This window comes from Manacus vitellinus, unplaced genomic scaffold (assembly GCF_001715985.3).
Source record: "Manacus vitellinus isolate BGI_N305 unplaced genomic scaffold, ASM171598v3 scaffold_9_pilon, whole genome shotgun sequence".
NCBI lineage: Eukaryota > Metazoa > Chordata > Aves > Passeriformes > Pipridae > Manacus > Manacus vitellinus.
In genome coordinates, this window is record NW_021940917.1 from 18,819,243 (window position 1) to 18,891,331 (window position 72,089).

Genomic DNA, 72,089 nt, shown 5'->3' on the forward strand with positions numbered 1-72,089 from the left:
TTTTACCTCTTGAAACATCTCCCATTTTCAGGTTTTGTGGAAGTTGTTAAGTTCCAATCCCTGATGGATACATGTGAATACTTAATAAAATATACATCATATAGCCAGACTGGTATTCTCATGGTGCCAGGTGAGTCAAAGACACCTCTAAATCATTGACACCGGTGTCACATAACTTACCAAACTGTCTCTCTGATTGTCTTTCCCCACAGCTCTGTCCTCACCCTGACAGTTCTGCTTCCAGTCCTCGTGGTGCACAGCACGCCTCTGGCATTGATGGTTTGCATGTCTCCCAGCTTCTCCCTACACATTGATGCCATTTGTGAGCTTCTCATTCCAGAACTTCCCAAAGACCTGCTTTCTGTACTGTGCCAAAAAGGCACTAATTTCTGTAGTAAGTGTTCTCAGAAAGAAAAGCCAGCTTCAGTTATGATTTCTCCTGTTCCGTTTTCCTTTGTCTTGCCAACTGTCTGACTTTTATCACTCTACCTTTGTCTTCCCTTGGTTTGTCAAGTTGACTTCTGTAGTTTTGGTGTACTCCTGAACAAGCAGCAGATCTTTTCCTTGCCACTGTAACATGTTTGGCACTTACTGCAGTGTTAGTTTTGATATCAGTAGTGATTAATAGTTGCAAAAATTCATGAACTGCTACTGGTCTATGTCAACTGTTGTAGTGGCCCCTATTTTAATCTCATGAATCACTGCCTAGGCAATAAGCGTGGTTAACCTGCAAGTCAAATTGAAGGTGAGCAACGAGCTGTGACTTCTTTTCTCTAAATTCTTTTTGAGTGTTACCCCATCTTCCCCTGCTACCCCCACGCCCGTCATCTGTTCACGTGCTCACTGCCTTTTTGGTCTTGACTCCAAGCTCAATCTGTCAGGGGGTCTGTGCTGGTGTTTACTGCTGCACACTATTACCACAGTGGTCTATAGCTTGTGTTCTCACAGAGTTGCTGACTGTGACATTAGTGCTTCACTGTACGGGGTATGATAATGGCAAAGGTGGCACAAGGTGGAGAGCCATGGAAGCACTATGCTGATCTTTGTTCCCTGGAAGTGCAACCAATAGGAAGGGGTGGATGGGATACAGGTGGGACGGGGCTCCTCATCTCCCCCCCATCTCAGCTGAGCTCTGCCTGTTTCACATCCATTCAAAGGGCTTCATTCCTCAGAACAGGCTGTCCGGCCCCCTTTTGCAAACACATCAGTTTCAGCACATGAAAAAAAAGAAAAGGTCTGGTTGCATGGATCTGGGGAAGAGGCAGCACTGCATAGCTCCAGCAGAAAGCTAACTTTTCCTTCCACTGTTCTTCTGCATTTCCCCCTCCTCCCCCTGGACCCTGCAGAGAGATTAGCGATCAAACTGTAAATCCCCCAAGTGCAGAAATTAGTAAACCTCCCATCCCGTCCCCAAGAGGCTGACAACAGCCTCATTCAATCTGACACCTGTTTCACTTTAAAACAGAGCCCTATAAATAGAGTGAATGTAACCCTAGGTGGCATTGCAAAATATTATGGAAAATACAGCTTACAACCCTGAGAAGAAGGGGGAGTAGAGAGAGTGGGGGTGGGCAAAAAGACACTATCTACCATAAAAACCTGGCAGCTTCGTGCAAGTGCTGTTGCTTTTAATTTAAATGCTCATTTCTTATTCTATTTTCAGATCCTCTCTGGGATTTTAGGAATGTTGAGACGTGCTGGTTATAAAACCCTAAGTACAAAATGGTCACGGATGGCTGGAATGAGGCATGTTCTAATGGAAACAAATCACTTGTCAGTAAGCAGCCTTCAAACTTTTGAACAAAAGCTCAAAAGGGTCAGGGAAAAGACATGTTTGTTGATCTAAAATGGCTGGATGCAGGTCATCAGAAAGGCATAGGCTTCAATATTGTTGAGGCAACTCTTCAGTTCTATGTAAAATTAGAGTTTTAAATGAGGTTAAATGCTTTGATGGCAACCACAAGTGGAATGAGCAACTTACATTAAACAAAAAGCTCACACATTATAAAGGGTGCATAACACCGAAATGTAAAGCACGTACACCACAAAACAGCTGCAGAATGGAGCTCAGTTGTGGGAACTGCATTTAGGTGTATAGACATGAATGTGTGTGAGGAAGACCATGCTATATCTGCTGAAATTTAGGAGGGTGACCAGTACTCCTGTAGGTGTCTGTGATCCGTTAGTGTTTTTGTTAGTTGAAATAGTGTAGCTTAGCTTTATAGTGATTTGTTGTTAAGTCTGTTCACTCAGCTTTCTGTAGGTTTTAACTCTAGATGAAATTCTGCAATGCAATCGTTAAATTTTTTAATATTTGCTTGCAAGACATGTGATGAGGTTCATGACCCCTGGACCAGCTATAATGAGGGATGAACCCTTCTTTTTCCTGTGTAATATTTTGTGTTGCTGTGTAAAATGAATAATGTTGGTCTATAATAAGTTGTATAAGGTGAATGAATTATAGTCTTTGTGGAACATCTCGTTGAATCTCCTATTTCTACTGTAGCTTGGTTTCATAAGCAAACAAGCCTTATGCAATCTTTCTTTATGACCAGTCTGTCTGTCTGCTAGTCACCCTCACAAGCCGCTTCTGAACTTGTTTGGTCTTCAACTGGATTTGAAGGGTGTTTGCAGATAACTTATGTTTTGACTGGATTTGTTGAAACTTCTCTAAAAAAAGGAGAGGCAGAGGCAGTGCCTCTGCAGAGGGTAAGGCAGGTAAAGCAGTTGTCAGATAAGCAGTCAACGTGGGGGTCCTTGGTAGGGTACACACTGCTTTGTGCATACAGGGACACAGTGGGGACTGATGAGAGAGGTTTGGACAGAGGTGACTGGGGAAAGAAATCTGAAGGGACAAAGATTTGACCTCCATTAGTAACTAGGTTTCGTTTCATTGTTCATGGAATAATTTCATTTTCATATGGAAAACAGCAGCAGGAGAAGAGGCAGTGACTCTGTGTGGCGAAACGATATCCGTGAGCTTCAAAGCGCAGGGCAGCCTTTTGGTGTTTCTGAGGTTTACTCTGCTAAATAAACATTGTTCTGCTTTCAAAGGAAAGAAACTGAGACACTTTCTTCACAGAGTTTTGACTTGCTCAAAGGCACCAAATGACTCAGCAGCAACCAGGTGCAGCATACAGACATGCTAAGGTAGCTTAGAATCACATAATCGTTGAGGCTGAAAAAGACTTTTAGTATCGTTGAGTCCAACCATAACCCTAACAGTCCTAAGCCCACCAGTACACCATGCCCCTAACCACCACATATACATGTCTTTTCAATACCTCCAGGGGTGGGGTTGACTTAACCACCTCCTGGGCAGCCAGTTCCAATGCTTCATAATGCTACTGCTGAAGATATTTTCCCCAATATCCAATCCCTCCCCATACTGAGGTGCAACTTGAGACCATTTTGTCTCATCCTGTTGCTTAAAACCTGAACGAAGAAGAGACTGACCCCTGCCTGGCTACAACCTCCTTTCAGATAGTTTTAGACAGTGAGAAGATCTCCCTCGAGTCTCATTTTCTCCACGGCAAACAACCTCAGCTCTCTCAAGTCATTTCTCATAACATTTCTGCTCCAGATCCATCACCAGCTCAGTTATCCTTCCCTGAACACACTCCAGAACCTCAATGTTATTCTTGTAGTGAGTGGTCCAAAACTGAACACAAGATTTGTGATGAAGCCTCGCCAGTGCTGAGTAGAGGGAGAAAGTCACTGCCCCTCATCCTGGCCAGTGTGTCCAGCAGCTTACAGAGATCTTCACCCACCACACATCCCAAATATTCTCCTTCCTCAAGACCTTGGAGCTTATCAGTGCTCCCTGTTCCTGACTTTTCGGTTGCTCTTAGGGTCGTTTAAATCTGCATCTGCTAGTATTGCAAGAGGACAGTGCTGCCTGCTCAAGCCCAGCAATCTCTTGCCATCCACAAAGGCCATGACAAGGAGAACATCTTCCAAATGCTGCTGGTTGTTTTTTGGTTTTCTGCCAGAAATGAGGGCATGCTGCTGAAGAAGGGTTGCAAAGTAGCCTGCAGAGAGCTCCAGGCAGTACAGACAAAAGCACTCCTGGTACCTGGGATAGCTTTGTTTGGAGTTAACTTGGGGTTGTCTGCAGTATCCTGCCCTGCTCACCTGCCTTAGGTATGGCAGCTGATAGTTGTTGCTCTTTTGTACTGCTCTTCTTGTCCGTCACGTGAAGTACACTGAGACCATGGGGAGGAGTAATCATGGGAGACACTCCATGTCTCCTCTTCAGATGCTACGCTGCCTGGATAAAACCTTATCAGCAGTTTGGGTTTCTCAGCACTGGTGCAGATGGGTTTGCAAACACCTTATATTTGCATTAGGAATGGCACTGCCTTTGTGTGCAGAGCACTGATTTAGTCCTTCTGCACCACTGAAGTTCTGTGTTGAAGCCAGATTGTGGACTACTCTGGGTGCTGGGGTGGAGGAGGCGGGAGGCAAGGAGAAAGAATTGCTCCTATACCATGATTAGTTTGTATATAGGGGTAGAGTGGCACTGGGAAAATGCTAAAGGTGGGGGGGGGCAGGGGGGCAGACAGATGTACTACTGCAAATGGCTGCTGCATCTCCCAGTAAGACAAGCTGATTTCTCTTTGCCCAAATGAGCATCAGATGAGGGAAGCACTTTTAGGAAACATAAGCCTTGATACTACATTCATTTCTGGGACAGAATTAAACCTGCTGCTCATGTGACTTGAATTTAATGTACGTGTGTGCACACAGAGTTTTTGCTTTTTGTCACATGGCTGCCAAAAATAATAGTAAAACATATAAGTTAAACATGCTGTTACAACACAATATCACTTCATTACTGTTCAGGGCAGCTCAGGTTTCCTTCTGAACATATCACCAGCAGGCAGTAATGGAAGAGTACAGAGGGCACATGAAAAGAACAGTGCAACCTCTTGGCATTTTATCCTAAATGTCAGGCATGGTCAGCATTCCCTGGTGAATTCTCCAGTGTGTGCAGTTAGCATCTTCAGGAATTATCTCTCACAGTGTTCATTTTAACTTAAATAGGGTAATATCAAATTGTCTGCTCCCTGAGTTTTTCTTTCCAAATTCCAGCAGTTGGCCATATAAATAATTTCTCTCCAATCAGCAGAGTCTCTCCTCTGTAACTCTTATTCTAATCTTATTTTCATAACTCGTTACTTCTCTGACTTTCAATTAACACTTCATTTATGTTCTTTACTTAGACACTGTAGGTGTAGCCTTTTGAAATTCTTCCCTAATGTGATTTTAGTGCTGTCACTCCAATTAGGGGCATGGTAATGACTAACCTCTGCTCTTGTACCTCTGTTGCTATGTTGCATAATGACTTCTCAGAAGTTCTGAATTAATGCAGGTCAGTTGATAATTTCGGGCTACAGGCAATATGATGCCTGGAAAAAAAAAAATCCATTTGTAATCTGAAAGATCTTATGGGAGTGTTGCATAACTTGAGGAACATAATAGCTCATTAGCTAGAAGTCTGTAGTGTGAGGACGGGTAAACATGATTAGTATCACTGGGGAAAAAAAAAAAAGGCTTTATTTCTTAAGTGCTCTTCTCACAATACAGCATAGCTCTAGGTACTGGTGGAGGTTGCAAGGAAATGCTTCTGCTCTGGAGTCCTGTTTCCGGAGTCCTGTCACTTACCAGTGCTCATCCTACATGTTGGCACAGCACAACCTCTGCTCTGAGTTTCCTTGCTGGATGTGACAGGTGTGGTGCTGCTTTAGGAATTCTTGCTGTGCTGTTTGCTCCGCTCTGTCCTGCTGTAGCCTGTGTGCCATCCGGCAACTGTCAACAGGCAAGGAAGAAAAAGTAAATCCCATGATTTCCTTAGCAAGTAGTTTTTAGGGAGGTTGATGGAAGAAAACACAGCAGCTAACATGTATAAATTTTGAGTGGTTTTTCTGTGTAGAAGATAAGATTTTTTTTTCCCACCCTGCTAACAAGATATTATTATTTTTTTTAGCTCATTATGTAATGAGAATTCAAGATGAGATCATGATAGCAAGACCACAGCAGTTATCAGGGAGTGTCCTGCAGCACAGAGTAGCTGGCATGGTAGAGAGGGTTGTTATGAAATTGTTTTTAAAAATAATTCTGGAATCCTGCCCCTCTTTCTGCTTATTTTAAGGTTCCTATGCAATGTGTTGAATGTCTATGTCCTGAATTATGCTGCTAGTGGATCCTCCCAGCTGGTCTGTCCAGTAACTGTTGACTAGTAGGATCGTGTTTCCGTGTTAAAACTTTAAAAATAATTTAATGATAGCTATGTTTAGTGACATCATTTTAGCACCCATATGACTAGACTCTCCCTTGCACTCTGCCTGAGACCATACAACAGCTGCGTTGTACCCATATATGTCCCCTCACTTCAAGCACTGTCAGATTTTTAAAAAGAGGGATTACTGCATCTCCCCCAGCTGTACAGGCTCTAAATTCACTACACAGATGCCTGAGCCCTCTTCAGTCTTTAAAAATCTTTGAAGAAAAAGTGTTAGGATTTTCCTAAAGGAAAGGTTGTACTGGTTCTTTTTAATAACTTCATGCCTTTTTTGGGTGAAAAACGTGAATTTAGAGACAGAAAATTTCTTCTTAAAATACCGTATTGCCTTTATTGTCAGGGCAATAGTAACAGATTTATTCTATTAATGAAGAATAGTGTTATTGAAATAATAGTTGAAAATACTGATCTTCCCATTAGAAAGCTTTTGCACAGAGAACCTCTGTTGTTCAGGGACAGTTACTTCTGGGAAACCTCTTATCACCTGTCTTCCCTACCTACCTGCCCTTCTATTTTCATACTGCTGTGATTTGGTATCACTTGGCACGTTAACAATTTTGTTTACAGTAAGATAAAATGCACCATGGTTACTTGCCATAGTTTGCTCTGTGCTGCATTGCTGACAATTCAGAGTAAGTTGGCTGGTGTCACTGACAGATGCTGAGCTGTGAACAGAACTTGGTTGCCTTTTTCTGTCGGTCAGTTTGGGTACAAAGCTGTCACTGTTGTGGCCCTCAAGTCTACTCAGCAAAGATGTCTGAGCAAAGTCCACTCAAGGCCACGCATGGATTTAGCTGCCCCTGCTGTCTCTCCTTTTGAAGTCCAGGTTGCAGAGTGATGGATTCAGTAGGTAAACCTGGCTGTGCTGTCAGTTTCACTCTGGAGAGGGTGATTCTTTTAAAAATCTGATTTACATTGCAGGCATTCTTGAAAAACCTGTCCTGAGGTCTCTGGTGGCGGGAGATAAAATCGAGAGAAGAGGCGATAATGCAACCTGTGTAATTGATCCTCAGAACTGTGGTCTGTGTCCTCAGAGGGATGAGCAGCTGCCAGGCCTCTGGGAAGGCTGTGTGGTCTGCCACAGCTGGCTGCTGGCTACTATTCCCATCTTGTTATAAAATTCATTCTGGTTAATAATAAATTCAGTTTAAAACTATCTACATAAAACAGCCTGACATGGCTTGTCAGCTACAGTATCTTGTCAGGAAGCCAAAAGATGATTTTACTCCTAGTTTTCTCAGTCTTCTTTTGTAATACTAGGCAAATTGCTTCCATGTCCACTCAAAACAAATCCTTTGTTGGTCCTACTTGTTAGACAGACAACTGGCTTTGGGAAGAGGCTGTATTTCAGGGTGTGCTTGTACGATGTCCAGATGGTCCATGGCTGAGACAAGAAACTCTATGGATGAGCCCCTGTGCTACATGTCACTGTTACAGTGCAAAATGAACCAGCGTGTCCTTGGATGATGAGTCCCCTGCTCCCTCTGTAACCTGCAGTGGATTTGGGAAGTGGCTCAGTAAAACCAGTTTTCACAGAAGAAATCGGACGTCCATGGAAGAGAGAGAGTGAAATGAGAGGGACAAGAAGATTGATGCTGTCGCCCAAGTTGAGATGATGAAACATGGTAAAAGAGATGTGGGATGTAGGGTAGAGGCTGGTTTGAGACTAAAAGCACAATGGTTGCAACTGGCGTACCATGAGATGGCAAATCTGTGAAGTGGCTCAGGTAAGGGTCCAGAATGCTTTGCCTGCCCTCTGTAGCCATGGAAAGCTCAAGTACAATTATCTGGGCTGAGTCTGCAGGTCTTAGGGATCCTCATGCATGGGGCCCTTGCACTCAGCTCAGTTCGTGACTGACCACAAACTCAGAAGGGATTTCCCCTCCTGCTGGAATTGAACACTTCCTGCCTTGGTCCCAAGCCCCACGGGAGAAAATTGGGAAGCAGATAATTAATCAGTTTCTCCTCTTCTTTACTGATTTGTAAGGGTAAAGAAATTCAACTGCAGCTGGAGTTGGGATATTGCAGAAATGGTGCTATTGAAAAAAAAACAAACAGACCAATATGTTTTTCAGTTCTTTTAAAAAATTAAGGAGTCAAGACAAGAGTGCAGAAGATATTTTAATAATATCAACATTTTATTTCCCATCTACCTTCTTATGTTCTTTCTCCTCCATTGAAAGTAAAATGTTGGGAACTGAGAGAGTCCAGTGAAAATCATTAGTGAGATAGTACCATTTGCTTTATTAGGAAAGTGGTTGTAGCTGACTGATAGAAAGTGCTGTGAAAGGGATGGTCAGTGACATGGATGGAAGGGAAGTACAGATGAACAAGATTAACATTATTAAATTGCCAGACAAAACGAAATCTAAGATATGTCATATACCAGAAGGTACAGTAGGGAGATGAGGATTTAGTCACATTTATTAACTTTTCCCTAATCAAATCACTGAATTGCATACCATGAATTTTTAAGGCAATGTTTCCAAAGGTAGGGGGAAAACCAGGTACTTCTAATGCACTGCATAATAGTGATATAGGGCGTCAGAGTTAGCATAAAGCACTGAATAAGAGAAGACTGACATGAGTCCAAACAAACTGAAGCAGGCATTTGAGTTCCATAAATCAAATGGGCACTGCAGGTGCTTACCTGCATTTGTGAATTCTGGTCCGTGACCGACACCAAATGGGTCATTTGACACAATTAGGAAAATCATGTGCTTTAGTTACTCCACTCACTCACCTGATTTGCCTGTGCAACTGCAGCTACCTTGCCAGCTGGCTGACCTGCAAGTCTAGGTAAGTAACACCCAGAGCAGAAACTCTGAACGTGGCAACAAGTGTGAAAATGAGCAAAGGACAGAGCTTCTGCAGCTGCACTATCCAAGCAAGCATTGCTTCAGAGCTTTAGTGGTTCACCTAGTCACTTCCTCCCTCATATTTGACGACAGGTTACTTCATGAAATAGGATACTAGAGATTGCTTACATATCCAAAAGCAACATCAATCTCTTGCAACTGGTTTTGCTGTTTCAAAAAGCATGTTCACATACACGGTCTTGAAAGAAGGTGGGAGTGAAGCCAACGTAGAATTAACCACACTGAATAACTTACACATTTTCAATGAAGTCTTTCATGTATTCTCTGCTTTTCAAAAGTGAACAAGGGCCAAAACCAGCCACATCACTTGGATTTGCTATAATGAACTCCTGCTTCTCTGCAGTCTGAATCTAAGCCACTATCCTACACTTACCACATCATAGGAAACCACTAACCCTAACCATGAGACCAGTACATTCATGTCTCAACAATATGTTCGTTACACTCACATTAATAAATGAATATAATGTTACAATGCCTGTGCCATTAAACAACACCTGTTCCATACAATGGAAACAAGGCACTCCGTGATTAAATATATTATCTTCTTCACAAAGAACTGCACAACTGTTTGGCTAGAGCTGTGAAGCAAATGGTGTATTTACATATGAAAAGAAATTTGTGTACATTTGATGAATGACAGAATAATTGCTATATATGGCAAGGAAAAGGGAAGTAGAATATTCTGTATATTCATTACTGCTATTGGAAGTAAGTTGGAAAGACCTTGATATAGCTGGGAATCTTGACCACTGCAGCTAGGCAAAACCTACACAGGCTGCTGGCAGCATCACAAGAGTAAGTTTTAATCCTATAAATCTTATCAGGAAAAGGTCCAGTACAACGTGTTCAAAATGGGTTTTGTCCACTTGAATTTCAAAGGTCTCAAATGTGGATCTTCCACCATTGAACTTAGAAGCCTGATCTGGATTTTAATAAATTCCTGACAATGATAATTTTTTTCCTTTTCATTCAGTGAGCATTCCTCTTTTCTCTTGGTTTCATTCATGTTAGTCTCACTATACCTTTTAAACCACTCACAATTGCGGGTCTTGGCCCTAGCTAAGCAACCTCCGCCCAAACCTCCATGAAAGCAGTGGAGGAAAGGTTTAAAGGGGGTAGAGCAACCCAGGCAACAAGCTGCATGGCAACAAGGATAGAAAAGGGGATGTGATCAAAGAGTTATAGACAAGATACTTAGGTAAAGGCAAGGAAAAATGGTAGTTTTCTACTTCAGCCACCTCTGCTACACACACGTGCGTGCACATGCACAGACTGTGCAAATTTCCCTTGGAGCTGCTGCTGTCAGCAGTTATCTGCAGTTAAAAACTAGACAAAAAAGTAGAGATGCTGCCCTTCCTGCAGTCCAAATCTTACTGACCTTGTAGGAGGAGGAAGATGGCAGCTTTGGTGCAGTACAGTCACTGAAAGGGTGAGAAACAGCAGGCGAAGAGAAGGATCCTGGATGGGTGGGGAAGAAGAGTAGATTCTTGATTTGGGGATATCCATGTTTAGAGGTGTGGATCTGATTTGCAGAAATGCTAAACCCTCAAGGCAGAAGCATATTCAGCAAATATAGAGTGCTCTCAAGTACTAAGAATTGTAGCTGGCATCTCAAACTGCTCACACAAATTAGCTTACAGTATAGACAAATTTGACTTTTTTCTCACTGAAGCACTTCTTTTTCTGCATCTGAAAAATGGTGGTAACGACATAACATTTTTAGTAAATGCACTCAGTTTTATCTAAAGAAAATAAAAATGAAGGGGAAACAGAGCAAACATACTGTAAAAGGCCAGATAAAAGCTCAAGAAAAAGTCTCTCTGTTTGTAGAGTTTGAATGACATACAGCAAATAACACCTGAGATCTCATGCTGAATGAGTAAGATAAATGTAAGTATGTCCATTCAGTGGAATAAGGAAAGGTTCTAGTAGAAGAATTTCTGACCATGTTTTATATTATGTACTCACCCATAGGTATGAGATGTAACTGAATGGGACCACAGGAACTGAGCTTGGGGAGGATGAGGGGGGGCTTAATTAAGAGGCAGAGAAAAACCTTAATCCTGTTGCTTAATTTACCCATGTTCAAGGGTCTGATTTTGTGAGTCTAATCACTCTTTTCACAGTTTTCTTCTCCAGTGCAGTTCATGGGTATGGAAAACAAAGAAAGCACTTTCTGAAAGACAGCTGGCACAGCTGGTTCCTCAGAACACATGACCACAAACCAAACCTCGTACTGTAAGCCTACATTAATCTTTGCTTTGGCTTGCTTAGACTAGTGGTCCCTCAAAATGTGACGGTGTGTACTAACCTTTTCTTCTGTAAACAATTTTCTCACAGCTGATTTTTGTGTCTGGACAGTGTACTGCAAGCTGCATAAGTATCAAGCTCCTTGTGGTTCATAAGCATACCTAAGAAATAGAGATTGCCTGGTAAAGCTTTTTAGGCTGGCAATCAGGGATCTCTGTAATGAGATCTTGCACAATGTTTGCTCACTCTTAGATCAGAACATTCCTTGCCAAACCCTCAACCTTTAAGTAGGAATAGGACATATTGCCCCTTCCAAGAAGACATGGATAGGATGGTGCAACTCTTCTGACATAGGCAAAGGCAAGAAGGCCTAAACGAAGTAGGTCCTCTCATCTAAGAAGATGTGTAACCACGATTTTCTTCTTCTTACTGACTCCTGCCAGCAGGTTTGTGCATTTGTGTTTTGGAACATACTGCATAGCAACCATGTGTGGGCAAGCAAGAAGAGCTACAACTCCTAGTGCTTTCATACCTGGTGAATAGAACTGCAGCTCATAATGATGTTATTTGATCTGTTTTCAATCATTCCTCACTTTATTTAGAAACAAAATACAGTTTCTCACAGTAACAATGATAACTCTGATATTTAAAAACACAGCATTTTATTAAAACTAGAAACTGTAGATACACCAAACAAATGTCCTAAATAAGAGAAGGGAAGGGTAAAGGAGTGTGGCTGGAATAGCTGGAATAAAAGGAGTAGCGACTTCAGTAAGCATTTATGTTATTTTTTTCCTGGTGTTTCATTTCTATCCCCATTTATCTTTTCAAAGTTATTGACATTTGATAAAGCCAGTAGTGGCACAAAAGAGAAGGGCAGATACTCTTCCTTCTTAGATTATCCCCAAATTCTGATTGTCACATAGTTTGTTGCAGTAAATGACCTTAAGAATAAAAGAGGATAAAAGAAAGGAGGTTTTGAAATGAAAAATTTTACAAATTAAAAGTAGAAAAGAAAGTAATTTTTCAAATTGCCAAATGATAAGTTGGCCCAACTGTATTTTTTAAAAGTGCCTCAGGTCTGTTTTTGAGCAATCAAGGTTTAGTTTATGGTCATGTGTTAAGTAATGTTGTATTGTATTGAGATTAGTATCAGACTCAGTATATGTGTATTAAACTCCTATTCTCATTTGTGATTGTTTGTCATTGTCAAGAATATCTCAAAAGAAGGAAATATTCAGTAATTGATTTAACTTTAAATCCACTGCCAGAAAAAGTTACCAGGATAATACAATTTCTCCTGCAAATGTTATTCTTCTTTTCTGTCCTCAGTTAAACAAACTTTGTGGCCCTAGTGAAGATATGTGGCCTTATTCAGTGGAGAAAGGTTTGGGTATTTTGTTTAAAAGAGAGGACATTGTGTTTATTTCCCTAGATCAATGCAGAGATGCAATATCACAAAGTAAGCAAACTCTCGTAATGTTCTGGCATCTTTGGCCAGTTTTGCCTTGAGCACAAAGTTATTAGTAGATGATGAAGTAACTCTGTTAGTAAACAAATGAACAGAAAGGATGTTAGCACTAAGATGAGCCAAGGAGGCCAGCTAGAGGACAGAAAAGGCACTTTTGTCCCTCCTCTACTTAGGCCAGTCAAAACCGAAATCCCAAGGTTTACGTGGTGTAATATCAGATATGCTCAATTCATAGTGTGGTCATAGCTCAGTAAGACAGCAGATGTTATGACAGGCAGCCTTCAGCTGAGGTTGTCAGAAATTTATGTGGCATCAAAGCACCCCTATCTCACCAGATGTCCTACTCTCTGAGCCAGATAGGCACCTACAAGCTGGCTCCCTGGCTGGCTTTTTCTCTGAGGCCCCAAGCAAAAGACAAAGCTGATTAGCTTGAGATCCAAACAGAATGCAGTACTAAGCACTACTGATAAATTAAACTCATTTACATTCTGCTCATAAAGATTCTTCCTTGAAAAGAAAAAGTTTCAGATGTGTTGTCTGCTCCAGACATGTTGCATATTCTCTCCATTGCCCCAGTTTAGGTTTTTAGTTGAAGAAGAGATATGTAGCTGGAAAAAGCTTGATCTAGACTTTGAATTACAGTGCATAATTTTGCTTTCTCAAGTAATAAAGACTGGCCACACCAAATTTGGAGTGGAAACAACAGGGAGTTTCAACCCCTTGCAAAACTTACCCAGCAACAGCCCACTTACAAGGCTGGCAGAAGGGAACACAGAGGATGACTGCTATAGAGCAGAATGCAAGTGCCCATCATTTGTAGAAAGATATGTGTCTTATGGGGCATTGCCATCTACTATATTTTTCAGCCCTTCTTCCCCACCAGTTTTTACTTGAAAAAGCAGAAGGCTATTGACATAATCTTTTCCATTAGACGGGTGTTGTTTCTTTTCCCTTCCCGTGTTTCTCAAGGTTGTTTAAAATAGATTCTAGCGATTTTAACAAACATGAGAGATGTCATATTGAAAACCCTGACAATGTAGTCCTCCATTAGTTTCATTTATGCAATGATGACAAGATTGTTGTACACAGGCTGCAGCTAGCCGACCTTCTGAACAAGTCAAAGGCGTGTTCTGTACATATGAAATTCGGGGGCTTTTGTTTATTTCCTTTTGAACTGTCTTCCAAAGCTGCTAATGATGGCACTATTTGCATTACCCTGATACCACAAACATGTCTTGGTAGGGTGTATGTTGTGTCACAAATACATAAAAATTTCTATAGGCCCACAGGTACTTATACACAGATAGGTACTGTTGTATTCATATGGTTCCTGGTGATGTGGTGATTCTTCTAGTGGGCACAGTGGTAAGATAATTGCTTAGAAATTGATGTTCAGTTCCAGTAAGTGACAGTCTATCTCTTTAAGCACGGTAAGTAAACAGCTTTGAAAGATTTCTGTCCACGTTTTTAAAAAAAATCATCTCTTAGGTTTTTCAACTATGGAATTAAAAATCTTGACTGTTTTAATGTCAGTTTTAAAAGGGCTAGGAAAGCTCCAAATAGTGTGTGCAGTAAATCTGTGCCATGGCAGAAACAATCAGAAGAGTAAAGAGTAATGATTAAACATTTAATCAGAAGCATTATACTTTGTTGTGTTCTCACTGTAGCTGCAGGAAAAGATGCTGTAACAGATCTTTAAATAGAAAACCTGAGGCTAAATTCTACTTCATCCATCAAAAGCAGCTGCTAGGAGATGACCTAATTTTAGTGGCTTATCAATTCCTTAGTGCTTGTTGGTTGATGTAACTTTGATCCTCTGATGCTAGATGACTTTTGTGCTGAATATAGCTGGAATTTAATGTGAATCTTTTGGATGGCTGCCCAGCCAAGCTGCATAATCCAAACAAAGGGAGCGAGCAGTACATGATTCAAGCTACTCACGTGTACAATAATACAAATATATGTATCCTGATTCCTTTGGGCAATCAGCTCCATGTCACCAAGCACATATTTCAAATACAATGTCCTTGTGGGGTTTTTTTATCTGTTTTTTTTTTGGTTTGTTTTGTTTCTGTTTCTGTTTTTGTGTTTTTTTTTTTTTTCCCCAAACAATGATCTGCTTTTCACTGGAAAAATAACACAAGATGCAGTGAGACTCAGCTGCTGCCAAGAAATAATGATAGAGTCAATAATTGCAGGACGTTTTTAATGAATGTTTTCCAAGCAAATCATTGCCATTTCAAAGGGCTGTTATTTCTATTTATGTAGAGATTAGCCTACACGTTATCAAGGAGATGGAATGGTTCTATGTTTTTTTTTATCATTAGTTTTTGTAGCATTTTTAAGGGATTTTTTTTTTTTTTTAACAGCAGAAAATGTCTTTGTCTCTCTTTCTAGCTACTCTTTATCTGGACTTGCTTTCCTTTTCCTTTCTCTCCTTCTCTTTTTGGCTCTTCACTAAAACCATCTGTGACACACATGCAAGTTGATGGGTGCGTGAGCAATGCTTCACACATATTTAGTTGCCCTACTTGGCATTATTTGCTAGTCATTAAACATTATGCAGAAGTTTTTCACGTCCCATTTTTTTTTATTCTCTTAGAAAATTAAGGTAGGAATAAGAGTGTGATCAGGCTATTGCATGGATTTTTTTTTCCATTTTTTTTTTTATTTCTTGGAGAGACTGTGTCTAGAGTTTAGACTGGGGAGGATTTAAACTGGAGGATTAGACTGGAAGGATTTCTGGGTTTTCTTCCTGGCACTGACAATCATGCATTGTGTGAGCTTGAGCCAGTCACTTAGGGCCTGTTTTTCACACTCCAGTTGAAATAAATGGAAAGTGCATGTGCTCAGCACCTCTGCAAACCAGGTCATTTATCTCTCCTCCTTTTATTTATGCACTGATAAATATAACAACCTTTGCCTTTGCATATGCAAACTGGATAGGAGGATACAAATATGGGCAGTTGAACATGCAAATCCCTCATTCTCATGCACAGCCATTTCATACAACCAGGGATTTCTACATTTGCAGGCCTTGGTTCTTTTTGGAAAAAATGAACCATAAATAACAAAATCTATACAGACTTGTCAGAGAGGCACTGCTGAAATCAATATATTTGTGCAGCCTCTTTTCTACAGTTTCACTTATGTCAAAAATACTATTAGCTACTATGATAATCATTTTAGCCTACTTTATTACTGGATTAAACCATGTTGTCAGTGTGCAAGTGCCTTGGGCATTGCATGCTAATTGTAGGTTATCATGCAAGACTCAGTATTAACTGTTTGACACACTTTTGGATTCTTGGGTGGGCTTCATCATCCCTTCATGGCACCTGCATTTCTTCAGTGACTAAGGGTGTCCAAAATGGTTAGCCAGCAACTCAAGATTTCCCCAGCTAAATGCCTGTAGTGCCTCAATATGCCTTCTGGACATACAGAAAGGGCTGGATCTGGTATGAAAAGCAGGAGAAAGTTTGTGGTAAGCAGTCAGGTTGACATCCATTTTCACTCTGCCTACCTCTGCTTAAAAAAAAAAAAAAGTAATAAGGACAAACTTCTTCAGTGGAAATGAAGTGCTACTCTTCCTGATATAAAAATGTCAGTGACTCCTGGCTTCTGGATTCTGTGTCCTGCTTGTGCAGGAACTCAATGGAAGTCAGAAGTCCTGAGGTCTCTCTTGCAGTTACAAGATACTATCCACCAGCTTCAGTTGCTGTTCTGATGCTTTAAAATTATTCAGTTTTGGTGAATGTAACACTTAGGAAAAAAAAAAATTAATTATTTTCCTTAGCTCTGCTGTGGGGAAAAAAAAAAAAAGTTTACGTTTTGCCCAAGGTCTCACAAAAAGACCAGAGCATAATAAGGACATCCTGCCTGGGGCTTCAAACCTGGATTCACCTTATTGGAATAATCCTCCTGTCTATGCCCCCTTTTTTCTACTTTCCCTAGGACCTCACCATGTCCGCTTTATCATGGGACTGACAAGCTGACCACTGCAATGCAGAAGGATGACCCTACATGCTAGAGGAGGCCTTTATCCCCAGGCCACTCTGCTTTCATGTCTGCAGTGCATGCACCATTCATGGGCTGGGGAAGTGCTTGCCTTTTCCTTGCAGGACATACACACCTCTAGTGATGGCATAGGAGGATACACGGTGTGTGTGCAGCCTCAGCTGCATTTCAGGCTGCAGGAATTGCCCTGGCCAGAAGACTGGCCACTCTTGTGGCAGAAAAAAGAGCTGAATGCACAGCTTTTGTGTTATTGCCCCAGCCTTCCCAGTATGCCAGTCAGCTTCCCAAACTGAACCCGATAATTACAGTGGTGTGTGTAACCATGAGCTTACAGGGAATCTTGAAACTGGACTAGCTTAAACCTTTACGATCCAATTTTGTCCTCATTGGACTGCACAGATTATTAACTTCAGTGGAAATAATCTTAGATGCTCTAAAAGTGTCAGAGAACAAATGGCTGCTGCCCCTAGAAAGGAGCGATGTATTTTGAGAATGGGGCTTGCAGCCAGGCATTCCAGACTCCTCATGCTGGCCTTAGGCAGACTCTGTATTCTTGCTGCCTTGTTGTCCCCTTGCAGCACAGGTGGAATTGTTTTGCCTTCCTTCCTTGTGGTGTGTGTGAAGATTAATTAAATCACCTGAATATTATGAGCATTAAAGTTACTCTTATTTCATACAAACATCAAGAGCCTCTTGATTCTAATCACTGCCCTGCCTTCTGATATTTCAGTTAAAAATTCACATTGGTAGGATGTTTTCTGCTGTGCTTACGCCTCTGTATTTCATTGAGGGTTTACTGATCCTCATTACTAATTAAGAAAGCCCCTACTTTATATGATATTCTAAAGATTAATTTCATACTTCATGGTAGTGAGTCGATGTTGCAAAATGCCAGGCTTTACAACTGTCAGGACTGTATAAGTGGTTAGGGCTAAGAGCAAAAGCGCCCTGCTTGCAAGATGAACTGCTAAGCAGCATCACCAACTGGCCCAGTTGCCTGGTTTACAGAGGAAGCCAGCTGAGGCAAGGATGGGCTGGGAACCCAGATGCATCTCATTGACCTGGATGTGGCAGCTGTACCCTACTACCTGTGCTTAACCCACATTCTGGATATCTCTGGATGTGGTTTAACCTAATTGCTGAATATCCCTGTGCATTTTTCAACTCTCTCTCCATGTTAGTGAATACAATGTAAATGAGGCTACAGTGCTTTATATTACCTGTGTGAAAGCAAGCTTTTAGATCCATCAGTGCCATAACATAGTTACAAGATCAGATGCGATTCAAAAATGTGAAATGACCCTGAAATGTTTTCTGGAGGCCAACTTGTTCTTCCAGCATGCTTGAACTTCTACTTTTCAGCAGTGTGAAAGCCAGTTTAGACATGAATTACTTGTTATAGAGGCATCATCACTGAGTGTTACTAAATGATCACAAATGAGCAGATAGCAATTCGAAAGCACTCCGATTCTGAAATGTTTATTTAATGGAGCCAGTATCCTAACTAATGTCTGCTACAGGTCAAGTGAAAAAATGTGGATGCAAAATCAGATATAACAAAAGTACATACCAAATTCTACCCTGCTTTCTGATTTTTATGCTTATTTTCATTTTATCCTTGAAACACCATGTATAAAAGCTCATCTTTAAAAACAGGCTTTGCACCACTGTCATTGTTGTGGTCTGCTAAAACTGAAACCTGAGTTTTCCTTGTCCAAAATGCTACTGTTTGTTCCTGCAGTCAGACATCTGTGCATGGAACAACAGCGTAAAATACCAGTTTGCCTTTCAGCAAGTGGACAGAAACTCTTGGGCATTTTTTGGCACCTTCTGAGGAAAAGATCTCATATATTCAAGAACAGTCTGGATGCAATCCTGTGTAATGCACTCTGGGATGGCCCTGCTTGAGCAGAGAGGTTGGACAAGATAACCCACCGTGTTCCCTTCCCACCTCACCCATTCTGTGCTGTGTGGTTAAAGCACCAAACATTGACCACAAGTATGCAGTTCCTTTGCTGGTAGTCCCTAAAGATCCACCTGTCTAACCAGACTTTTGGAAAACAATTTGAGTTAAAAAAATGTGTTTGTTAGTCAAAAATTGGACTCCAAAAAGCACCTGATCTTGACATTCTGCAACATGTAAAACCCATGGGACTGGACACGCAGTGTCAGTGGTGATCTTACTTCATAGAAACTTTAGAAGCAAACTACTCCATGTCTTTTGCTGTAAATGGTGTTACAGTCACCATCAGCACTGGTTTTGGGCAAAAGCCTAGAAGCCTGTGGTTCTTTCTTGGGCAATAAGGTAAGACCAATGAGGGGCAACTGTGAACTGCAAGTGCCAGCAGGGCTCTGGAGGCACCTGACCGAGGGTGTGAGACATCTGGACAAGCATGTCCAAGTTTTGCCTCAGTTTGTTATTGGGAATAGCTCTGCATGGCTTTTACATCATCACACGTGATGGTGAGCCCAGGTCTTCTGTATCACTGGCAGGCTTTCTTACCTTTTTCTGATGTTTCAATCCACAAAAGAAACTGGGACTGAAGAAACAGCAAATCTGCTACAGCCAGTGTGACTCAGACAACTATGAATTTCTCTGCTGTTCTGGTGATCTGCTGTGTAAAAAAAAAAAAAAAAGATAAAAATTAACAGCATTTCAATTATGAGGGTTGTAACAAGAGTTAGTTACCAGGTCTAGGTTTTCAAAAGGAATTTCTGTAGTTTGTTTTGGTGTGGTTTTGTTTTGTTTTGTTTTGTTTTTTCTTGCTGCTTGAGAAAATTCATGAAACAGACTTATGTTATTTAAGAATGCTCAGTGTCTTTTTTGGAAGGAAGACCCAGACTGTGCTACATTACCATCAATGGAAATGAGAGTTTGGAGCCTAATTCGTTTGCAGCAGGGGAGATTAGAGCATATTGTGAATATGATTTCAGTATATGTACTGAGTTTCCCAAGGGTATCTCATCAACAACAACTTCAAAAGTTACTTTTATGCCACTTCCACTCAGCTGACAAGAACACTTGACATTTTGAGAAGGTTTAGAATAGAAAACATTAGCAGTTCGTGTTGATCATGTAACTCATTGGCAAAAACACTACTGTTTAAATATCATGTTCAGTCATCGCTGGATTGCAATCTAATGAGCGTAAAAGATGAGTACCTCTCAAAAGTGACTTGTTTTGTAACTTTTACAGTTACAAACTTGCAAAATGAAGAACCTGGACGTTTACTTCCCCTCAAATACCATTTCCGGGGACAGCATCCTTTTGTGCCTTGGAAAAGCATCTAATGAGCTGTAAACAAATAGTCAAGGTTCTGTACTTTCTGCTCGGTGAAATCTCAGTAGGAAATCTTCATTATTATGAACAGAATGAGTAATCTCGCTGATGGTGTAGTGACCACATATGTTCTGGCTTGTCTTTGAACACCTGCAGTTTTATGGATATATTTAGCTGCTATCAATGAGTAGTGTTCCAGGTAAATCCTCCGGTAAAAGGAAATGTGATGTCCTCTTTCTTCCCACTGACATAATTCCTGCTTGACTTTTCCTCTAATTGAACCAACTAGTGTTTAGAATTCACTTTGGCATGGACCAGGGAGTGGGATTGCTGATGTCTTTAACTTGCTTGTTTACTTAACTTCCCAGTACATAATCAGTTGTATAAAAATGACCTCCCCCTAAATATATCTCAGTGGCTATGTTATATTATACTAATGACTGCAACACGCAGAAAGCCAAAACAAGCACTTTGCCAGTATCAACAGAAATTATGAAAACACAGTTTGCAACAATGTATGAATTATTGCTGCCAGCTTGCAGTTCCCAAGTTAACCCTTGATGAAGTTATAAATTGCAACAATGAATGCTGTTTCTATCTTGGGTCACACTGTGGGCCAATTTCTGCTGTCATAAGTGGAGACTTAAACCATTACAATTGGATAGTTCTGTTCCTGTCCAACCAAACTCAGAGTTATCCTTCCAACAGTTTGATGGTGTGAGATGGACAAAGGCACACATGGTAATTCCTGTAGTATGGTTTCAGCCAGTTCAGGTACAGAGGTGGAGGATAACTCAGTGACTCAGTTTGGAAGTTAATGTGCAGTTCAGAGCTTTGTTCACTAACAGGGAGGTAAAGGAAATCTAATTTCAAGCTCCATTGGAAATTGAGGGGAAGCAAACAATATTCGAGAGACAGCAAGGAAAACTAGGATAAGGAAGGAATAGGATAAAAATTAATGAGAGATATAAGGGTGGGTGGGGAGAAATGGAATTGTTTATCTGAATCCTCCCTAAATGTCTTTGGAGACTTCATTCCAGACCATCCTAGTTTTAGCTTTTTAAAAACAAATCCTCTCTCTTACTTTAAATAGGGGTATGCTAGAATTAGAAGCACTTATCCAAACCATCCAGGCTTTAACTTTCAGGGCTCAGAAAAAATGGGACCTGGAACTGAAACAGCTTTGGTTTAGCTTTTAAACCCAAACCACTCTTTTTTTTTTTTTTTTCCCCTCTGTAGTTAGACTAAAGCCTCAATCAGAAAACTAGCAGTGAATGTATAAAAACAGCACACAGTACGAGAACAAAACACTAGACACTAAAAGAACAACTTCAGTTCAGCTACTTTGCTCTACGCAGTTCTGACTTATGGAATACTGGAAAGATAGTAGGAATGTTTCCACCCAGAATTAGTTATGGAAGGAAGCAGGATCATTTTGGGAGCATGGAGCTGTATTAATGTAGTGGGAAGTCTGTCTCCACAGAGTTTCGCTGATGTTACATCCCAAATCTGTCTGTGATACATAGCTTGCATCTTGGCTGACAATAGCTGAGAGTTTGAAAACTTTTCAAGTATAGTATGTGTACCCAGTTCCACTTCATCACTATGATTCACTGCTGTGGTAATCTCCTTCACTGTCAGTGTTTATAGAAAGCCTGTTCTCCAGGTTAAAAAACAAGAATTGCTTTCATTGTTTGGCTTCTTCCAAACTGCGTCATTAATTGTATATATATCTTCAATCTTCTAAAAATCTTTTTTACAAAATCTTTTGTTTGGAAACTTCACTATTTAGACCCTTGGGTAACATCAAGTTTGCCAAAGGTCATGTTGTCTAAGGGAAAGAGGATCCAGGATGAAATGCTTTTTTTCTTTTTCCCCTTGTGCAATAATGCCTCATTACTGTTATTACTTGCAAAAGGGATGATTTTTCTATTATCAGCATATGTCCTGTACAGCACTTTCAACATTCAATAGCTGTCAAAAGAAATAAATTTTAAACATGTTTTGCTACAGATGAGTTTGGATTAACTCCCTCTCAACCTCTAAAATCTTTAAGATTTTTTTAACAGTAATTTGCCAGGACATTTTTTAAAGTTTCTGGAGCACAGAAAGCTTAGCTATTCCAATCATAATGTAAGCATTATGAGAATAATGCATAATGAAAATATTCCCTATGAAGATATGTCCACTAACAAACAAATAATGTGGAAAAAATTAAGAATATCCTAGAGAAATTCCAGGCAATCTTAGTGCATTCGTCATGAGATAAATCTCCATTTTATGAGCATTCCTCTGGTCCTTTCCAGTTCTTTTTGTCTCTTGTCTGTAATGTTTTGTTTGAGAATAGTTGCAAATTGTTTTGTCTTCTCCAGGAAGAATATGAAAGGGTTGTTGCATCTTTCCCTGGAGTGTCTTGGTCAAAGCTTTTACTGGAGAGAAGTCATATATATATTTCAAATACTGTCCTGCACAAGGTCATTTGGATGCTCTAGGACATGTCTTGAAACAAAATTGCAGCATAAAATTGTAAAACCTACCTAACAACAACTTCCTCACCATGGAAAACATCTGTACAGAACGATGATGTGTACAGAACAGTGATTCAATATTAGTGCAATTTCCTGCAAGACAGAGCCAAATTTTAGGACACCACATAGGAGACAAACATCTGCTGACTCACCCTCATCTTGCTTCATATTTGTATATTACAGTATCTCTGGTCAGTGTCAGCCTTGGGTTGCTGCTGACACATCTGTCCTGCTTTAATTACCCTCTGTGGAAGGGGCTTACACCCAGCATGAGTGAGATGTGAAAACAGGTGAAATGTCCACCTGCTCTTTTACAGTATTTTTCCTGTGCAGGAAAGGCTGAGGTTTGGGTTGGGTTGGTTTGGGTTGGCTTTTTTTTTTAATAGTTTGAATTAACATCGCAGATAGACTCATGGGTGGGTATATATCCAATACATATATTGCTCTAGGAACAGGTGGGAATAGCTGTAGGGACTTGTTAGCTTTATTGCTCCACTGTTGTTGCCAGAAAATTACATGCTGCTTTTCCCCGGCCTATTTTGAACTGGAAGAGCTGCCAGAAGCTTGCCCACTGTTTTCAGACAAGCAGTGTATGATCTGAGGGGTGGGAGTTTTTGGGGCGGCACATCCATTCACTCACATCTCTGAGGGTGAACTAGAGCCGGCTGATTTAACCTGGAGAGGGGGGCTGTCGAGACTCACTGGGGAAGGAGTGCAGCAGGGGTGGCAGAAGGCAGTAAAGTATAGGATTACCTGGTGGCTTACTTTCTCCAGAAACCAGAGTCACTCACTAGAACTGGAAAACAGCTACTCCAATCTATGGGAGAATTGACAAGAGAAGGATTGTGAGGGAGGGACCTCAAATATTTCTGCTATTTCTGCCTCTGCTCTTTTTCTGCTCTGAGTGTTGGAGTATGCTGTCCTTCTGGCTTATAGTGAAACTTCCTCTCAAGTGAAGCATCTAAATCTATGATGGTCTCAGGGAACAGAATGTCTTTTGGAAGCTCAGTGTCACTTTAGGCGAAAAGAGTGGGCATGTTGGGTCTGGGGACAGGTGCTTCTATGTTGCTGATGTGTCTTGGTGACTCAAAAACCTCCAAGTGTGACCATTCCCAGGGAATGGAGAAGATCAGCTTCCTGGGGGAGCATGAGCCGTCCTCTACTGTCCTATTTTGCTGGCAGAGGGGCTGGGAGTACTGCCTTAGAACAACATTCATTGACCTCTTTTTTCTCCTAGGAAGGATACAAGAATTTTTGGAAGGACCCCATAGTAATTCCTGGACTAAGGCTGTGCACACCACTGCAACATAGGAAAGTTACTAAGCTCTTAGAGAGCATCCAGAGGAGGGCAAAGAAGATGGTGAAGGGCCTTGAGGGGAAGCTGTATGAGGACTGGCTGAGGGCACTTGGTCTGTTCAGCTGGAGAAGAGGAGACTGAGGGGAGACCTCACTGCAGCTACAGCTTCCTCATGAGGAGAAGAGGAGGGGCAGGCACTGATCTCTGCTCTGTGGTGACCAGTGGCAGCACCCAAGCAAATGGCCTGAAATTGTGGCAGGGGAGGTTTAGGTTGGATATTAAAAAAAAGGTTCTTCCCCCAGAGGGTGGTTGGGCACTGAACAGGCTCCCCAGGGCAGTGGGCACAGCACCAAGCCTGACAGAGTTCAAGAAGTGTTTGGATGATACTCTCAGGTCCATGGTGTGACTCATGGGGATGGTCCTGTGCAGGGCTAAGGGTTGGACCCAATGATCCTCGTGGGTCTCTTCCAATTCAGCATATTCTGTGATTCTGTGATTCTGAGAGAGGAAATGTAAGATGCTATTGGGTCTTGGCCTGAGAGTGGAAGAATATGTAGTAACACTAAATCTAGTTTGTCTCTGTGTGTAATGTTCTTTGTTGTGCTAGATAATTTAGAGAATTACAAACTGCACTTATGAATAAACAAATCAGAGCACTGCTGCAGGCAGAGGGAGAGTACAATATGCACATGTGATGTTATATAGTAAATAATGGGATGTTGTCTTCATGATATTTTGGCCACATGCTTTGCATGGAGGACTTAAACATTTACTAGAAGTAAAATCCATTAAGAAAGGCAATTGTTGGCTTTATCCAAGGCAGAGCATTGAAAACAGACTGCTTCCTTCTCCAGGCATTCCTTTCAAGATGACAGAAATTCCCACCCCCCCAGCTTTAACACAGGAACATGTTGACTTAATGCTTTCTTTTCACTAACAATTTCGTATTTTGGAATTTGTTGACGTACTTCTGCTGCCATCTTAATGCAGGCCCCAATTTGATCTTGAATTTTAGGGAATGGAAAATCCTGAAAAACATCCGGGCTGCTGTGAATGCAGAGGACAAAGCCTTCGCAGTAAAACGCCTCTGACATACGCCCATGAGAAGTGTTTGATGTGCTGTAAAAGACATCTGTCTGAAAAAAAAAAATAATGTTTTTCCTCTTTGGCTTTGTTGAGCAGACTATGGAAGCAAATGACACAAAGTAACCCTTCTTTTCCTCTCCTACTGGCCCCCTTTTCTGTTTGATCTTGCAGTGATGTGATAATGGTGAGTCTGTAACTTGAAAGTAATTTCTGTAAAGACTTATAGCATGAACAGAAGGGGTTTTATTTTCTGCTGCTAAAGGGAGATCAAAGTATGATCTAGAGATTAGACCTGTTTAGAGAGAGAAAACTGAGCAGCCTATTTCTTCCTCTGTCACTGAATTGCTGCATCAAACTGCACAAGTCACTTAACTTCTCTGTGCCCTGGACCTTTGCTGTGTAATGTAGCATTGAGCTCTTGTGCTAATAACAAACGTTTTGCATGGCTTAATCATAAATGATTGCCTATATGCTAATTAGCCTCAGTCAGTGCAAAGTTTATGATACTTGTTTTCAAACTTTACACCAATTCAGGGGACATGAGGGCTGTTTTTTTATCTAGTTTTGGTCACAGCTTGCAGGAGGGGAAGGAAGAAAGCACTGAGATCTGCAGAGGAGTTGAATGCAATGGCACAGTTTGTAGGCTGATGGGAATTTCTGGGCTCAGGGCTGTGCTTTGCAAAGGATGCTGGCATCAGAGAAGCATTATTACAGTGTTTTATATTGGCCTGCATGAGTTTAAACAACCAGCTGAGCTATTAGCAGCAATGTACACAGTGCAGACCAACCTTCCAAATAAGTCCTGTGTCTCACACTGGCTGCACGTGACTTTCAGGCACTGGGATTTTGCTGTTTGCTACTCAAACTAGTTCAAATAACACTAGCTGAGGTATGCTGGCCTCCTCTCATGGCTGTAGTTTGGAGATGGTGCTTGCTCGTGAGCTCAAACTGGCAAATGAAGAAGTCAGGTCTGCACCAATGCACAATCCTCTGAAAAGTAATCGACTGCCCAAGCCCTCCAAATACCAGGGTAAAGCTGTGTCAACAGTTGTCTCCCTGACAACCCTGTGAGCCCTCTTACACGTGGAAGAAATCGGTCAACACCAGTCCAGAAGGGAAAAGAACTTGTGGAAATCCCTCTTCTCCAGGCAAAGCTGCAGTTTTGCCATCTTTAAAGAGAGAAAGATGTCAGGAATGTCCCATTCTGTGGCAACACTGGAAATTTAATCTGTAAGTACATGCAAAGGACATGTGATTAAATCACAGGTACAGGAGCAATACAATGCTATTCAGTGTGTGAAAGCAGGCTCACATCAGTTCTGCATTTTGCATACAGGCAGCCTGAGAGAAGAGACCTCTGCTGCAAAATGTCTGCAGTCTGTGTCCCTGGAGAATCAGCTGGAGTTGAAGAAAACTTTCAAATGTTTCATGCCTCTGTGAGGGAAACAGGAAAGCTGCCTCTTCCCAAGGTATCAGCAGGGAAACCCAGGAACAAGTAGATTAACAGGCACTGTATGGTGCAATGTGCTATATTATTTTTATTTTGATGCATCTGAGAAAGAAGAAAATTCCCTAAATTTCCCAGCATGACATAGCAAAGCAAACCCAATGAATCCCTCCAGCAATTGCAACAGTGTTTTCTTGCCCTCTGCCCTTTGTCCTTCTAAGGAAAAATGTTGGGTGGCATATAACATTTAAAAAGTTAATGACAGGGTAGCTGCTAAAAGCTAAGACTTGCAGCTTTGGGTTGCAGGAGCAGACAAACAGGAGGGCAGCCTGTTCATACCAAATGTCTGAGAGTACCTTATTCAGGGAAGCACTGGCAGACTATAAAGTACTCTGTTAATTATTGTTGACATTGCATAGAGAGCTTCGTGCTGTTCTTTCTCTGCCTGCTTTGACTTAATTTGTTTGAGAAAGTACTTTTTCTGTGCTGCAGATTATGTAAATTCATATACTCTACTGCACTGACAGATGTGTCTTTGTTTTAGAAGAAGCCATTATTTTTTTCAGGGCTGAGTGTGAATGGAGCATTTCACATTGGTGGCTTCCAAAAATATTTATAAAGTGAAGCCGAGTAGCTCAAAATATTTTGCCCTCCTACACTGACATTCATAAGCCTTTATAGCAGTGTTATCAAAAGCATTTGCAGTGGAATGTGCATGAGTCGGCCACAAAGACTGGGTTAGTCAACAAATGACTGAAGGCACACATTTTAGTCAGCTCTCCCTCACACAACGTGCAGCAGAACCCAGATAACACAACTGTAATCAACAGGGCAATTATTCCATATTGTGGATAAAAGACTATCTTATAATGATCCCTTGCTCTCGTAACTCCTGCATGTCTGAGGAAACAGGATGAAGAAGTAGAAAGTGACTAAAATTCCCCTTTTTTCCTCTTTCTGCTGGTGAAGTACAGTTTGACTGTTCACTGACTGCAACAGGCAGAGCTTGTTCTGAGGCATGATAGCTGCTCATGACTCTGATAGTCTGGCTGTGAACAGTGACATTGTTTGCCTCGCTCATTTCCATTCCACTTCCACTGGCCAATGCCTAGGTGTCCTTCAACTCACCCTCCAACTCACTGATACTTCCTGAGTATGCTGCTAAGAAATGCAGCATGCTGCATTCACTTGAGTAGAGAGAAATGCTCCCTAGGAGCACATAAATGCATCAGACTTACTCATAGCTTTCACTATATATTAAAATTACCTCTCTGCCAATTGATTGCAATGACTTCCATAGTCTTCGCCACTGTATTGAAACCGTGGCTTCCCAGATATTTCTTCCCACAAGGAGTCATCCAAGAGAACTACACCCGCAATCAGTGGCCTGCAGCTGCAAGCAGAAGAGTGTCTGACTAACTTCATTAGCATGGGGACAATAATTGACACACAGTGATTTGAACAATAAAATCGTATGTGTTCCGTGCCCATTCTCACCTTTGTGCATTTCCATCTTTAAATTTTTAAAATATATAGTAAATAGCAGCAAGTCCAAGGAATTCTACTTATGAACCCACTAATTAATGTTAGCTCTGTTGGCTTTGCTTGGCCCATCCCTGTCCCAAGGAATGGGGCTACATACCGCACTGAAACACTCTGATTCTCCTCAGTTGGCAAATTAATAGAAAAGACATTTTAAACAGTGTGAAGTCTCCCCAGTTGCATTAGTATAGCAGGAGCTCAACAGCAGGAGGAGGGAGGGTCTCTCCTACACTACCCCAACTTCCTGAATATGAGCTTGCCATGATGAAAAAAGGTGAGCAGTTTCACTCAATAATGAACAGGAACTCCAACCAGTCCCCCTTCTTCGTTATTTAGGAGATAAAATATCACTCTAGTATGCCCCATGATTGCACCCTGAGTAGGATGTAATTTTCCTTTAATGAGTATAGAAGTTTCTTTCCTCATAATCCTTGCATTATTTGGACACAATCCTTTTTTGTACATTTGCATTTTTCCATTGCTAGATGTTCATTTTTTTAATTGCTGATGACTGTGTGAACCTTTTGTTTTCTATATGCATTGTTAATTCTGTGGTATTTAAGCATGTCAAAATGAAACCTGTCTCAGCTGAAGATAATTTTCAGTGGAAATCAGTCACTGATTTCCTTCTTTTTCTGGTAAAAAGCCACTTATTTTGGGTTTTTTGGTGCCTTTTGGAGGCTTGTGCATTGAAATTACTTCTCAAACTTTGAAACAGGAAAGAACTTCACACTTTCAAGCATGTATTGCCATGTAATTTCTACCCTGTATCTTATAGCTTGCAGCAGGTGAAAAAGCAGTAATGGGTGACAAAAACTGCAATAAAAGAAAGAAACGTGGAGAACAGTAACAGCAGACACATGTGGTGTATACCATGAAGTATTAATTTCCTTTAATGAATTTGTAGCTTAATTAAAAAAAAAAAACAAAACAAAACAAAACAATAAACTAAGTTTTCCCTGTTGGTCAGCACAAAGTAAGAGAATACTTACAATTTTGATTAAAATATAATTGAAGAAGCTAATCCTCTAGTATTTTGTGAACTTGGCTTGAACAGAAAAGAGATACAGAGTTTGCCTCTAATGTAACCATGGTGAGGGAAGTGGGAATTAATATGACAGATCACTTCAGACTATCTGAAGAACTGGGTTATAGGATGAGAGTTGACAAGGGTGTTCTTCTGGCACAAGGTAGCCCTCCAGATGAAGGATGACGTGTATCTGCGCAGAATGCATTTGTTTTTGATGGCCAAGCCATGACTGTGAAGTAGGCTTCCTCTCCTCTGGGACCTTATCTCAGATTTCACCAGCTCCTACTGCAAGTGAGGAGCACCTTTCTTTGACCTTGGCATTTCTGGCATTAATGTTTAGGAGCATGCAAAATCTCAAAACAAACACTCCTCTCCTGGGGGAACAGATAAGTGAAACAAACATGTGACAGGTGATAGTGACGTTAATTAATGCATGACTGGTTCGCACGTATATTCTGCTCTCACTGAAGTTGTGAGTGGCTGCAGAAGAAAAACAGGTCATGTAATGACACCAATGTGCCTGATGCACTAGTGAGCAGGTACACAGGCACATGGCTTGACACAGACACAATGCTTAAAGATGCTTGATTTCCCAAGAAAGCCCCAAACTTTCATGCAGAAGTCTTGCTAGAGCTTCCAAGCTTTGTAAAAATTCAGTTTCGAAAATCACCTTCCGCCCAAAAAGCACAAATGAGGTTTTGCAACCGGCCCGTGAAATGTTCATCTTCGCATTGCAACATGGTGACTCTGTCTTGAGAAAGCCTTTTTTGGAAAACATTACTTGGGATTGCATGCTTATGCTTGGTAGGTTTATAGCCCCTCATGTGAACCACCTTTTATCGAGAAGAGCATTGCCACTGTCCCTCATCAGGTAGGGACAACATAGCAGCTGCAGGTGTGTAATGCTCACTGAGGTATCCAACTGCATGGAGAGATAGGAGAAACAGGAACTGGACAAACTGGTTATAGAGGCTTAGTTAGGGGCTCTCTGGTGCTGTGTCTTGTTCAGGCAGGCTATGAAACCTGCTGCGACAGAGTAGCTTCAACTGGAAAGGGCCTTGCACTCTCATTTTTTTTAATCTTCTCTCACCCCTAATTTTTGTCCTGATCCCTTCTCCCCTTTTTATAGCGTTTTGTTTGAAAGAATACACTGGCAATGCCGAGTGCTGCATTGGAGGGAGGCCCCAGTTAAACTGGCTCCAGATGTGCTCGAACTGGCCTGGCTGTGTGCACCGGAGAGCAGAGCCTGCCTCTCGGGCTGGGAGCAGGCACCCATGTGCCAGGCGATGCACGTGGCTGGCTGCCACAGTTACTAACCTAGTATTAACTGCATTAATTGTGGGCATAAACAGTGTGTGGTGCCAAGCATGTCACAAGCTGATTATAAAAGCTGTGGTGTAGGCAGAGTTTCAAATTGTGCTTCACTTTTAATTTCCAGCGCCTTTCCCTGCCCCCCTCCCCCCTCCGAAATTCCTTGAATGTGTGTCTGTGTATTTACGAAAACACACAGACGTGCACCCAGCGGGGAGAGCTGTCAGGTTGTAAATACTACGGGTGTACCTGCGGACGGCTGGGAGCGAATTGTCTGCGGGCGCCCGGAGTCGGGGCGGGAGCGCCCGCAGCCCCCGGCGAGGGAGAGCCCCCTTCGCCTCCCCTGCCCCCTCCCCGTCCCGTCCCGTCCCCCGTCCGTCCGTCCCGTCCCGTCCCGCTCCGCCGCTGGGCGCTGCTGACCTACTTTTTCTGCATTTCTCCCCACACTGCCCAGACGCCTCCTGCGCATGGGGCTCGAAGGCTTTTAACCCTTCGGAGAGCAGCAGCAGCAGCAGCAGCAGCAGCAGCACCCCCTCATCCCGCTCTGGTCCCGGGGGCTGGAGCCAAGGGGCTCGGGGGGAGGTGGCGGCTTGTCGGGCAGGGCCACCAAGCGCTGTCCCCGCAGCACCACCCATCGGGAGAGTGCGGGCACGCACCGGCTGCATCGCTCTAACAAGCGATTCCTGCTCGCTCGGTTACTGCCCCAAGCTTGCCCGGGCTTGGTGTCGAGTCGGCCGTCAGCAGCTCTCCCTGCAATTCTCGGAGCAGCGGATCTTTACCAAAACAAATAGTGTCCGCGATGAAATATGAAGTAACCGAAATTCGAAGAAACGGTGCTGTTGCCGCCTCTGTGCAGAGCAGCCCCACCTTCCCGGAACGGGCCAGGTCATCAAAGCGTTTCGGAAAGGCTCTGCCCTTTGTGGCTCGTGCTCTGGAACTTTGTCTGGGAAAGGCTGTATGATTATGGTGACAAAATTCGTCTGGCGCAGCGTACTCTTAGTGTGCTGGCTTAGTGTAAAGAGCACATGTAAGTGCTTTGTATTTGACCATGTGCTTAGCGTGGTCAAATGGTGCTCAGTATGATATCAAGTGGATAAATTGCAACTCGCTTTTGGATTGCAATTTACCTCTCTGCATTTCTGCTGAAACAGTGGAGTCTCTTTTGCTCTTTTTAAAAGAACGTTAGAGGAATATCCCTTTAGCTGGAAAGGGAGAAGATAATACTCTCACATTTTAAAACATAAAGCTCTTCCTAAACAGACCAGAAAGTAAAATGTTCTGAAATTAAAAATTTGGCTTGGGTGCGCACCTTTTAGGCACAGAAATGTTTGCTTGTTTTGAAAAGTGCCTGCTGGGTTTTAGTAAAGGTTAGTGGACATCTGCTTAACTTGTCAGTAAAGCATTCCCTCAAGTATATAAACATGTCTGAGTATACAAACAAATCGCATTCAAGTACATGCAGATAGGGAAATGGGCAATTTTCTTCTGAAAAAGTTAAAGCTTCCCTGGTGCAGCTAGTAAAACTCAGAAAAAAAGCAAAACTACTGGAAAACGAGTTTCTCAGCACCATGGATTTCATAGGCCCAGGACCAATAGGCAACCATGAGGTAATCAAGCTCTGTGGGCACTGTGACCCTGGAGTAAGGCCTATGGGTCACTCTTTTGGCTGCTGTGTTGTTGAAGGATGGTGGGGATAGGCAATGGGCCCTGTTTCTGTTCTAGAGGAAGGCCACTGAGAACTTCGATGAGAGCATTCTGTGTTCTGAGAGTGGACTGTTTTGTGTGCTTAGCTGTGCTCCATTGCTTTGAGATGTTTCCCACTGAGAATATCTTGGCTGTTAGTGGCTACTGACCTGTTTGTAACCTTTGTTCTGCAGAAGTTTTATTCTGAGTGTGTTAAGTGGAGAGTTGCAGGGACATCTGGGCATGATCTTCCCCCTCCCACAAAGGAGGCACCTTCAGTCAAGCCTTGGGCTATCTAACGGTGTTGGATTATCCTTAGCTCATGTAATACTGTCCTGCTGCTAAGGGTAATAAATAAATCCCCTACTGACTGTCAGATCTTTCAGCAGCTTGGATAGGAATAACTGCTAGGTGTCAGCGATAAGGCCGTGGTCCTTGGCAGGGCTTTAGGGGGCTGTCCATGAGATACTGGAGTAATTCCTGGAAGAGTAGGATTTGAAAAGGGGGTTATAGGTATTTGTTTACTGAAGTGGGTCAGGGTGCTGCTGCTTCCCATCTGTCTTTCTCAAAACACAGAATGAATATTGGGTTGCAAATAGCTGTCACCTAGAGGTATGAATTAGAAGGACTACTGGGTACAGCCAAGTGCAACCCTCTACCTCCTTTGCAGTTGTCTCTCAGCAACTATCCTGGTTAACAGATGGTTCAGTCAGAGTCTGTTTCTTTTTGAGCTTGCTTTCAAGCAGCTGTGTACGAGTTGCAGTGAGCAGTAATGTGCAGGGAAAAAGAATTTGCACTTTAAACAGGGAGTAAATTTTAGGTACCCATCCAAGCAGAAAAGTAGATACTCTGCAGAGTAATTGGTAGGCAAAAACCTCTCAGCTCAAATTTAGTGATCAGTTTACTATCACAAAGCGATCTTTGATTTTCTTTTACAAACACAAATTATTTTTACATCATTAATGATTAAGTCAAAAGTGAATAATGACTGCAGGAGTTGGTCTTAGTGACAGAGTTCATAGGATAAACTTACTAAGGGGAATTTTTTGCATGTTTTTAGATTAACTCAGAGAATCTGTGGTATGGGAAGTAAAAATGATGTTGAATGAGTGCCACCAAGTGTTTCCTGCAGCGTATGAAAGCCCAGGTCTTAAGTGGAACAAAAAGCAACATTACACTACAAAGTTCTGTAGTTCTGAGAGGAACATCTCAGAGACAGCAAATTCTGTCAGAGTGAGAGGAGTTAAAATTATTATTCTCTTGGAGTGCAAGAACGATGTCTGGAGATCTGATGGGGTGAAATTTCTGTGGCAGGTGCAGAAATACAGACATAATACTGACAAACATCCAGTTTGTCTATCTGTTCCATTCTGTGTATCTTCTGAGTGAGTGCACAGCAGTCACACTGTGCAATCTTTGTGGCTGTGCTATGTTGTATCAGATGATGGTGTGATACACCCGTCCTATCTTGAGCAGGGCTGGTAAGTATCACAGGACCTAACATAAGTTACAGATTTGGCAATTAACATCTCCGTTTTGGCCTTCCTGCTGCTGCTATTGATCCCAATGCCAGCCACATCAATAGCTGCAGCGATGGCAAGGCCGAGATTTGTGTGCCTGAGAATCAGAGATTCTACAAACAAAACAAGTGTTGTCAAATGTCCTACAAGATGGTTTCATCCCAGCTTCTCTGTAGATTAAAAGGTTCTGATGGATCTTTAGATTTTTGGTTCATACACGTGAGTGTTACTGAAGAAGGAAGATTTATATCAGTCTCACAATTTTGGAATTTCAGTTGATTCAAGCAATGTTCTGGTGAAACAGAAGAGGGGGAATAGGCTAGGACAAGGGCCTAGCCAAAGAGACTGTTTACTGCAGGGTTCTGGCAATGTACTTATTTGGAGATGGCAGAAATATTTTAGGTCAAAAATATCCTGAAGCCTGCATACAGAATTTGAACATTTTTTAACTAGAATGTGGTTGTGTACAAATAAACTGATCAGTGCTGTGATGCCACTGCATGGCACCCACTAAACCTGGGGGAGTGCCAGAGAGCACAAGAGAGCACCATACAGTTTGGGAACTCTGGGCAGTGAGTGAGCAGCAGCCGAGTTTCTCTGTTTAATCAGCAGCCCATTGTATCTATCAGGGCCTTTCCACAGAAGTTAATGGGTGAACAGACTTCTGCTGGCACAGACTTTCCATTGTAGCACTCTCTGTCCTGCACTGTTCTACTATTTCACTATAAATTAACTTGAAAGAGTCATGTTTACCACTATCTGAGCACACTGTAAAAAACCTTTGGAACTGTGTGTAACTTTTTCTTGCATGAAACTGTAAAGTACAGAGACAGAAATCAGTGTAGTGGCCTTGAACTATTTGGAAGGACTTTCACTGTTTGCATGGGTGACATATATTTTGTGGTAGCTACGGCGTCCAAAGGGGGCAATGCTCAAGTCATTTGGTCCCACTAGATGTGAAATTTATGCTATTGAATTGGTATTTATCAGTATGCAGAGCTTTCCAAGCACCACCGTTCGGTGTGCTAGATAACTAGACTGCCCTCTGTGTGTGGATAGGTAAGACGAGGTGCTAAAAACATATAAAAAGGTGAGAAGTACCTTTGTAGGTTCAGATAAATGTCTAAGCTCTGGTTCAGTCGAAGCTAACCCTCTATACAGAACACTGAGTAATTAGCTGTCCTTTTCCTCTTGTGTCCTCGCCAAGCACAATAGACAGAGTTATCAGTATTCTTGCCAGTAATTCAACTATTATCTCAGTTTAAAAGTATTTCATTGTTTCTAGAATAGGTTTTAAAATACTGGAGAAGATTCCTGTTAGGCTGTGCTATCTGAGCATGATCTCACCATTCATACAAAAGGAAAAATAAAAATTTCTCTGAAATGTCCAACATCACTACAGCCTTAGAAGCACTCTCTGGTGAGCTGAATAGGAGCAAGTGGCAACTATTTGTTGCTAAGAAACAAATCCAGATGCTTTCAGATTTTATGGGGAAAAAAAAAAAAGGATGCACCCACCAAAATGGATCAGTAATTTCCAAAAGGAAATTATTAGATAGATATTCTTCTATTAGCCAACAATGCTAGTTTACTAAATAAGGAAATAATAATATCTGGCTACAAAACATCAGAAATTATACAAACCAGCTCATAAACAACTGATGCCTACATAAGTCCTATCTTCCTTTTTGTTATATTTTTTTTCCTTTTTTTTTTGAATCCAAATTGTTCTTATCACATTTTGCTACAAGAAACACTTCCTGTGAATGAGTAAATGAAACAAACTGCAGATCATTGGACACACTTTATCAGAGTGGAAAGCCATGGAATACCTTTCAAAATGAAATGGTTAATATGGGTTTGGTCCTGGAACCAACTATAGTTACCTTAGGTTTTATTTAATTAAATTACATAATATATTCATTTTGTGACTGTTATCCCATGTTTTTCTTATTGGAATTATATCTTTAGATATCTTCTTAAAATATTTTGGTTTTTTTTCCCCAAACCAAACGGTATATTTTTTTTTTTTACACAGAATTATGCTGAAATGTAAAAATAATTTTTAATAATTACGTGACACGGAATTTCCCTCCTCCAACAATGAGAATATTTCCATTTTTAGCTAACAACAACAACAACAACAAATGTTTATTTTATTGAGGACAGCTTTACTAAAACCACCCTAATTGATGCTTATACAATTTCTTTTGAAGTATTTCAGCTAAAGGCCTTTGGAATGGACTCTGATTCATATGGAAGAAGATAGTTACTTTGACTTTTTTTAGTCTAAGGTTTATTGTACCTTGCTTTGACTGTAGGGTGAAAAAAGCTGGCATTCTTCAAAGAGCAGTTTCCTTTTATTAAAACCTGCAGTCAGAGAAACACAGCTTTCATTGTGCTTTATGCTGTCTGAGTCATGTTCTCAATGGATGATTGATCAACACTTTGTCAAGCCTGGACATGGTAAACTACAAAAGCAACATGATGAATGGAAGTTAAAATGTGTTTCAAACTGTAGGTCCATCTTTACGTTCAAAATGAAGTAAAATATTCCACCAGCAGCTCAAATCCAAGAAAAAACTACCAAGTTGAACATGACTGAGTTTAATTTAAGATTATACTCTGTCTGCCATGTAGATACTAAAGAGAAAGTCTAAAAAAAACCCAAGACAGATCAACAGGTGGACAATGTTACACTCAAAAAATGTTACCTTTGGCTCGAAGCACCTTGAAAAATAAAAAGAAAAGTGATAGTATCTGACTGCATTCCTGGGCTAAAGTGACTCTCCTCTTCCACCTACCTCAGTCCAGATTTTGGGCTCAGTGTCCAGAAGGAAGAAGGAAGTCCTGTCTTCTTGGACGTGTAGTTCTCGACTACTGTGATTTCCTCCTGTATTCAATCTTCTCCTTTAATTATATTTTCCTTTATTTTTTTAAGAAATGGCACCTGTAGATATGATGATAGTCTTCCTCCTTTAGAAGCCTTTTTTTTTTTTTCCCCCAGCTCCTAATCTCATATCTCATACTCCTTCACAAGGTGAGTTACCTGCATTTATCTTCAGTCCTATGTATCCTATGTTCTTGTATAGGCTCTCTGGGATAATTCCTTTCACAGAAAGCTGGACAGCATGACCTTGACTAGGTTGTTAAACATGATAGCACAGTAAATAATGAATAATCACCAACTTCTTTTATCTGTAGTAGTAAAGCTGAATTTTAGTGTGATTGTTACTTGAAGTAGGGATGACAATACTTTACTAAGTTACTATAAGGCAGTTGCCAGTAACTAGTGGCCTGGTAGTAATACCTTGTGATCAATGTTCCCAGGAATGTCAGTTTCAAAGGTACCATGGCAGAAACTCAAAGTTTTGTTTTAAATGCTTCTTCTGGTTGATGAATACCAGCATCCCAGCACCGAGGCACGTGCTTCTTATCATCCATCCTATGCAACTTCAGTGTGCTCATTGCTGGATTATGTGTTTAATTATAGGACTGTGTGTGGGTCCTCAGCCTGAGAGGGTAGCCCAGTGTGCCACTGGAATGGTGGAGAGCCCCAAGAACCCTGTGAGATCCCCTGCCCCATCTTCCTGGAGCTGCTCCAGGAGCAGAGGGATCCACGCTGTGCCTATGTGTGTATATATTTCCCACTAATTGACTGCCACCCTGACCAGCCAGCAAGGGAACAGGATGAGGTTGGCAGGGTTTGTGTTTGCATGAGCTCTGAGCAGGCCTGTGGGTGTCCTTCTGGGCATATACCTGTGCTCAGCCTCACCACTGGGGGGACTGGGGAACTCGGGGTTGTGTCAGTCTGACCTACCAGGCCATCAGCTCTGCCAAACCCAAAGTTTCATAAATGCTTTGCACATCATTAGGCTGCTGTGGACAGAGGAAGTGAGAAAACGCAGCAATTCCAAGATATTTCAGGTGTCTTCAAAATAGCATGTCTGAATGCTTAAAAAGCAAATAATGTTTCATTAAAAATTTTAGGTTGCATGCATAAAGTTACTGGAAATATACAGTTGTATCTTGATCGATAATAACTTCTTTAATAAGTGATGTCTTGAATGAATGACGACTGTTTCCTTCAGTCAGTGCTCACAGGAAACTTGTCAGAGTTTGCATTGGCTAACTTAACTTTCCTGTATCCCAAGAAGTTACGTGCAAGAAAATCCTTTGATAAAGTTGATGCACATTATTTTGTTTGGTGGATACTGTTGCCCCCTGGAGGCCATTTCTCAGTTATCACAATATTAGATTGGAACTTAAATTAAAACTTAGAAATGTTTGCTATTATAAACAAAATATTCCCTTTAGCAATTAAAAATACTGTGGCTTTAATTAAAAGGGTTTACGAGCTTATCAGAGAAATAACTGATTTCTTAGTACGCTAATTATTTTTCTACACTTGTTGTTTAGATTTGCAAATCACTAGACAGTAAAATTTAATTGCTTTTTAAGGGAGATGAATATTTAATTTGAATACAGTACTTGGGAAAAATAAGGATTTTGTGAATATGTGTGTGTGTTTTAAACAGCGTAGATAATCGGCCTGGGGAGTGTTAGTGTCTCCACATGCACTGTAGATGTGTTTCTGTGCAGTGCTACTACTGCTCATGGAAGTGCAAAAAAAGAAGAGCAGTGTGAAGTTGTGAGTAGAGGCAGTACTGGACTTCAATCAGACGTTGTATGTGCTGTATTGCCCCTGGTTTAAAACAGCACTAAAGTCAAAGACAGTTCACAGAGCTAAGAACTTTGTGTGGCCATTGATAACAAGGACTCAGTTAATGGCCAAGTAGGCAGTGACTCAAACATCACACCCAGCTCCTACTGCACTGCGTGGTCTCCTGCTGAGGGAGCCCTGCTGGGCTTCATTCTGGAGGCACACAGCAAGGGTCATTGCTCCAGAGTGCTTCACAGGCCTTCTACGGTGGAAATACGATTTCTGCCTTTGCTTAAGAAAAGCACCCTCTTCTTCCTTCATTTCTGGGTCTGCTAGAGACTTTGGGCTCATTGCCAGAGTTTGGTGCATGGCTATCTGCAGCTGACATTCAGCCTACATGGCAGTGAGTGCCAGTTGCTGGCCATTGGACTAGAATCTGAACTACCAAACCAATTGCATTGGTAATGGTTAATCGGGCTGGTCATGCAGGAAGATATCCTTGTGAATACAAGGCTATTTCTAAATATTTAGGTCTTGCAGGCATTGCAAATCACTATTACTAGTGGTATGAATTAAGTATTAATCTATACATGTCAAATTGTTTAGCTTTTATAATTAGTCCCTTGCCTACACTTGTAATAGAGCTTTTTTCTTCATAGGTGCTGTACCACTCTGCCTTTTTTCTCTGCTGGTGCTCTGATTTCTGCTGCCTCCTCAGCCCTATAAGGTGCTGGAGTTAGCTTTGCTATTCTTCACTAAGCTTCCTGCCCCCGTGAGCACCAGCATTTCAGGAAACACCCATACTGGCAAAAAAATAACCCTGTGCTAGCACAGGGAGCATGAGGACTGTCTGTGAAGGAAACAGAACAAGGGCAATGCTGGGTGCTATATTGACTAACCCCAGTGAGGCTGATGTTGCTGGTGGTTAATGAGCCATATACTGGGACAGACTACCAGTTCTAGACACCTTCTTGGTCTTTGGCTGTTGCTTTCCATGCTCACATCAATCCCATGCTGCAGGAAGGCTGGCAGCTTCCTGGATAAACATACAGAGAGCATTTTTTTCTCCTTGCAAACTCTTGTCTGAGGGCCATAAACACCTCTCCTTCTCCCACTCTTTCTTTTCTTCCTCTCCTCACCAGGGGTTCAGTGTTCCCTCTCTGAGTGCAGTTCACTTCATGTGTTCTAACTAACCTTTATGCAAGATGTAATCCAGTCTTTTGCACTGAGCTTCATTAGCACCTCATGTAAGTTGAGTTACAGCCTTTAAACTGCTGAAAATCAAAGGAAGGGTGCCTGGTAAAGAGTGCAACAACTGGGCTTTATTTGGTTACTTTCTGTCTGTAATATCAGTACCATGTGCAGTAGGTTCAAGTATTATAATCTAGTTGTGAATAAAGGTTTCACACAATCTGAGGTGCTACGAGTTTGTAGTTGAAGCTCTTGATATGATTCCTAACTAACTAAAATAATTAAATTTTCCCCTGGTGGAAATGTTCAATCCATGACATAGCTCATCAGTGTTGATATACTGGAAAATATTTGAAGCTTGAGAACTATCTGATGGTTTGAGTCTTACCACATGAGATTACATACAAATGCTTCCTCCTTGTTTTTACATATCTCCTGCATACATTAAAGTTTAAACACTTCTATGTAAATCGACATTAACTGTCTATTACTGTTCCTTCCAAAATTCTAGCTTTAGAAATAAAGACATACACACAGAGAGAAGCATTGAGGACGCCCATTTTAGAGAAAGGAAAAGTCTTTACTCTCCTGCCACTCTGCAGGTTCCCCCTGTTTCTTCCTGCCAACTCCCAGCCTGCCTCTACGTACCTAATCCTCCAGCCTGACTCCTTTTTTATTATTTTCAGCTGATACTTTTTTTGTTGTTGTTGTTATGCCATCCCCAGCTCTGAATGACCACACGTGTTGAGTAAATGAGGCTGCGCCCCAACTACCTCCTGCACTCCTGCTGCAGAGGTGCTGAACCCTCAGCCCAAGAGATCTGAGCAGCCATGTCCAGACAGTGGCAGAGAAGGACACCAGAGGAGCAGGAGGATGTAACAGGGAGGGAAGGAGGGCACTACAGAGACTGACACCCTGCCACTTCAGGGGTGGGCGGGATGTGCAGTTCATCCTTTAGAGAACATCTGGCACAGACTTGCCAAAATTGTTAGAACAGATCTGGCTGGTGGACCTTAGACTGGGGTGAAAAGGGGCTTTTAAAGTGTGTGTGATTAAGTTTCACCAGATTGAAAATGGATGGAATAGTCATTTGCAATCCTTTTGGAAAGGCAAAATATGAATTTGTGCATTATTCGCAGGCAGGAGGCTTAAAAAGGCGAGCAAATGTTTAGGTTTCATCTGGGATGCAGTTAATTTTCTTCTTAGTAGCTGGTACAGTGCTGTGGTTTGAATTCAATATGAAAATGTTTATAAGAGAGTGACGATTTGGTTGCTGCTAAGTAGTGCTTGCCCTGAGTCAAGGACTTTTCAGTTTCCCGTGCTCTGCCAGTGAGCAGGTGCATAAGAAGTTGGGATGGAGCACAGCCAGGACAGCAGACTTGATGTGGTAGAACATCATGCCCAGTATATAAACTGGGGGGAAGTTTAAGGGGAGCTGCTCATCACTGCTGGGAGATGAGCTGAGTATTGGTCAGCAGATGGTGAGCTGGTATTGTTTGTCACTCGTCTTTTTTGGTTTTATTTCTCTCTCTCTCTTTTTGTTGACCTGCTTTTTATTACACTAAGCATAATATTTATATTGTTATATTTTGTTTCAATTATTATACTGTTCTTATCTAAACCCACAGCTTTTACCTTTTTTTTCTGATTCTCCTCACAAGCCACTGGTGTTTGGGGGGCAGTGAGTGAGTGGTTGCGTGGTACATAGTTACCTACTGGGGATTATTTTTCCTTTCAAAATGTCATTTTTAACCTTGGTATGCTTGAGATTTTGGCCATGATAAAACTCCAGAAATGAAGCCTGGATATGAAATGAGGCCTCTTGGGAAAGGCAAAGGGCTCAGGTTTAGGACTGAAGCTGGAGGAGGGTGACCAAGGTCAAGGCAGATCAGCAGCACCATCTGCAAGGTGAGCCTGCTCAGCTTGCTGTCCAGTGAATGTGAACAGGGAGCCTTTAGCATAATATTTAACACACATAGAGTGCTTTCCCATGAAGGTCTTTGAGAAACCTGTACAGCCATTTCAGGAAGGGTGAGGCATGGAGGAAAAATGAGGCATGTCTCCCCACAAGGCAAACGCGGTATCAGAGATAAGTAATCTGGGTGTGCTGACTTCTGCTATATATTTATTCTGTTGGTTAAAAAGGGGGGGAAGGGGAAAAGGTAGATCTTAAAGCTGTATTGCTTTGTAGAGGAGAGGAAGTTAAACTATCCACTTCTGTTTGAGATATGCCTCTTTTTCCTGTTAAAACCTCCAGTTTTAGGAGTGGGGCTTTAACAGTCACCACAGCGAAGGTTTGGGCTAACCATGGTAGCACTGACAGCTAATCCCACCTTCTGTTTCTGCTCTGCCCACAAAATGTGAACCTTAAGAGGCCTATGGGCAATAATGAGGAGAGAGCTGCCTTGTGTACCTGCTGTGTGGTATTTACAGCTACAGAAATATGACTACAGCGTGCTCCAGAGAGGAGCTAATTACTGTTAGTTACAAAGGAGAAGGAAGGAGAACTAAAACCAGCATGCAGCTCCTTGTGTTGGCGATGGGGGGGGGGCAAGTATAGTCACAAACGGAAGGCTTGTGAGAGAAAAAGGTATTTGTAAATAACAGCAAGGAGGAATTCTAAACTGGAGTAACCACATGGCTACCACAGGGCCCTGGGGCCATCAACACTGCCAGGGTGGCTGGAACTTGGCTTTGTCTGCCACCACAAATGGGTGGATGGATGGAAGGTGTTGGAGAGTGACTGCTGTGTGTGTGTGCAGGGAGCAGCTGGGCAACTGTCATTCAGCACTTTTATCCCTAGTAAAAGAGAAGGGGAAAAAAACCCTAAAAATAAAAAAGACTTACCGACACAGAAAGGTATCATGCCTTGTGATTGCACCAATAGCCCCATCCTTAAAACCCCTGAGAGATACTAGCTGAGTTTTTCTCTTGCTGGGCCTGACTTACTCTGCCCAGTAACCCCCAAGCCTCTGCACATCTGTCCTGGTCCAAGTCAGTGTGACTGACAGGGGGAGAAAAAAACACAAGGCCCTTGGAAGGTCCCTTCACATAAATTGCTTCCAATGAATTGTTTGCAGTTTACATCAGCAGACATACTCTACATGATATCATTAAACTTTACAAGGCTGTGAGTGAACAGCTGCATCTTACACAATATTTTTTCATCTTTGCATGTAAGACACTGATTCTGCTAAGGCTGTCCCCTAGGCAAGTAACAAAATGGTTTCATTCAGCCACAGGGAAAGTTGGCATTACTTCCTCGAAAAATTGTACCTCTCTTTAGTATGAAGTATTAACAGTATTTCTCCATAGCTGGTTTACTTTGGCATTACAGATGAGGTGTGTATGGGGCACACATTGTATTGCAAGGTGTGTACTGCTCTCACAATAACTCAGAAAAAGGGTTTGTTTCAGAGTTATGGTAACAGCTTACAGTGCTGATGACTCATGCCATAGAAATCTTTTTGTTAGTACCTGCGGTGGAGAAAGCTCCCTGCTTCATTGTCATGTTAAGTAGGAACTTGTGCAGCTGTTAGATCAAAGGCTCCAGGACCTGCCCCTGCTTAGAGGCTGGAGGTGCTTTAAGCTTGAGCAAACTTAATCTGGTGGTGATATGGTGTTGAAGTCAGTTTTGTTTACATGCAAGCTGACACAACACAAGGTGAGTTACTACCTGGGATCTGACTGGATTTACAGGACTTCCTATATCTAGGAGCTAGGGTAGTCAGGGTCTTCTGCAAAGGGACTTGAAAAGAGTCCTATATTCCACAGGCACACCTGTCTGAACGTGAAGACCAGTGAGGACAAAAGTGATGTCAGTTTTTGCCTATAATGCTAAGTGTGAGTACATTAACCATAATCCATATGCCTGGGTGGGATGACAAGATAAAGTTGGCATAGCAGATGTACCTGGAGCAACTGTGTAGCAGCCACGCTTGGGCATCTGCCAGGCTCTGGACTTCTCCCAGATTTCAAAGCAAGGGTCAAAGCCTGACAGTTCCTTCACATCTTGGAACAGCTTCACAGCAGAAGGGACGTGCCTGTACTTCCCATTCTGGGCCCCTCCTTCTTGAGGAGACCTGACATAAGGATTTCCAGACCAGAGGACAGATCAAGAAAGAGTGATGATTCACTTTTGAGAGAGGCTGATGGACAGGGAGAAGTGGACAGATGCCACCCATCCAGCCCTAAGGCACTGTTAGGTGGCTCTTCCCAAACTGCCTTGCACATTTGTGGTTTCTGACTTATACAAAGGAGCAGCATCCAAGTGTGTTTTGTTAATTGAAAAATGACTAGAAATTAGGTGGCTGCTCTTCTGATTTTTCTTCCTCATAAGCAAGGCTTTCCCTTCCCCCCTGCTGCTCAGCAGAAGTAAACAATATTCCCTGGGACAAAATTTAGCTTTCCTCTAGCTCTTCATAACACTTAGCTCAAGGCAATTGATGCCATTAGTCAGAGATCTCCAATTTAAGTGTCATAAGACACTAATTATAATAGGGCACTTGATGTCTCTCGCTGGGTTTACCCACTCAAGATGCTGCTGAAGTCCTGTGGGGCAGGAGTTATAGGGACAGAATGAGAGAGGTGTTCTGTCCTGCTATAGAGGGGGTTAATTAGAAAACTTCTCACATTATTGGTGAATCTAATTAATTTCATTACCTTAGAAGAGTGTCCTGATTACACCTGGAAAAGATAACCCCATTAGCAAATTATGGGTAATATGATACAAGACCATTTATGGTTATATAGCAACAGCATGTTTTGCTGCCTTTTGAGTAAGAGTAATGACTAAGACCTGGGCAGAGATAACAGCACAGAATATCCATGGGGCAGAAATTGCCTTGTTCTGGTTTCCTAGGAGGAAATCCTGAGGATTTCAGGGAGCAGAAGAGAATGTTGCCATGGGAGAAGATTCGCTGTTTGTTCCCCATTTGTTCCTAAACAAATTATGTCCAGAGATCACCTTCCCAATGATACAATTTGTCAAAGCTAACTTGCTTGCCCTATGTTTAAACTTTACCACACAGTATTAATGAGCTGCATTCTTTATTCTCTCTGTGGGTTTATAAATAAATAGATTTTGCCAGAGATGTCATGCTCATAGACCCGCACGAGCTCAAAGTTAATATGACTTTCAGCCACCCTTCTACACCTGTCCTTTGTGAATTTTGAAAGCCATTTTCCCACCAGCTGCTGAGCTGGTAATATATGATATTTCATTAGTAAGGCAGCTAGATACAAGCTGACATCTTGGTTGAATCAGTTATTTGAGCTGGGGGTAACAGAAAATCTTTAGGGATGCATGAACAGGCATGTTGATAAAACCGTCAAGGAAAAGAGAAATATAAAAGAGTCTTTAGTATTGCTGAGGGCTGTGATACTAATCCCAAAGGTTAGGCTGGCTGAACGTAAAGAGAAGCCCTCTTGAGCTGAACACATGCCTTTTATTTTGTAGTACCTCCTTCCTTATAACCATTTATTAAACCTTGCATGTTAGCATAATACATATTCTGTTAACATCTGGCTTGCTCACAGCCTGTTGCTACGAGTGACTGGGAGGCTGGCAGAGCTTCCCAGGGCTTTGCCAATGCTGGGAAGTCCCACTGAGGTTTTTGGGGCATTCCTGCCCTGAGCTGCCAAGCCCAGTCTGGGTTCTGGCAGCACAGGGTAGGGGAGCAGAGCCTCCTGGGCATGCACTGCCCTGGCCACTGGGGCACAGCACGGTGGTGGCAGGAGGTCTGGGATGTCCCACATAACTGTGAGACTGTATGTGACCCTCTCCTGCCCTGAACAGTCATACAGGGGTCCTGTAATGAAACAAAGGAAAGATGAAGATGAAATCTCTGCTAGGGACCTCGGCTAACACAACAGGGAAGTTTTTATGTATAAAGTGTTTCATTTTGGCTGTGTTAGCAGTTGCATTTCTCTCCCCCCCCCCCCCAATTGATCTGACATCTAGAGCTTTTGTCATTGTAAGAATGTCAGGCAGAGAATAAAAAAGAAATTAAAGCTGCACCGACGGTACCTTTCAACGCTGATGAGGAGTCACACACAGGGATGGGACGTGAGTAAGAGACTCGAGGCCATGCTCTGCTCCAGCTATGCAGAGACAATATGCTGAAGAACAATAAAGTGGAGCTTAAGAAATTCTCTCAGGACTGTGGGATTTTGGACACGTGCCCCTATTATTTTGGAAAGTAATAGCATTAAGTCATGGAGAAGAGAAAGGAAGACACATACCCTCCTCAAAAATGGCCTATTAACTGTCTGTTCTTTTCCCTTTTAGTCTGGGGAAAATATTGCGCAATACAGGTTATGGATGTGTTGCATTTACAAAATCAAAAGATGAAAAGCCAGTTCTTGCAAAACTCAGACTCAGGATGGGTTGTGCAAGAGAACTGACCTGGCACTGCACGTGATCTGATCATGAATGGAAAGTTGTACGTTTCTATAGCTCAGGGGTTTGTAACAGATTCTGTCCTGCACCATTGAACTTTCACACTGTTAGTAGAGTTAGGTGATGTGAGACAATTTCTGTCAGGAAGCTTTGGCAATCATAGTGCCCAGCTACTCTGGGCCTTGAAACATCAGCCTGAGAGTTTGAAACACACAGAATTTTGGTCCACAAAATTTGAACTGTTCAGATTTTCTCACAGACCGGGAGTCTTATCTTGCAGTCTTGTCTTTATGCCATAGTTTAAATCTTGTGAGTAGAATCTCAGTAAAAGACAAATGCAAAGCCTTTGTATAAGCATGATTACTCTTCATTTGATATATAATGTAATTATTAAACTCTGAAAAGGTTCTGCCCACTTCAAACTATTAAACCCATTCCTGTGTAAAAACTTACATCACAGTGAATATTTACTTTTTATTGCTGTCCCACATAAGTTACAGGAATGCCACCTTAAATATGTTCCTTTCAATGCCGTGTTTTAATGCAGTTGCTAAAGATCTGGCTGTTCTGTACCTACTAACAAGTACTGAAGTGTTTATAATCATGCCAAGCTGAAGGCCTGCTTTCGCAACTACAAGATGTTCAGGAACGCGTCCAAAAAAAGCTGAGATCAGCCTACATATGGAGGGTTTCCTTTAGTGGAGAGTATTTCTGTAAACAGAGAAGGAAATCAAGCATGTCACTGTTTGGGGACAAGTTTCCTAATTTATAGAAATCACTGCTACCCAGCCGAAGTTGGTGAAGCTATGACAGCTCATTCCCTGCAATAGATCTGCCCTTTGGCTTCTGCAAATGTGTATTTGCAGGGATAATGTGGCACAAGCTGAATGTGGCCATCCACACTCACTAATGTTCTCCCAAGGGAATAGGATGCCACTCTCAAAAACATAACTTTTGCAGACTGTGTGCTGCACAAGAACTGGTTTCTTTTTGGCGATGAAATACAAAGACTGCAACCTGCACTCAGACTCCATTTCTTACCAGCTTCTCCTTAAAAGCAATTACATTAGTGGCAAAAATCCTACTGCCTGAGAGGAACTATCTGGCCAAACCATAATACATCTAAAAACTTCAGCATATATTCTTACAGATAATAATATCAAATCGCCTTTCAAGGTGTCAGGATCAAAGACCCCAGCAAGCCTCCAGGCTTTTGCTGATTCAGCCCTCCAACAGGAACACTATTAAATAGGTTCAGGAAAGATTTCAGAACTCATACCCATCTCCACGTCTTTACAGGGTTTTACTGTTACTGATGACTTTTCTGAAACAGATAATTTTGCCAGCAGTATGCATGTGGAAATGAATTTGGCCCTAAAAAAAAAAAAAAAAGAAGAGAGGGAAAAAGCCATAGTTGTAAGCCAGAACTACTTACAATGAACTTGTAAAGGAAAACAGTTTTCTATCCCTTGTTCAAAACACAGTGCAATTTCTCTAAATTGACTCCTACTCATTTTCTTGTCCCTGGTGGATATGACATGAAGAAACACTCAAAGCAAAGGAAGAAAGACTTAGGCAACACATTAAAAGAAGAGATAGTGAAGTGCTGGGACAGATTGCCTGGAGAGGCTTTGGAATCCCCATTACTGGTGTTTGATGTTTATCTTTTCTCTTCTAAGATAATACAAGCATTTGTAGGGAACGATAGAGATAGTGATTTTGTCCTAAGAAAAAGAGTGGATGGCTTGAAATCTCTGCCAGATTCCTGCCATCCTCCCCTCTACTTTCCTTGTGATTTATGTTTCCTTGGGGTTTCTGCCTGCCCTCTCCTATTTTCTTAACTCTATATTATGGAGGATTCACATATAATTGTTGGATATTTGAGTTCAATAAGCTGTTTTTCATTTTCTTTGATTTTCCAGCTACATTTTGGTTGTTACATATCTGAAATAGCATATGACATATGTTAAACTGCACTTCAGCAAACCGTAGTTTGGAACAAAGGATGCAGATCTGGATTTGGAGTTCAGCGAAGAGCAAACCAATCTCACATTACTGTCCTGCCAAAGAAAGATGTGGTATGTTTGAGGTTAGGGCTCTCAGAGGCTACTCAGAGGCCAGTGAGCCATCTCCTCAGCCACAAAGTATATGGGCTGGATCACAGGGAGGGTATTAACCATAGGATCATCTGGGTGGTCTTCATCCCTCAGCCTGGCTGATTTGCAGACTATGCAAATCCTCACTCTACAAATGAGCAAGAGAAAAGATAGAAAAGTATTTTTTTCCATGGTAGGTAAACAACATATTTCCCTCTGCCCTTCAGTCGTGTTGCTTGAAGCCAAGCTTCTGTTGAGTCATGAAGCCAAAGGAACCACTGTGTTCCCCTGTGAGGTTGAAAAGCTAAGACCCATTCTCCCAAAAAATAGTTTTGTAACAGCACAGAGACATTAGGATGCCTTTTCTTGAAGAGTTTTACAAAATGTCCAGAGTATAATTTGAAGGTTATTCTCTCTTTAATGCATATATGTATACATATAATGGAATATACCTGTGGGTAAGTAAGCCTATAGGCCAGGGCTGGGTGCTGCAGCCCTTACACAGGTAATCCCCTGATGTTGTTTTGAATGTTTGCCACAGATAAAGCAAGAAGGCAAATGGGGCTATTAAAGGGGGACTTATAAGTCATGACTGCACACTTGTCTTATCGTGGCCTGTAGCAGCATTATCTCTGAGCACAAAATACCTCTGTGTTTTATCACAAGTGACAAGTGTCTTTTCTGCAAGCAGAAGAGGAGTTAGTCTGTGTCAAGGTTTTCTTCTTTCATCAAAAGTTTAGTGCGTCGATCTGAAAAACCAACTACTTGCCTGCCCACCCTTTGTGCTTGGAGCATCCATTGATGCTGACAGATACTGGTTTAAGAGTATGACTGCCTGGGTTAAAGACAGTGACCCCAAGGATTGGATTTCAGATCACAAAATTGACCATAAGAATCAACTGTGAAACTAATATGAGAATTAAAGTGGAGAAAAAGAAGAAGAAAACGACTTTGGGGATATTACAGTGTATATTTATGTCATATTGCCATATAGGAACAAGTGCCTGAAATTAGTAGTTGAATGACCATGAATGTGTTTGAGTGTGGGGAGGGTGTTTTTCTGTTAATATAGATCAGAATCCCCTTTAATTAGAGGTTACAGGTCATGAGGTCCTGACAAAACCATGCTTTCACTCTGTCTCCTCACTCAAAAATAGGATTTGGGGAAGCAGAGAGGCATGTGGGGGGGGATGTTGCAGGTTTTTGGTTTTTGCACAAGGTGTACCTAACACAGTAACACTGAACTTGATTGATACCAGTTTCAAGTAAACTGGGTTTTTTCACTTTTTTTTCGTTGGTTGGTTGGGGGTTTTTTTGTTTGTTTTGTTTTTTTTTTCTTTTTTTCCTGCCCTTAAGCAAAACTGAGAAGTGTTCCAGGGCTGTGGCTTCAGCAACAAGCAGCATGAGGCTGACTGAGCTGCACAGACTCCCACAAAGGGTGTCTGGTTTCCAGATGTCCCAGACACCAAGCCATTAGATCCCACCACAACAGAGTTGCGTAAAATGTTGTGCATTGGCTCTGGTCCGACCCCAATGGGACTGCTCCCCTTCCCTGGGTGGGTTGAAACATCCCACTTGGGCTGTGGGTTGTGTCCAGCAAGCCTTCTCTCTCCAGGGGATGGTGAGGTTCCTCGTGGGAACGAGAAAGGAAAGAGATAGGTGGGAGTTTTCCCTTCACTTTTACGACTGTGTTTTTAAAAACCGACAAACGCTTTCCTAACAGACTGATGGCACCCAGATTTGCTGCCAGGATGGATGGGAAAAGACAAACAGAAAGGTCTAAGGCTTCTGACAACTTCTAGGAGTGTTGCTTGACTTCAGGAAAAGAAGGACCCAGAGACAAATGCTCAGCTGATGTCAACAGGCAGAGACAAATGATGGCAGCACCAGGAAGCTAATTTACACCAGCTGGGCATCTGGACCCACAGAAAAGGAGTGCTCTGCACTGCAGAATATGAGATGGTGAGGAGCCTGCACACTCAAAAGCATTACTAGTGTCAAAATTGCTGTTGGTCATCTCCCTCTTTTCAGTGTCACGTGCCTCCCACCTGTGGCCTTGCTGGGGGCAGAGTTTGCAGAGTTTGAAGATGGTAACTGCTTCTGACCACCACATGCTCGTATTTTCCAGCAAATCTAACCATAAAAATCATGCCACAAATTGTCCAAATTCCATAAAATAGTCCCATGTGAAGCAGTAGTGAAATCATGCAAGAATGTTGCTTTTGAAAACAAAATGGTCTTAGCCAGAAGAGGCCATAAGTTTTGTTCAGGGGATTTCAGACCTGGCTGAAATCTGGTTCTGCTCCCCCCCCCCCCACTTCGCCCTTTGTCCTTCTTCCTGCTTTTTTTGAGGTGTGTACTGTCAAATTGAGCTGTGAAAATGGGCCAGGCACCACATGCAGAGAAGCAACAGCCTGGCACCCTCGTCAGCAAAGTAATGGCATCACAGCCCAGCTTCTGCGTCGCTGCGTGTGCTGCCTGACTTGCAGGCAGAGTGAACTTCCCTTGGGAAGTTCAAATGTATTATGGTCACATGAGCTGTCCCAAGCCTCTGCTTCCATCATCTTGCACCTCTTGAGTAATGCAGAGTGTGCAGAACCAGTGCCAGGCCTTCTGAAGCGGTTCTGACACTCTTCTTGCTTAAGTCAAATAAAAGTTATTTTACAAGCTCTAAAAGAGTGGAAAATGAGCACTGGCACTGCCCTGTTTTTCATGAGCTGACCCCTGTCAGTTTCTAATGTGCAGGACTGGTAACTCTCTTCAGTGTGCTTGCAAGTGTGATCAGGATCCCATCTGCAGTAGCACATGGCTTTTACAACCTTCACAGCCTAAAAGAAGCAGTGTTTTTTGGTGTGCTAGCAGCTTGTTTGTTTGTTTATTTCTTTTAGAAGAATCATTAACCACAGTAGATTTTTCCATTTTCTAGGAGAAGCACTGGAGGACAAAAGTGAAAGTATGATCACTGGGAGAATAAAAAAAAATAACAGGTTAATAGAATCACAGAATCCCTTTAAGATTGAGTACAACCATTAATCTAACACTGCCGAGTTCACTACTAGACAGTGCCCCTAAGAACAACATCCTTTAAATACCTCCAGGGATGATCACTCAGACACTTTCTTGGACAGTGTGTTCCACTGCTTGACAACCCTTCTGCTGAAGACATTTCTTCTAATATCCAATCTAAACTTTCCCTGAAGGAACTTAAAGCCATTTCCTCTTGCCCTGTCTCCCTTTACCTGGAAGAAACAATTTGGTTGCAAAAGAAAACAGGTATGTAGCCATTTTGATTGTTATTATCTATAGTTGTAGAGCAACATAAAAGTATAAAAAAAACACTTAAGAAAATGTATAAGGCTAAGAAAGAGAAAGAAAGGATAAAAGTAGAGAGATATATAGTTACCAACCATTGGATCCCGTGATGAGACTTGGTATTTTCAATGTCAGTGTGTGTGTGGAACTTATGTAACAGGCTGCTGACCATTTTCCTTTGGATTACGGGCCTTCATTCTGCTCCTCATTCCTTTCTTCCAATTTATAGGGCTGAGCACTTGGATACTGGTCTTACTACTAAAGACTGAGGCAAAGAAGGCATTAAGCACCTCAGTCTTTTCCTGATCCTTTATCACTCCCCGCATCCAATAAAGGATGTAGATTCTCCTTGTGTTGCTGCTGTATTTATAGAAACTATCTTTATTGTCTTTTATAGCAGCAGCTAGATAACATTCTAGTTGGCCTTTGGCTCTTCTAATTCTCTTCCTGCAATATCTCACCAGGTCTGGAAAGTAAGAAAATTAAATTGACTGTTATTACAAAAAAAAACCCATAAAGGATGAGAAGAAAAATTCAGCCATTCACATGTCCTATATTTGGCATATGCTTAGACCAGAAAAAGCATGTGCTCCTAGACAATTCTCCAGTATAAAACTTCCTGGCTACCAGTCAGGCTCAGAGACTTGCGATGCTGGAGGCTGCTGCCTGAAGGGAGCTTCAGTCACCCTTTTAAGGACCTTCCCTCCCTGGCCTTCCCTAATGGCTTTTTGAACCTTTTTATACTTCTGTAACACAAAGCATCTCATGGTGGTGAGTTCCTTCATTTCACACTGTGAGGACAGCATGAGGGGCTGTCATTTCTCAGCCTGCTCTAAGAGCATGGAAGCACAGAGAGCACAGTGAACACCACTGAACTTTTATTGCACCAAGCACTGATGTGAAAATCAGAGATGTCAGGTGGAGTGGGATTTCTCTTGAGCCATGGAGCAGCAACATCTAGTACTAAATAAATTGTTCTTGCTAGCCTCCATCTGGGTTAGAGTGGTAGAGAGGACTAGTGCCAGGTCCTGGTCTAGCTAGGTGAGTCCCTGACTGCTAGGATATCAGTACCATTGATTAGTTTTATTCCAGCAGAACCTGAAGGTCTTGGATCTGATCTGCATTTTCTAAATACATCAAAAAGACAATTCAGCTCACCAGAGCTGGCCACTGGAATTTTTAGTGAGCAAGAGCAGGCAGATTCAAGTGGGTGCTATAGGTACCATCTTTTGCCATTTCTATGTATTTGCTGGATGCCTGAGTAGACAGTGCAGGTTTCAGGAACACTTGTCAGACCATAATCACAGAAATGAGGAGCACCAGTTGCTTTGTCAGCATCTTACAATGATCTTTGAAGCATCCTCTGCCCTGGGACGAAGTGTGGGGTTATGTCTCATGCATCTGCCAAATTCATTTTTGCTCTTGATACACCCGGAAAGTGTTAGTTTAGACAAAACTGAGGCTCTTTTCTTGTCAACACTAGACACTCAGAAAGGCAACAGAAGTGTGTATCCGTGTGTTAGCCAACACAGTGCTTCATTGTGCAAGTGTTTAAAAGGGAGAGTGCCCAGATCCCTTCTTTGCTCTTTGCTGTCTCCAAGATGCTTGAAGCCTGAAGAAAATGCAGCCTCTTCCTCTGCTTAGCTGCATTATGTTTTGAAATAAGTTGTCAATTTCCTTATTAACGATAAAAACATAACCTCTGTTTCATTTCTTTTTAGTTGATAGACCAGTATATGACTGAATAACAGCACACAACTGAAAGCTTGCAAATACTTTTCTGTAAGGATGGAAGCAATATGGGAGCTTAAGTTGCAATACAAGTCTAAAGGTGTGTTTCTCACAAGCATCTGAATTGTGATTGCTACACTTGCTTTTTGTTATGGAAGTGTATTAAGCCTAGAAAATGCTTTAAATTAATATTTCTTGTAAACCACACACACATACTTTGACATACTGTAAAAAAAATAAGCTGCAACAACTGTGTTTGTACAGTAAGTACACACCAAGGGTTTGTACCTTTTTAGATTGACTTCTAGATCAGAGTTGAAGAATTGCCAAGAGACTTCTGCAAGGCACAAAACTCTTGTGGTAACAGTGTGGAAATTACTCAAGTTGTTGAAACTAGCCAAACCAAGATCATTTATTCCCAGATAATTGCGTCAAATCAAGTCTGGCATACATGCAATTGTGCCTGTGAAGGGAGATAATATAACGTAGATAACACAGAATAGGAACACAGACGTCATGAGCAAAATTAGTTCCTGATGTAGCTTCATTGGAATCGGTAGATATCACCCTGGCAATGAATACAATTCAAATTATTGCATAGAAATGATATATTACTGCAACCTTTTCAGTATATATGAAAAAGAACTTTTTAATGTGTTAGTAATCACTTTTAATAATAAAATTACTAAATGCCGTATTCCTAATGAGCTAACCAGAGTGTTGTAAAAGCATTTATCTAGAAGTTTTTTTTTTGAAAACTGGGAAAGGTGCAGCAAAGTGTCAGACCTGCTCATCACTACAGCATTTTCATGTGATACCATAGGCCAAAGTAAGTTCTTAAGAAACAAAAATGTAGTAGGAAAACAGGACGTCTGGCCAAGGAAAACACATATTTGATTAATTAATTTGATTAATTAATTTGAGAGAGGATGATTATTCTGCCAATATCTCCGTAAAAAACAACAACTTCAAAATACAGCTGTAGTGTCCCTAAAATTAAGTTTTGTGCTCTGACCAGAAAACATTGACTAGGCTTAACAATGATTCTTAAAACAAACAAATTGTGAAATTGTGGGGGAAAAATACTCACAAATTTTTATGAAATAAAGTGACCATGTTGTAAAACTGCTCAATCTAAGCCAACAGGCTTCTTCATAGAGGTCAAGGTTAAAAGGTGCACCAGAATACTTCACACTGATCCTACTGTCAGAGAAAAATGAAGGAATGAAGTTTGCAAAAACCAGTAATCAAGAGGGAAGGCTGTACCAGAGCCCTCAGGTGGGGAATGATGCTTGGAGGGTAAAATTCCTTCATTTCTCCAACTAAGTTCAGTTCCAGCCCACACATTGATCCAAAAGGCAGCCAAGGAGAGAAGGCAGTGGCTGAAACTTGCTAAGTGAACTGGGTTATCCTTCTGTTTATCTGCTTATCTACCTTTTTAAATCCACTTCCTCCTACAGGCAGCTTGAGGAGAATACTGAAGTGAAACTGTAGGATGAAATTTGCATAATATAAAGAACTGCATAAAGCTTTGAAGGATAGTGGTGACACAGGTCATACTTACTCTTTGTCTGTACCAAGCAATGACCATGGTCTCACTTGGTGCCTCCATTAGCTGCCAGACCTGCAGTATGACTACTAGACAGAACAGTAACAGCACTAAGAAAAAATGAAAAATGCCTAAGTACTCAGAATCTGAAGGGAAGATAGTGAAAATTGGTTATTGTTTCACTTCTAAACATATTAAGAGGCCAGAGCATGAGTTTCTATTAAGGAAATAACAATGAATGTTAAGTGTGAAAGACATGCAGTCTGATGCTGCTGGTTTGAGCAGCATCACCCCTCCTCCCTGAAAGGCTACTCTGTGCAGTCCAGCTCTGAGGCTCAGTTTACCTCCTGCTCAGCCTTGCTATGGCCAAAGTGGCTGCAGGAGTATCAAAATGTCATGTGTGGGGCAGCCAGTGAAGGAGAGGGGGACACCCAGCAGCCACAGTGGCAACCTGCCACAGCAGGAGATTTTCCCACGTGGTTCTTGGCATAGGTGCTGTGGGCTTTGGTGCCTGTCCTCTGTCATCCATCCTGTCACTGCTGGGGGACACCTCTGCTCCTCCTGCACCAGCACATCTTGCCATGTGGGGAGCCTTGCTCAGGCAGGACTCGTTTTCTGTAAATATTTATTTTTACTAGATGAATATTCTCAGTAAGGTCAGTGGTTCAGGCCAGGGTGTACAGGGTGGACCACAGGGTGGACAATTTCTTCGTTTTTTTCCTGTGGGCTCACTGAAGGGTCTGTGGCTCACCAGGGACCCGAGGACAGTGTAGGAACATAGTTTTTCCCATATGGGTTTTCAAGTAGAGGACAAGGCCCTTGAGTTCATGCAGGATAGACTGAAGCATAAATAATGTCACTTCAGTGTGGGGTTAGTCTTTTGAACGGCAGCTTGATCTATATGTCCATAAAAGCTTTCCTGATTGTGTATGTGTGTGTGCATGCCTGACATACATAAAAGATGCACTAAAGAACTGAAGATACCGAAAAGAAATTCCGTAAAATATTTTTTACATGGAACAGCTGCACGTCAGGTCTCTTTAACTTTATGTTAATGTCGGACAAGTAGCTTCAAATTTCTTAGTGCAAGAATCATGTTCTTTCAGCTATTCTGTAAAACTTCCCTTTTAAGCTCAGCCATCAGCATTGCTCTCTTTTCTCCTCTTTCCCCTTACATCTGCATCAGGCAGATCATACTTGTCTGGCAAGACGGTTGAAGTCACTGCCTTTCAAACTTGTGCTATGTAATACATTCTCCTTCTTGTCCCTCATTTTGAGTAAAACTTTTTTCTTCATCTACTTGGAGGCAGGAAAAGAACAGCTTGGCTGCAAAGGGACACGTTCTGGGATCAAACCAGGCAGGGGAGCGGGGCTTGTGGAATGGATACAGCTCCACATCTGAGTTTCTATTCACCTTCATCTTCCATAGTTTGGGGTTTTCTGGGTTTAGCAGTAATCCAAGTAGCTCATTTTGACAGATTTAAGAGTGTTCTGTACATTAATTGGAATCTCACTGGTTTAATGTCTTCATTCAAGCAGTGTCTCTGATCATGGCACTGAAAGGGAAGTCTTATGCTATACATAGATTTATATGAAAAAAAAAAGGAAGTTTTATGTGATTATGGTAATAGTTCATAAAATCTAGCAGACAAAGAATAATTTAGAATTCATTTATTCATAAAAGTAGAAGTTAATATTCTTGCCTACAAAAGAGTTTCAGACATTAATCTTTTCTCCTGAATTTCTGCTATTCTGCAGAGGTAGTTTGAATTGCTTTGCCATTGCTGTTGTTCTAACTTCTTTTTTTTTTTTTGTCCTTTTTAATCTCTTCAAAATACTGTTTTTCCTTAAATAAATAATGCTGATTCCATTAAGATGGTATCAAAGCTGTCTTCCAACTTTCCTACCAATTTATGTGAGCATTTGAACAGAACACTGAATTCTGGTCTCTGTTTTGCAGCTAAGCATTTTAATGGTACAGAATAAATCACTTCCCTACAACTGAAGGTTTAGGATTCAAGCAACTTATCATATTGTTTCATAATTTGCAAATTTCTGTCAATGGTGCACATTTACTTTGGGAACAGGGGAATACTGTTCCGTATGTTTGTTTATAAGTGTAATTTCTATCATTTCAGTAGGATACTGCTTTTTCTTTTTCTTTTTTTTTCCCCCTTGATGATTCTCCTTTATTTCTTCAGTATCTGTCTTATCAGAGATGCTTCAAACCTCCCAAATGTCATTTTGAACTGAGCTCATAAAAGCCTGGCAGCAGCTTCAAATACTTTAAAAGTTGCTTGGGACCAAACTGTGTACTCCCTTGGTCTGACTCTGTTGAAAGCCATGCAGTTGAAAGCAGAAAAAAATGTGGCATGTAGCCATGAGAGAATTGAAGAGTGAAGACTATAGGAACAGAGATTCAGATTAACCTTTGTATTAACTTCACTGAAGAAATACATCTGGAATGTATTAAAACAATTTTTTTTGTGTGATCTGTCAGTTCTGTGCTGTCATTCTAGAGGGCAGAGCTTTAAAGCCCTTTCCTCCAGGTTAAATGAGTTTAATGACTGCAAAGTGACAGATCACTTCAAGGTGTCTGTGGGGGGAATATGCTACTTTTCATGATAGGCCCAATGCCTTTTCATGATTTTACTGGGGAGTTGAAAATACAGGAAAAATGTCTTGCGTATAAAATTTACAGATGACAACAAGAACACAGATTTGTTAGAGAAACAGAGGAATAGGGAAGGCAGGAAACTTCAGAATTGCATCTGCCCATTTGCCTTTTTCCTAATAAGGCATGTTAGCTAATAATATTCCTTACTACAAGGAATAGACCATACATGCCCCTCTGTGTGTGTGTGTGGGTGTGGGTGTGCATGCCCACAAGGATAGAAATAACTTAGTTCTCTTTTTTTGTTTAACTTTACTGATCTCTGGTGAGCTTCTTGCACACCCCACCCTACCCAAGAGGTGTATAGCTGAAGGGGGACCTTGTCTTTTGGGTCAGAGAGAGGTTGGATGAGGCCACCTGTTTGGGCCATTCAGATCTACACATGTGTGCCCCAACTTCCCTGCCAATCTCTGCAGTTTTGGAAACTTGGCTAGTTGGAGCTGGTTTTGTTCATGGCTTTGTTGAGTTAATGGATGGGGGGCATTGCCCAGAGAGCTTTAAGGGAAGCAACCTTTTGGTTTATTCATTGTTACATACAGACAAAAAATAAAAAAAACCTACAAACTCCTGACCTTGAAATTTATGGGCACTTGGTTATTCAGTATTGCCTTCTTTCCTGGTTCTTCAGCTTCACTTAATCAACTAAAGCTAGATTATTTCATTTTCAATTTTTTTAAAAAAAGTAATTTGCTGTAACTAAAAGGGGGGAAAAGTTCAGTTCAAAAAATACACTCTGTCACAGAAAAGAGACCCCTTTCCAGAACACAGGAAATAAGCCCCAACCACGGACATGTGCATTTGCTCTGCACATTCATTGTCCCTGTGATGACATCCAGAGCCTCATTTCTTCCCCCGATTTACTTGCACAGACAGGGAAACAGCCCCACAAGAGGTCATCTGAAACATGGAAAGAGGAAGCCATACACTGGGCTGATCAGCACTTGCTTAAAAGACAGAAAGAGCACTGCTACCAATGCTTTGTCTGAGGTTTACACTGGCATCCTCAGCCCCTGCCCCCGGCTCACCAGTGGCACTGCAGAACGGCTGTGCTGCACAGCTGTGATGCTGCTGTCACCTCAGCGAGACAGGATTCCAGATCCTGCTCCCCAGCAGTGGCAGGGGGTGGTACCAGGTGTTTTCTTGCCGTTTCACCCTGGTCTGGAGCATTTTCCCACAGCAGCCTCTCAAGGCAGACAGCTGTCCAGTGCCCTTCGCACAACAACCTGCCAAAGGTCAAGGGAGTTTCTCTGATGGCAGAGGAATTGGTGATGAGTTATGGTCAGCCAACAGGAATACAGAAGGCCATGGAGAAACGCAGGAGCAGTGAGCATGGAGAGTATCTGCAAGTTTTCCTCCTTGAAACAGGTACAACTTGGACAAGTTTGTCCTGCTGCTGTGGGCTTGCTGCAACCAACAGCAAGATTGGAAAATGCCTGTTAATTAGTGGTGAGAACAAAATATTTATGAAGCAAGGCGTATTTACGCATGGTTCCATGTTGCTAAGCACAGCTTAAGGAGAATAAATAAATCAGCCAATGGAGGCACATGAATTTAATCTTACATGGTCATAATTTTTACAAGATGAAATGCCTTTTTTAACAGCACACTATCACAGTGCCTCTACAAACATGGGGCAGCTTGCTAGAGTGCAAGTTGAGCCTCATTGGTGGCCTGAATGTCCCAGACCCAATTTCCCCCTAGTTTAAGTTTCTCAGCTTATGAGTGGACAAGTGTGTTTCTTAGAGTTTCTTCCAAGTGTGTCGTGTCTCTCCCGCTTCCCATCCCACCCTGTCTTTTTAGAGTTATTGATTTCTTGGTGACCCCCAAAGGCGTGCAGGCACATTTCCTAGCTAGGGGACAAGCATGCTGGCAGTAGATCAGCTCCTCGGAGAAGAAGGAGCAAGGATTGACTGCATTTACTGGGTACAAGGATAAACACCGCTTCCCTTTGAAACACCACATCACATTTTCAGGGTGTGATGCTTATGTTAGGTGAAGAGGGTGCAGTATTTGGGTTTTTATTCCACAAATGCTTATTTATATACAATGTGCAGTAATCAGCAAGGTCCTGCCTAGGCTTGGTGGCCCAGCAGTGAGACGTGCTGCCTTCATGTGCCTGGCAGCATACCTCCACCAAATAAGGCAGTTTTCAAGCAAAACATGGAGGTACCAGCAGTCTCACAGCTGTATCAGGGTCCAGTTTTGGTGTGCCATCTGATGTATTCATTCCTTTTAGCTGAACTTCAAACGTATTGGGACCTTTTGCTTTTTGGGGGAAAGAAAGACAGAGGCTGTCGCCAACCCAAGCAAACCTTGAGTGCATTTCTTTGTTTAGGCCTCAGCTTCCTTGTAATTAAATGACTCATAAAATTGCTCACATACAGTTCTGCAAACAAACACAAGAATGTGTTATATTAATAGTCTTGTTGGGTTTTGGTGTTTGTTTTGGTTTTTATTTTTGTGGGGTTCTTTTTTTGTTGTTTTATATAGCTGGCATGGAAAAAGCTGTGGGAGCTTTGGAAACAAACTGTGAGCTCTGTGCTTGTGTAGTGTGAGTTCTGGTTTGCATTAACTTGGTACAATGTGACACTGGAGGGTGAATTTCTGAGACATGATTCAATCTGTACTTTTTCCTGTAATCTAAATTGTGTAGGACTCCAGCACTGACAAGAATCACTACTTGTCCTGCCTATTCCTTATAAGTAAAAACCACAAAAAGATGAGGAATGCTGTGCTCACTCCCTATGGCAGCTACAGAGTGGAATGAAAAAGGAAGTCATGGCTGATTGAAGAGCTTAAAAATAGTGCCTCATTACTGTATGCCCCTGGCAAAGCAGTAAGAACAGTGGATATAACATTTTAAAATAGCCAGAGATGCATATATTGATGACAGAGTCAACAACATATTTACAAAAGGGGAAAAAGAAAAAAGGGTTTATGCTCTAGTTCTTTAGAACCCTGCAAAAAATGAGGTGGCTCCTCAGTGCAAGGTGTGTGTGTGTGGGTCCTGTTACACCAATGTAATCTGACAATAAATATCTGCACCATTTTTTATTTTTGGTCTTAAAGGGGTCTATGTTGTCTAAAAAAACCAGACATGCTGGGAGAAGGAGACTGGGAGCCTTCCTCTTGGAGGTGACTGAACTTTATAGTGCATTGCTTCTCTGCATTGTTGTTTGCCTGTCAGAGAGAGCATGAGGGCAGTTTGCTGGTGCTCCTGTTGTAACTTAAGCATGTATTTGCACACTAGTCAGGAGAATGAGGCCCATGGAAGCTGCTAGAACAGCATCCCCCTAGTTTGAGGGATTTACTGGCAACAGTGGAAATCTTTCTGAAACAAAATGACATTGATAATCTAGGTGTTTGTACCCAAGTATGGCTAAGATGTGTCATTACTAGGGAAAAATAAGGAAGGATTGGTGCTAAATATGTGTGTCTTGGGAAAAGAAATATCTAACCAAATTAAATAACTGCTCCAAAGTAGAGAGGAAAAAATACCCCTAAGTGCTGCTCTTTGACAAGCTCAGTGAGTTCGCATTTCTTGTGCATCTCTTGATGTATCCCTGCTCCCCACAGACATTCTCTTCCATCTATCATCTATCTTTCAGCTATCTTCTAGAAATATCACTGATAACCAGTGTTAGTAATTCTTCGCCAGCTGGCCACTGCTTTAGGTTACTGGAGGTGGGACTTGATGCACCAGTCAGATTGAAATCATTTAACAACGCTGATGAAATCTGTACATAAATTAGAACAAGACATGAAGATACAGCTACAGTGATTGTGAACCGAAAACTGAGGACAGGGCACTGTTGAACTCAGGTAGCAAAGACTGACAATAAACTGCATGCACATATACGTGCATATATGTGTAATGTTTTCAAAGAAAAGTCTTCAAGCTGTGCAAGAAGCAGCTATACAAGTTTTCTGCTACTTGTCCTGCTGTTTGGTCATGAAATTATATTCTTGGTACTTTTGGTGTTGTTGCAACTGGCACAATTGCACTTTATCAAAGTAGGAAGGAGAAAGATTTGAGGTCAGTGCAGCCACTGACTGGTGGCAATGTAACAGGACAGTGTCATCGAACTGTTCTTCGCAATTTTTTTTGCTTTTTTTTTGTTTTGTTTTGTTTGTTTGTTGTATGTTGCATTTCTAACAAGACAGAGGCACAAGATGCCTGGCCCTTAACTTACCAAACCACTGTCACGTGGAGCGTGATAGGTGGGCAGCTGTAGCTGTGGGTGCATGGCTGTGGGACTCCTCCACAAGCAGTTTGACACAAGTTAAGCAAGGCCTGGACCTAATGGTTTCTTACCCTGACAATTTAAGGCATTTGAGATGGTGGACAGATGAGGGGAGTTAGGGATCCGTGTGCATTTATATTGGAGTGGCCACTCAGGTGCTATTTGCATTCAAAGTCACGAATTTTCATGGACAGCAATTAATGCTTTCCCCGGCTGCCTCTTGTTTGCTCTCTTCTTCGGTTATCAAGAAATGTGAACATCTCCACTGTCTCAGGGAAGCAGTGATCAGACTTTGTGCAGCATTAGTTATATGCCAAGGAACCCAGTGGGCCTTCCTCCCAACTAACACATATATGACAGAAAAGAAAAAGTACCTGTTTGGAGACAGATGCATACTGCTAGCCTTGCTTCAGAGAACTCTGAGGAGCTGGAGGACTGCCGACCTCAGCTGAATTTGTGTTACATCACTCTGACTGTTGTTTCACAGTAATCCATTGTGTAATACAATTCTGAAGGAAGATGGTAATTCCATAGGATTGTCTCATTTTTCCATCACTATTAATAGGGGACAATACACACTTTGCCTCTCTGATATTTGTTTCATGCTCCACCCTCCTTCCTCCCCTCCTTTTCCAGCTGTAAGCCTTTGCAGGTTACCTGGTGGCCCCAGTAAAGGTACAGTTACAGCAGGAGGCATTTGGCTGTTGAGTCTTTCCCGTCAGCCCTACAATCCCTTCTTACTACCCCTGGGACAATGATCCATCCCTGCAGGGAGAACTGGGCCCCAGTGTGGCTGTGCCACTGTCTCCCACTGCACCATGGTGACACACTCCTGGGGAATGGTGGTACTGAGTCTTGAAGTGGCTCTTTTCCATCTGAGTCTGGGATTGTTTTAAGTCTGCTGTTGTGTTTTTTTGCTGTCAATAAATCAGATGGTGTATTTTTTCTCCTTTTTTCTTTTCTTCTTCTGCATGACTTGCATTCTTTCTGTTCTCACTAAACTTAGAGCTCATAATCAAAATTGCTGGCTTAATGTTTTTCTGTATTATTCAACCCAGATGCCACTCTCACTTCCTTCTGTGCCCGTGTGGGACATAGTCTGCATCTTTGTGCGTGCAGTCTCTTGCTGCTGGTATCACTTAAAAGACAAGGAGACACAGACTCTCAGAAGTCTTCTGTTTTCCTTGAGTGTTATCACCTGCTCCTTCTTCTCCACCAGCATCTTACTACGTGCTGCAGTTTTCTAACCCTTAACTCTATCATGATAGTTACTTGTGGGCCTACACCACCAAGTGGCATTTCTGATACAAGCCAACCTAAAAATAAAGACAACTAAGTCCAGACAGCCAGTAGATGACAGACCCTTCATATCAGTTGATGGTGCAGTCCCACAAATGCGAAGGTGCAAAACTTAGGACAGATTTGCTACCCAGGAAAACAATCACAGCAGAGCAGTGTAAGCCAGTCACTGGCTGATGCACCTCTAAGGTATGTACCTGCTTGAAGAGTTGTCAACCTTTCTTTCTTTGTTGTTAATTATTCAAATTCACATTCAGACCCATCCAGCCTCTGCTTTCCTGAGAACTTGGGCATGCAGCAAAAGGTAAATGAAAGACTAAGGTATCACTGTTTTTATATTTCAGAACACCTAGAACAGTTGTGTGCGCCTATGAGGGAAGCTCCATGGTCGTATAATATGACTTAAATCCTGCACAGCTGACACCTGTAAGGCAGAATTTCTTGGTTATCTGATACACTGCACTGACTCCTGACACCTCTAACCTTCCAGATCCAGCACTGTATTGTGGTAAAACACCATCTTGAAAAGAGTTAGTTGTAGTAACAACATGCATATTTTGGGAGTTTCCTACTAGTTCTGTCTTCAGCCCAGACTTCACTGGGTTTCTCTGTCCTGTCACGTACCTTTCAGTGTCAATAGGAAAATCTCATTCTTCCACAACAGTCACAGTAACTCAGTGCATATACACACTCTGCACAGCACCAGCACTTTCTAGAAAGCATACAAATATTAAAAGATTCCTTTAAAAAACAACATAATTTGTAAAAATGTCTTTAATTTAAATTTTAAAACCTAATCATTTATTTCACAATTCTTTATATTCTCAGTGTAAACTTTTATTACATAACAGTGAAGTCAAGAATAATCAAGAAACACTGGAAAGTGATGTTGACATTCACTCAGAAGAGAGGACATGAACTAATCCTCCGATTTTGTTGTATCAGACATAGTTTTTAAAGAGAGTGAGAGATACAGAGAGATATATCTCCCACTCAGGGAAATTGAGTACTGTCACTTGCTGGTTAATAGAGATTTGTGCGATCTGTGCAATTTTTTATAACTAATATCCCCATAAATGTACTAATTGCACATGTAGAAATAGCAATTTCTCTGCAACACAACTAAAGTGACGAAATACCCACGTGTAACTATGGCTAACTTCTACTCAAGCTGGTCTTGTACAAAATGTTTCTTAAAAACAAAACAAAAAATAAATCATCTTCGGTATAAGTCACATTTGGTCACGTTTGAAACACGATCTATTACACTCAATCTTTTTCAGTAGTATGTGGTTTCTGAATATCTTGCACTGGACACTCAAGACTGAACTACCAAAAGTAATCAGGTATTATTTAACAAATAGATCACAACCTTAGTGAAAAGAAAAAATTCAGTAAATCCTACATTTGTTTGTAGTCCTATCTGTTTCTAAAATTATTTCACACTTTTTCACTTTTTCACATAATATCTTTTCTAGAGAAAAAAATATCACTCCATCTCTAAGAATATCCTGTTCACATGAAAATGAAAGACATATACTCTAACCAGACATATGCAATAAATATATCTAACTCTAAATCTTATCCTTTATATTCTTCTAAAATCTCTTTATCTAACAGTTGTAATGTTATGTAGACTCCTGAGATATGTGTAAATGACAATAGAGTAGTTGCTTGTGAGTAATAAGTGATAGAAATTTTGATATTGATAATATTTAAAATGAGATCGGACAAGCAAAGCATAAGGGTAAAAACAATCAGGAGTAGATTATACTATTTGTAATTACTATTACTAAACTTCCAATTTAATGGGGATGCACCCTAAATTACAGAAGAGTGATAATAAAAATACCCTTTCCTGAGATAGCCATGGTGATAGACAGCAGGACAAATACTAAGATTTTGGAACAGACTAAAGTAATCTTGAGGTCCACATGCCTATTTTAAAGAATTTATGCTAGAGGTGAAATTTAACTTTAGAGGTGATAAGGTGTGGTGAAATTCTGACAGATGCTTTTCAATAAAGATTTGAGGAAAAGGCAAAAATGATTGCTGCTCAAAACACAAAACAAGGGGCTTTGGTATACCCAAACAGATACGTGGAAAAGGTATGTCTGGAGAAGGATGAAACAGCACAGAGAAAACTAGGTGCTGCTCCATCACAGGTGTATTTTCAGGAATGCAGTGGTAGAGTTTGTGTTAAAATCCAGAATCATTGTCTTAGGCGCTGGTGTGTTTTCTTCAAAGATGAGAGCAAACCCCTGAGTTCCCAGGTTTCACCAGGAAAAAGAATAACTCCCTGAGGAACAGCTGGGCTCCACACATTAGATGAGTAACGAGAGAAGCTGGTCACATTTGAAGGAGGTGATGATGTTAGAAAGTCAAAACTTCCAGTTCTCCTCTGCCCACTTTACCACTAAGAAGAATATAACTTGATTTTAAAGGGGCTGGGTGATAAAATCAAACACACCGTCAGTCAAAGCGACTGACACACTTTCACAGTGAATTTCCTTCACAGTGAGAAATGTTTATGCTATTCTTTCTTGAGGAGCAGGAAAACCAGAAAAACTAAATACATTTGAGGACTAAGAATATTACTAGGAACATCTAAATTCCAATTCGCATTCCAATACAGGAGAGGAAGGAAGTTCGAAGTCATTAAATGGTTTTTACAGGACTGCAAAGGTAATGCAAATGAAGTTGTAAATAAAATGAAATTGGATGTAGCAAAAGTCTGCTCTCTGAGAGCCTTGCTGCTCACTTTGAGTCCTCTACACTTTCAACACTCTCTTTCTGTGCTTGGATATTGTGCAGAAGGCAAGAAAAGGCAACCTTACAGACCACAAGGCTCAGCTCTGTGCTTTGCAGGGTGAAATTGGAAGCACAGAAGCCAAAGCTGCTTGGTTTTGGAAATCAAATTGCTTCTCAGAGGGTGCTGGCTGGAGGCAAGGAAGCTGCTGTTCTTCAGGCTGTTAGTGGGAAATGTCATAATAGTAGTTACGCAGTCTCAGCTCGACCGCGACAAATCCTGGTCGGTCATCAGCGCTGTGGAAAGATGACAAGTATCACTGCACAGGAAGAAGAAAGCTGTAAGGGTGCATGGGCCTTATACTGCTTGGGACTCTACCTCGGTGACAGCTCATTTAAAGCTGCTCACAATATTTGGAGGCTACCAAAATGAGGTTAAAAATTAATGCCAAGTGGCAAATGTCGCTACAGAGCATCCAGTGAGTGGCTTTACTATCACGCCTGTTACTCTATGGTTGGTGAAAGTGCTAGAAGAAAGAAATAGCAAATCAGCCCCATTTCATTTTCTACTTCATTTACTTTAGTAATAATCTAGAGAAAAGGGTATTTGAGGTGTAATATCTGCCTTATAATTGGCACTGCAGTCACACAGAGAGGCTTAGAACCACTGAGAGGAGCCTACCCACACACTATGACTGGATGGTCTTTCTTTTATATCTGCAACTATTTCTTTATTTGGAGAACACAAACTGACAAGCCCCTACAATATTATGTTACATATTGAGATAGTTACTCTGCCTGACTCGAACTTTTCTTTTTGAATTTTTCTTCTTTCCAATAATAAAGATCTTTGAGTACAAAAAATAATAATGAGCCTGCTTTATGATACATTTATTCATCCTAACAAAACCTGATCCATTTCACTGTAGAACTGTTACAGCATTCTTTGAGTCCAACAAAAAGGCAGGAATTATTGTATGGCTGCACATTTATTTTAGAGTACAAGGTGTAACAAAACTAATAAAGAAGCAAGGCACCTAAAAGTGAAGTACCACAGCTCCTTAAATGTAGATCTTTGTTGGACACTCATATTCTCTAGATGATGAACTGGAATAATAAGTGACATTACAGTCACTTTGGGTACTTCTTGGAGCCTTCCTACAGCTAAAGGTAGCTTCACAAATATAGTTTAAAATGATAAATCATAAAATAGTTTTTAAAAATTTTTGCAATATACTATTTAAAAAAAATCAGGTAGGCTTTATTTTTTATCTTCTGTATTTCATAATTCTAACTTCTGAATTGTCAACCAGAAAAAAAGTTTTTGACATATGAAGTATGATCTGAAAAGGAAAAGATGTTTAGCCTTTCACTGGTTGGAGGTCAGTGTGGGAGCCAATCTGAGTATGTACAGAAATGAGAGAAGAGAAAATAGGTCAAAACAGGTAACTATTGAAGAATGGAATAAATATTTTGGTAATATGACTTTGAAATTTCAGTAAAGATAAAGACTTGGAAATGAAGATTAAACAAAATACAATCCAAAATGAAACAAAATGATTTGCTTAATTTCAAACGTTCTTTTCAAAATATATTAGACTGACCTTTGTGTGGAATTAGGTGGTTTTTATGATACCCTATATTTTGTAGATAGCTGTTCCAGCAAACTCTGTTGTGCAGAATCAGCTTCTTGTAGTGCACTGTATAACTCAAATAATTTTCACTTTAAAGGGCAACTGACTCCTTAGTTTGGAGCATGGTTGTAATGGAAAAAGGGCTAAAAAGTTGCATTTTGAAATAATCCTCTCATCCCCTTTCTGGCTACTAACCATGTAGATTAAAATATACTTCTATTAAAAGACCAGCACGTCACACTCACTTGTATGTCCAACACAATTTCATTAGACTGTAGACTTCTGTTGGACAGACCTCAGGACGTTCCATTCGTTCTCCTCTTTCAATCATCTGTGCAACTTCACCACCTTTCATTCCCTGGAACAGGGTGACCAGAACAGTCAGTCATCCAAGTTGCAAATACTTACAGTATGTGTGCCAGTATGAATCAAACAGAGGCCCGGAACTGATTTTTGAGCTAAACCTTTGACTCATTTGTTGCAACGACTCTCTTTAGGTAGGAGAAGGCACTGGTTCAAATTTGCTCTGAATTTTTACAGGGTGAAAAAAAAAAAAAATGACCAGGTGTAATCACTCACCTTATATGGCTTTTGCCCATAAGAGAAAGCTTCCCACATTAAGACTCCAAAGCTCCAGACGTCGCTTTTGCTAGAAAATTTGTAGAAATTCATGCATTCCGGAGCATACCACTTGACTGGCCATTTTCCATGACTTTGTGCCTAAATATGTCATAACAGAAAGGGAAAAAAGCAGGCTAGAGACAATGATAAGTGCTAAACACCACCAGGTTAACTTAGATCTGCACACATTTGTGCTAACTACCATTACATTTCTGATGTAGCTAGCTTTAGAGAGAATGGGTAACAGCCACTTCAGAAGTGTTACAAAACTGTTCTTAATCTTCCACTTTCAAAATAACGCACTGAAAGGAAATCTGCAGTAAAGCAAAGCTCAGCTAAATGACATGGAGTAATTTTTTAGCGGCATTTAGTTTAAAGGTACTCTTTAAAATTAGTTGTTTTTTTTTTTAAATTTAGGCTCTCCACCGAGGGTAAGAGATACATACCCGGACACTTGAAGTTGAGGCTCTATTTCAAAGCAAAGTGACTGCCTTGTGGCAAACCACAGTTTGATTAAATTATGCCACAGCACTGCCTTGCAGCCACTCAAGCCTCAGTCTATCCTAGCACAGTGCTAGATCTAGTGATAGGACACCACTTCACCCTGTGGAGTTGTAAAGAGAACAGACCTTTGATATTAATTCTCAAGCCTCTGAGGGTTGAGATTGACAAGCATCTCTGGGCAGGCTAGTGGCAGTACTTATTATTCCTATAAGAAGGTCATCAGAAGGGAGCATGTGCTTGCTCCTCCTCTGCAGTGTTTCATGGTCTGGCTTATTAGCTTTAAACAGCTGATGAAAGGGAATAAGCAGAAGGAACAAATAATTTGAACTGCAAGAGTGATATATCAGAAAAAAAGAAAGGGTGCAGGCATAACTACAGCCTTTGTCTTCCACCCTTTAAATGTGGCAATTATTTTACCCCCTTAGCTGTACGGATGTCCTATGAATTTAAAACAAACTAAACAAATTCAGCTTACGTTAATTTATAATTTACCGATGGTATTCTTTTAAAAACCTTCCCTAATTCAATTCTATTAGTCAATAATACAGTGCATTAGCCTGTGTTTTCCATGGACATGGTGAGAACTGGTCTGCAACAAATACATTTTCCCCCTGTTATATAAGGAAGTATCTCATTTCCACCATCATTTTCAACCTTCTAATGACAAGTTTACCAAAAGTAAATGAAAGTAGGCAAGGAAAAGAAAGAGCTTTTTTCTCCCTACACATCTCTTAATGTTAATCACCAATTTTGAAAATTGGTAACCTAATATCAGGCTATAAAAGAGTGGATGATAGGTAATATTTTTAATTTTCAACTTGCAAAACAAACTACATTTCCACTGAAAATAACCTTATTAAGCTATGTTACTATGCAGCTTTCATGTCTTGTTAAAAACTTACCTTATAATAATTTTCGTCTGCACTGAGAGCTTTGGAAAGTCCAAAGTCACTAATTTTGGCATAATGTTGGGTGACTAATAGCACATTCCTTGCAGCCAGATCCCTATGAACAAAGTTATTCTCCTCCAGGTATTTCATCCCCATGGAAACCTGGTGCACCAGCTCTGTTATGTTCTTCTCTGTGACATGTCTGAAAATCATAATTGAATTTTAAAGAGGTCAGTAGTTCATTTTTATGACTCTTCATGGAGTTCAAACACAAATCTTTACTATGAACTTGCCCATATCACGCTGTGAACCTGATGCACTTACATTTAGCTAAGCTTTAATTAGAAAAGGCAGCCTAGGCTACCTGTCCTGGGCAAGATGGTGTGTGATCACATCAATAAATGAGCAGTTGAAGGACATGTGAAAATTCTTTTATTTATTCAAAATACACTATTTTGGCAGAAATGTTTGACATGCACAAGATAATAATTTCCAATGGAGAGTAACTAGAATCATTAATTATTACATTAATGACATGTTAATTCATAATTGCCCTTAAAGAAAAAAATAGAAGAAAGGACCTGTACGCTATGAAATGGAATCAAGGCTTACATACCTATTTTTTTGCAAAAATCTGTTCAATGGCCCAAGCTCAGCCATTTCCATTACTAACATCCAGGCCTCAGCTTCACATATGCCTATCATTCGGACAATATATGGGTTATCCAGTTGCTGCATTACATTTGCTTCTCTCAGCAATTCATCCTTTATGGCTGGATCATTACTCTCATTCTTAAGAATTTTTACAGCCACTGGCTTGGCACCCCTGCAAAAAAAAAAAAAAAAAAATCCATTTCTGGGACAAGCTGGTGAAAAATCTGTGTGCTGATGCACAGAATCTTTGTCTGATGTTTCTGTCCACACGGTACAAATCGTGACAAAAGACAGAATTGACATTCAGAGGAGAAAAAACCCAACCACAACAGGAACACTGCTCTGCCCAAAGCTCGGAAGACAGTTAAGCAAAAGAGGGAGAATGGAAAGAACCCAAGAAAATTAAAAATTGTCACCAAAAAAAATCTTAAGAAGCCTGAAAACAAATGTACTGGACACAATTTTCATGCCCATTCTGGCAAGGATGGCATTTTCTTGCCAGAAAAGCTATAAAGAGCTTTCTAAGCACTAAGATATTTCGGGGGGTGAGACTAGAACAGCATTGCAGGACCCCAAGGCTCTGAAATCCTGAGAAATTAAGCCTACTTCTGCAACTTTCAGTTCATACAGCTACCTGAAAGAGTGACTGATGACATTGACACACCTCAAGTGTGAAGCAGGATTAACAACACCCGAGCTGAGATCAGAGCCCTTCAAATCACTACAGACTATACTAGAAAAATAAAAATCCCTCCTGCCTCTGAAAACCTCGGTCAAAGAAATGACCCCAGCTTCAAATGATGAGTGTATACATAAGCAGTCCATGCACATAAACAACATAAAATAACATTTTCCTATGAAAATGCATGAACAGTCAGGTAGGAACAGGGTTTATTCCTATCGACAGGATGTGATAAAAGAGGTTACAACACATTCTGTCTTCTTGAAAATCAACACTCCAGCTTCATGGAGCTGGTATTTATCATACTTATTTTAGGCAAAAAAAAATCTCTTTGATACAGGTGAACTGTCCACGGGACTCTACACTATTTCTGAAATAGATTTTGTGCAGATGGGAAACATTGCATAACACAACTGCCCACACAAACTGTGGAGGAAGGCAGTGGACTTCCCCACCAGGAAAGAAAATAGTCATAAGGAGCACTTCCCTGCTTTACTAACAAAAATGAGTGCATTACGTGTAAGAACAATGAAAGAAACTGGTGAATATTAGCCCAAATTACTTAGGTACAGTCTGTCACCCAAATGACACGCAAAGATTACTGCTGCTCCAAACAGTGAAGGCTAGAGCTTTTACATAATAGACACCATGAAAACAGAAGGAAACACTTACTTTTTCATCCTATAGAGCCCTTTCTTTACAGTACCAAAGTTGCCAGAGCCAAGTTCACCTTCCTCCAAGGTTAACAATTTCCTGTCAAGAGTGACATTTTTTGGTTTAATTTCATCTGGATCAGCATATGGACTTTCATAGACCTCAGTATCCATGGGCAAGGCCTCTCTCTGATCACCTGCAGTTCAAACAATGAAAAAATTGGACATGATTTTAGACATTTTTTTGCTGCCACAGATAATATATTCACCTTTTCTATGTTCAGGATCGTCAGTGGGTTTGACTTATAAGGGTGTTATAAAGAGATCACATACAGCCCATCTATATGCACTTCAGAACATCCCAAAAGACAGTGACTTCCTCCTGGTGACATGCTTTAACTACTGGACATTTGTGCAATGTGAAACCAGGACGTTCCTTGACAGAAGGATTAAAGAAGGGTTAAATTTTGACCCTTCTCCTTACTGCTTCCCATTAGTTACCTCAGACAATTTTTTGCTCAGAATGCTGCCTTATGTGTGCTTCATTCTCAGGCACCCTGCTTTAACTGCATTATACTTGGCACTGTGGATGCAACAAGGCAGAATTCTTTCTATGAAGCACAAGGATATAGCTTTTTAGAGTCAGGGAAGTAGGTGGTAACATCTGGCAGTTTCAGCTACCAGGCTTGAGTTATGGCAGTGGCTGCACCAACACATAACAGGGTGTGAAATACTTGCAACAAAAAAAAAAATGTGGGTTGAGAGAGATCTCTGCCATAAAGAAGAAAACTGTATTAATTATATAAATTACTCTGCCTACCTCTTTCTTCTTCTGTAGAACCTCTCTTTCTTTGCAGCACATAAGGATTAAAAGGTGCTTCTTCGAGTGAGTGGCC

At 41.3% G+C, this 72,089-nt stretch overlaps 1 protein-coding gene and 1 long non-coding RNA gene across 4 annotated transcripts in view; both read right to left on the minus strand.

The window, feature by feature from the left end:
- Nucleotides 1-5,537: 5,537 nt before the first annotated feature.
- LOC108641981 lies at nucleotides 5,538-31,068 on the minus strand. 3 transcript variants are annotated; one of them, XR_003916410.1, is made up of 6 exons: nucleotides 30,870-31,066; nucleotides 27,830-27,955; nucleotides 26,197-26,284; nucleotides 23,486-23,549; nucleotides 19,428-19,536; nucleotides 5,538-5,811 (listed from the first exon to the last, which is right to left on the minus strand). It is a non-coding gene; the product is annotated as an uncharacterized LOC108641981 (long non-coding RNA). The 3 variants fall into 3 exon arrangements; XR_003916409.1 differs by lacking the exon at nucleotides 5,538-5,811 and adding an exon at nucleotides 15,181-16,432 and having other exon boundaries at nucleotides 19,428-19,539; nucleotides 30,870-31,068; XR_003916408.1 differs by lacking the exon at nucleotides 5,538-5,811 and adding an exon at nucleotides 15,181-16,432.
- A 34,502-nt stretch (nucleotides 31,069-65,570) lies between these two features.
- The window catches only part of SYK (spleen associated tyrosine kinase), a 29,109-nt gene continuing 22,590 nt past the window's right edge, over nucleotides 65,571-72,089 (minus strand). The window contains exons 7-13 of the mRNA XM_018086215.1: nucleotides 72,014-72,089; nucleotides 71,213-71,390; nucleotides 69,821-70,030; nucleotides 69,217-69,406; nucleotides 67,769-67,909; nucleotides 67,435-67,547; nucleotides 65,571-65,852 (exon numbers count right to left, since the gene is read on the minus strand). The exon at nucleotides 72,014-72,089 is cut by the window's right edge and continues 15 nt beyond it. Coding sequence (XP_017941704.1) covers nucleotides 65,780-65,852; nucleotides 67,435-67,547; nucleotides 67,769-67,909; nucleotides 69,217-69,406; nucleotides 69,821-70,030; nucleotides 71,213-71,390; nucleotides 72,014-72,089 — 981 coding nt within the window. The 3' untranslated portion in view covers nucleotides 65,571-65,779. The remainder of the gene's footprint in view (nucleotides 65,853-67,434; nucleotides 67,548-67,768; nucleotides 67,910-69,216; nucleotides 69,407-69,820; nucleotides 70,031-71,212; nucleotides 71,391-72,013) is intronic.